Genomic DNA, 71,565 nt, shown 5'->3' with positions numbered 1-71,565 from the left:
ATGTAGGGGAAGCACGCACGCCATTAGCGGCACCACCCTCCTCGCATGATAGGCGCCGATAATCCCCGCCCCCTTTACGCCCCATTCCTTCAGGGCTTGGAGGGCAGAAAGAAGGTCGAAAAGGTGTTTCTTATCTTTAAACTGGACGCCCCAAGCCCATGACTCCGGGGCATCTTCAATAAGGCGCCCGGTGTACCTCGGCAGGGTGGCACTCACATCATCCCTGATGTAAAACAACTGCGAGTGCCATCCCTTGTTGGAAGTCGCTAGACGCATGAATGGGTAACCCTTCGACCGGGTATGGCACAGATGAACGCGGGCACATCCCATCGGCACGCTCACATCCTTCCCCCCAATCTTCCTCTTCGACAAACTAACGGTAAAGAAATACCGCCACAGATCAAAATGGGGATCGATCCCTAGGAAACCTTCGCACAGGGCAACAAACGCCGCCATATGTTGAACCCCATTGGGAGTTAGATGCTGCAGCTCCACCTCATAATAATCCAGCAGCCCCCAAAGGAATCTATGCGCGGGTACCACAAATCCCCACTCATGGAAGATGGCGAAAGACACGACATACCCTTCGGGCGGCGCCGGCTCACCCTCGTCACCAGGTAGCAGCCACTCCTGGACGGCGGACAGAGGATGGAGAAGGCCGCGGCGGACGAGGCCCTCCAAACACCGAGAGGTGATGCTAGATCTCCCCCACAACTCCATTAAGCGAATGGGGAGAAAGGTGGGCGCGAGCTCGACGGCGGCTACAAGGCAGGCGCAAGCTTGACGGCGGCTGCAACACGGATGCAGGTCGGTCGACGGTGGTGGTGCGGGCGCAGAAGGCTGGGGCGATTGGCGGTGGATGTTTTAGACGCAAAGGCAAGGGAGTGAAATACGAAACCTTTGGGGGTGAACCCCGTGATTTTATAGGGGCGACAGACACGAGAAGGGCAACCGTCCGCCTCAATCTCCGGGACTGCCACGTGCACCACCGCGTCACGTCACGGGACACGCGCCCGCAGTCCCTATCCTCTCCCACCAAAAATCACGGTGGACGGTTCGCCTTCCCCAGGTGAATCCGGACTCTCTACCCACCTGGGAAACGCAGGCCATGAAGACTTTTTTCTCTTTGGCCCACCTAGGGCCCAGAAGCTCGGCGGCTGGCCCAACTGAGGATGGGTCCGCGAACGATCCGAAATCAAGGGCGCAAGTATTACTGGGATCTCAGACCACGGTCAAGCCCCAGTTAGGTTAGCCCTGAATGAGTTCCCCACGAACGGGATACCACGACCCCCTCGAAAAAATATCCAGTTGACGAAAAACTAAGTCCTTCAATATTACCCGCGAAGGGTCCGATACAACCCCCCGGGCGACTCTACTTGAATCACCCGGGGGCTCGAGGGCTACACCCATCGGGTGCGCTCACACGCACCCTTTGGCAAAGTAACTCCGACGAAATCAAAGACACCCTCCAGGCGGTTCTATCCGAATCACCTAGAGGCTCGGGGGCTACTGTCGGGGACCTAATACTGGGGTACCCCAGAAGGTGGAACCAATAACCACCGAACGTTAAAAACTTCTGGACGAATAAGGGCGCCGTAACGTTCCTTGCTCGAATGACAGGAGTTTTGGTTCCACCTCGCCCAACGCCTTTGGGATAGCTATGCCTCCCCGAGGGCTAAGGGCTAGTCTCCGCCTCGTCCGGCGCCTTTTGGGCGGGCTCGGTCTCGCCCGAGGGCTAAGGGCTAGTCTCCACCTCGCCCGACGCCTTTGGGACAGGCTCGGTCTTGCCCGAGAACTAAGAGCTAGACTCTGCCTCGCCCGACGCCTTTGGGATAGGCTCGGTCTCGCCCGAGGGCTAAGGGCTAGTCTCCGTCTTGCCCGACGCCTTTTCGGCCAACCTCGCCTCGCCAAAGGGCTGAGGGATAGACTCCGCCTCGCCCGACCCCTGAGGGGCGGGCTCAGTCTCGCCCAAAGAGATAAGGACTAGTCTCTGCTTCACCCGATGGCTGAGAACGAGCCTCACCCTAATTGATGTCTAAAGACTGGTTTCGTCTTACCTGACAACTTCACCCCGTTCCCTCATGATGATGGGTACAGGGCAAGACGAGACGTTCGGGTCAACCATAGCTTCAAGGACCATACCCTGCGCCTTGGCAGGAAAGGTACTATCAGGGAACGACTGGACAGGTGCTTTAGACCCTTCCGGGCGCCGCAGAACCCAAAAGGTATTGTAGGCGCGTGCTCCTCACCCCTGTAGAGTTGTAGGCGCCGCCATCAGCTCTGGGACACGGAACCCGACGAAGATATACGACAACCACTACACTCTAGAAAAGGATTTGTGATCTCCACAAAGGACGGACATGCCGTCATCACATTATGGACCCAAGGGAGCGACGCCCGCTTCCTGACTCCTCGGGTCCACCCAATCAGAGGACCTTGCCCACAGCGCTACTCTGGACCCCGACCCCGCGTCCCTTCGACAGAGACTCATAGGAGGCAGAAGGCATGCGGAGCAAGGCTAGGCAAGGTTCATAAGTCAAAACCACTGTGCTACTACCCATACCCTACGCAGGACGATATTCTGCAAACCTCCTGACATTCTACAGGGACATCAACAGTATTGTAGGCGCTTATCATCCTTCGCATCCATCAGAATGAGAAGAGGTTGGGTAGACGTGAGCCACAAGACTCAGTAGAGTACTCCTCCTAAGCCCTCACCCTTGTAAGGCCAGCCCCTTCATCTATAAAAGGGGATGCGCTTCCTCCAACAGAGGGACCGATCTTTGATGGCATAATACACAACACTCACACAGTCAAGCTGCGATCAAGCTCTTGGCCTCCTTTCAACCCTTCCATCAGAGACTTGGGACTAGTCACTCTCTCGATCGTTTGTATCCCCTACTACGAACCGTTCACGGTGCTAATAACACGAGCAGCAACAAACTGGACGTAGGGACATTTGGCCTGAACCAGTATAAATCTTGTGTCCTTTAGCGCACCATCCGAGCCTAATGCACATTACTATAAATTTACTTGCCGGTGCTTGTACGAAACACCGACACCTGCTATACTCACTGGCAAATTCATAGATGGTCTGAAACCTGAAATTAGAGCAGCTCTTTTATTACACAAACAAAAAACCTCGATACTACGAGCTCTCTTGCCATCTTGCAGGAAGAAATACTGGCTGGACCTGTCGTCTGAGATTTCAAAAAACTAGACAGTTATGTCTCTCACAAAGCTGCCGTCAGGGCCACAACACCTTCTAGGACAGTTCCAGCCCAGTCCTTGATTGCTAAACCACCAACTTCCGAACCAATTGCCAAGCCTGATGAGAAACTATCTGCACTGATGACTTACAGGAAAGCAAGAGGACTCTGTTTCAAGAGTGGTGGCAAATGGGGACCACAACACAAGTGTCTAGCTACTGTTCCATTAAGTGTCATAGAAGAAGTTTGGCACTTCTTGGGAAACTCTACTGACTGTTCTAATGAATCCAATTCTAATTCAGATCCTGATGAATTGATGGCTCTTTCTGACTACGCTGTTAAAGGTACATGTGCAGCTCACACACTTAAGATTCATGCTTACATTCATTAGAAACCTGCTATTATTCTTGTGGACTCTGGTAGTTCTCACAACTTCATTAGTGAGCACATGGCTGCTGATTTGCATCCGTGGACTCCCTTAAAACACTCTATGTCAGTCAAGGTAGCTGATGGTGCCACCCTTGTCTGCTCCCATGAGGTGGTCAATTGCTCTTAGACAGCCCAAGGAGTCATGTTTACTACAACCTTCAAAATTCTTCCTCTGTAGTGCTATGATGCTATATTAGGCATGGAGTGGCTTGAAACTTTTAGTCCTATGCAAATTCAATGGAAGGAGAAGTGGCTTAGTTTCAACCACCAAAATTCTACTATTCGGCTACATGGGGTTCAAGATGTTGTGGCTAATGTTAATGAGATAACTTTGAATCAGCTCATAGCAATGGAGAAACAAGATTTAGTTTGGGGTATTGTGGAGCTATATTCTATTGAACAGCCTGCTGAACCAGTTGCACAGGCATTACACCCTGAAATTCAGGAGTTAGTTACTCAGTTTGCTGACTTATTTGATGAGCCTTCTAGTACTCCTCTCAACAGCACTCTCACACATTCCATTCCTTTGGTTCCTACCGTTCAACCCTTCAGACTTAAGCCATATAGATACACTCCATCTCAGAAGGACGAGATTGAAAAGCAAGTGGCTCATTTGCTGAAATCCAACATAATACAAGAAAGTACCGGTCCATTTGCCTCTCCTGCCCTTTTGGTCAAAAATAAATCTGGTGAATGGCGATTCTGTGTCGACTATAGAAGGCTCAATGCTTATATAGTCAAAAATAAATTTCCTATGCCCATCGTTGAAGAACTTTTTGAGGAGCTTTATGGAGCTGCATGGTTCACCACATTAGACTTAAGGTCTGGGTTCCACCAAATTTTAGTCACTCCTGAAGATCAGTACAAGATGGCATTTCAAACACATCATGGCCACTATGAATACTTGGTCATGCCATATAGTCTCACAGGTGCACCAGCCACCTTCCAATCTATTATGAATCATGTTTTAGCTCCACTACTGAGAAAATGTGTCGTGGTGTTCATTGATGACATATTGATTTATAGCAAGACATATATAGAACATGTACAACATGTACAACTGGTATTCTAGTTGCTCCAGGCCCATCAGTTCAAAGTCAGATTATCCAAGTGCTCATTTGCCCAGCAAAAACTCTCTTATTTGGGTCATGTTCTCAGTCCTAATGGAGTTTCTACTGACCCAGGCAAAATTAGAGATGTTTAGACTTGGCCTTCACCACAATCTGTCAAAGATGTCAGGAGCTTTCTGGGTTTAGCCGGCTATTATAGGCGATTTGTGAAGAACTTCGGTATGATAGCCAGGCCACTTACTGATCTTCTTAAAAAGGGCAAGGTTTTTCTCTGGACTACTATCAGTGAAGAGGCTTTTCAACTGCTAAAGAAGTCTCTGGTGTCTACTCCAGTCCTTGCACTTCCCAATTTTGCAAAGCCATTTGTCATTGAAATAGACGCATCTAAAACATGCATAGGGGTAGTTCTACAACAGGATGGACATCCAATCGCTTACGTCAGCAAAGCTTTGGGGTCCAAGACACAAGGGTTGTCCACCTATGAGAAGGAAAGTTTGGCAATTTTGCTGGCCATAGATCAGTGGAAGGCTTATTTGCAACCTACAGAGTTTGTCATCAATATCGATCACAAGAGCCTCACCCACCTTTCTGATCAGAGACTCCATACATATTGGCAACAAAAAGTTTTGACAAAGTTGATGAGTTACCAATATAAGATCAATTACAAGAAGGGCACCACCAATTCTGCCATCGACGCCTTGTCATGAGCTCCACATCCTGCTATTGATCTCAACGCTATTACTGTGGCTCAACCTCTGTGGCTTCAAAACTTACAGCTCAGTTACGACTCAAATGCAGTTGCACAAAAGATGTTAAGCTCACTAGCTTTACAGAACCCCTCGGGCAACTTTAGTCTGCATCAGGGTATCATCAAATAAAAAGGGGTTATCTGGTTGGGGCACTCTCCTGAGTTTCAGACTAAGGTTACTGAACAACTGCATGCCACCCCTATCGGTGGTCATTCTGGGTTCCTGGTCACTTAGCATAGAGTGAGCAAACTATTCTACTGGCCACATATGAAGAGCACCATCAAAGTCTTTGTATCTGAATGTGTTGTCTATCAACAGGCAAAAACTAAACGTGTTCCTTATCTATGGTTGCTCCAGTCTTTGCTTGTGCCATCTTAGGCATGGACTGTGGTCACCAAGGACTTTATTGAAGGTCTCCCAATTTCATTAGGCTATAACTGTATCTTAGTGGTGGTTGACAAGTTCTCGAAGTATTCCCACTTTGTGAAGCTAAAACATCTTTTTTCTGCAATCACTGTGGCTCAATAGTACATGGAACATATTTACAAGCTACATGGTATGCCTACAGCCATAGTCTCGGACAGGGATAAAATTTTCACCAGTCTTCTGTGGAAGGAGTTATTCAAGCTCACTAGTACTCAACTTTGCATGAGTTCAGCTTACCATCCGCAAAGTGATGGACAGACCGAGTGGGTCAATCAGTGTATCAAAACTTATCTCCGATGCTTTATACAAGCCTGCCCTCACAAATGGTCACAGTGGTTGCACTTGGCAGAATTCTGGTATAATACCTGCCACCATTCTTCTCTACAACATTCACCGTTTGAAGTGTTGTATGGTCATCAACCCAAACACTTTGGCATTGACCCAAATCAAGACTGTGTCATTCCTGATCTTGACCAGTGGCTTCAACAGAGGAAATCTGTTAACTCCATCCTTCAGCAACAACTGTTGTGTGCCCATCAATGGATGAAGCACCAAGCTGATAAAAACCATAGTGAACATGAGTTTTAGGTGGGTGACTGTGTCTGGCTCAAGCTTCAACCATATGCTCAAGGATCAGTTGCCTCTCAGGTTAGCCCCAAACTTTCTTTCAGATACTTTGGGCCATATGAAGTGGAATCTAAAATTGGTGTTGTTGCCTACAAGCTGAAACTCCCTCTAGGCTCTTCAGTGCATAATGTCTTCCATGTTTCACTCCTGAAGCCTGTCAAAGGTACCGATGCTATTGCCTTCTCACCATTACCTACAGATATTCCTCCTGTGCAGACTCCACATTTGGTCTTGGATCGCTGGGCCATTACAAGAAATAACCGTATCTACCATCAATTGTTGATCAAGTGGGTGGAGTCACCAGCTGAGATGGCCACCTGGGAAGATGAAGATGATTTGCTCCAGAGGTTCCCGGCGTTCACGGCTTGGGGACAAGCCGTTGCTAATGGAGGGGGTGATGTCACGGTCCGGCCTGCTAACAAGTTGCCAAGCTTGAGAAGCCCAAAGCTGAAGAGGGAGAGGAGGCCTAGTACAAGATATGCTGGCCCAGAATGGGTGCCCAGCAGGCCCGTTGCATCGGGTGAGTCCATTGTTCCCACAACAGCTATAAGCGAGGAGTAGAAAAGGGGAGGGAGGAAAGCTAGTTCGTTTTGGTCTTGGTTGGCGTCGGACTTAGGCGGCGAGCTGCGGCTCGAGAAAGCCGACGACCTCCATTACCGCCGATCTCTGTATCCAACCACTAAACTGTTGAATCCTAAATAGAACTATCGTAGCTACCTCTGTCGTTACAGGTATATCTAAGTGCATAGCAAAATCTAAATATTTAGAAAAGCCTAAAGATCTTGTAGTTTGGAATGGAAGGAGTATTTGCGAAAACATTTGTTACGTTTCGATGACTGCACAATTAGAGCATCTCCAAAAGTCTTTCTAAATATCTTTCTCTATATCATCATTTGAAGAGTCATTTGTATAAAAATTGTTTCCTATATTTTTTCACTCTGCAACAGCTTTTCTATATCTCTGCGCACTCTAGAGAGCCATTATTGTCTTCTATTTTTTGCTAGCGAAAAATCCAGAATAGAAGATAGCTATATTTGAATAACCATTTAATTTAGAGAAACTGTTGGAGAGTGGTTTTTACGAAAATCTCTATTCCTAGCATTTAGGAAGTATATAGAGAGTATCCTGGAGTTCCTCTTAGAGGCATGTTTGGCGGCGAGAGTAAAAGGGTTACAATAATGAGGAACAATCATGCTTTCCAACAAACTATGGCGACCACAATTATCCTCGTCGAGCACCGATGAGGTTAGGAGAGGTAGTGTCAAATGCTGAGAGTAAAAGGTTAGAACCAATGAAGAACAATTATGGTTTCTAATAAACTACTCAATCTATCTGTACCAAATTATAAGTCTTTTGGCTATTTGAGGTACATAGCTTTTGCTATTTATCTAGATATTGATCGAAAAAAATGTAAAAGCTATATATCTAAAAAAGTAAAAAAAGCTTATAAATTGAAACGGGGGAGGCACGATATGGAGTACCATACATGACCAAAAGTGTGTCCTTGGCAAGAAGTGAGCGCTGATAATGATCAGCCTAATCAGCAGTCCCACATATGTCATGGCTATTACATGTATGTCATTTTCAAATGGATGCAAGTAGTATGTACTCCCTCCGTCCCATACAGAGTGGCATTCGTATTTCTCGGAATTCACACATCTTCAACTTTGATAAAAAGTGTCTTTCTCACATTTTGAGAATTCAAACATCTTTAACTTTTTACTAAATATATATAAGAAAATATTTATATTTATATTACATAATTAGTATCGTTAGATAAAACACTTAATATATTTTTATAATAAACTTATTCAAAAATACAAATATTGCTAATATTTTTTATAATTTAAAAGAGTTTGACCATAGTAACTTTTTTTAGGACCAAGGGAGCTCTTAGCAGTGTCAAAAAAGTCATGTGATCCAAGGTGGCAAGGTATTACTTTTCCGGTATCTTCTCATTTGCCATGCTTTTATCATCATCCTATCCAGTTATGCCTTTTCATAGACCTTGTTTAGATTGCAAGTTTTTTCACTCTTTCTTCATCCCATCAAATCTTTGGACACATGAGTATTAAATGTAGATAAAAAATAACTGATTACACAGTTTGATTGTAAATTACAAGACGAATCTTTTGAGCCTAGTTAGGTCATGATTGGACAATAATTGTTAAATACAAATGAAAATGCTACAGTGCCGAATACTAATTTCTAACCTCAATCTAAACGAAGCCTTAGCTCAACAATCACCATCGTCGCAGCGTCTAATCTCGACGGGTCTTAGCACGACTGCACGTGACAAACACAACGGACAGATATGGCATTGCCGCGCGTGCTGCCGGTGCCTGAGACTCGACCGAGGCCTCGTTTAGTTCCGGTCAAAGTTGGCATCGTCGGATTTCCAGCTGTAGTGTAATGTAGCATTTTGTTTGTATTTGATAATAATTGTCCAAACATTGACTAATTAGGCTTAAAACGTTCGTCTCGCAAAGTACAATCAAACTGTGCAATTAGTTTTTAATTTCGTCTACATTTAGTACTTTATGCATGTACCGTAAATTTCATGTGACGAAAAATCTTCTTTTTTATAGTGCCAAATTCAGGAAATAGAGAGAACTAAACGTGGCCCAAGAAGAGCTCCCGCGCCCTCGTCGTCGCCGTCACATCACGCGTACGTCAAAAGACTGTTGCGCAAGAGTCCACAGCTTTCGAGGAAAACACAAACAAGGGTCCAAATATTCCATTTAAGAGCATAGCCAGAGGTGAGTCGGCTCACAATGAAAAAAGCTGACACAAGTACGTTTTCTTGAGTCGGACTCTTGCTTTCTCTGGTGGTGAGTCGACTCCTCGTGCAACCTGGCCACGTATATACGAATAAAAAACTGCAAGCCTGAAGCCTCTCACTCTTGAGTAGCTCCCTGTGTCTCTCTATTCTGATTTTTTTAATCGCGATGAACCGATGTAAGAATATCCTAATTTTTTACAATTTGATCTTTTTAAAAAAAAATTACATTTGACCTCTGCAAGATTTAAACTCATCTTTGAACCCTAGGAGCGGCGCCAGGACTCATGGTGCCGAGGTAGCACGTCTCGACGCCACAGATTTTGGCGTCGAGATGCCTGGCCGTGCACAGCATGGCATCCAAGGTGACGTTCACGTGGCCGGTACCTCAGTGCCACAGATCTTCCACAACCGCATCTTCCACATCCACCTCATGGTTGGGTAACAGAGGTTCAGAGGGTGCCGGATTCTCTAGTGCTGGTGACAACCTATGAGGGGGTGAATGAACATTAGAGGATGAATACCCATGAGGGATGGGATCATTGGACAACTTCCACACAACCAAATTCAAATATTGAAACTCATTCTTTATGACAGTTTTGACATATTTGTCTCATTGAGCCTCTGATGCAATTGGGACCAACCGCCTCAAAATTGTCTCTGACCTGCCATGGTGAAGTACCCCCTCAACTAAGATGACATCTTCATTTGAATTGCATTTAAGCTCATCACGAGTCATACCAAACAACTCATAAAACAATGGTCGATCATCGAATATCACTGGCACCCTTTGCATTCCAACAAAACTGACATTACCAAACTCATCTTCCTCCACACTTCCTCCATGATACAAGGTGACTACGTTGTCCATCTAGCTGGTATGCACATCAACCAAGTTATTACGGGTATATTATTATAAGATAACTAACCATAATATTTAACTAAATTACCTATCTACCTAAACAAATAAGTATCTAACTGCCTAACCATCTCTCTAACAATATAAGAGATTTGGTAACTACACATACTAACTAGCTAACTACATTAATAAGTAACTAACTCTCTAATTATGTCTCTAACAATCTAATCAAACTAAATAGGCTACATACATATATTCCTAAGTATATAATATAACTAAATAAATAAGCATCTAACTTTCTACCTATGTAATTAAATTTGCTAACTAAATTTGCTAAATATTCTAAAAATTTACTAACTAAATTACCTAAAGTAGATTAACTAAATTAAGTTAACTAATAAAATACCTCGGATCGACAAGGGGCGCAGGGGCCCGGAGGGGCAGGGGGCGTAGGGCCCGGAGGCCAGCCGGCCGGTGGGAGCTCCGGCGAGCGGTCGCGGGCCGCCCTCACCACCGGACAGCGAAGAGGAGGAGGAAAGGGGCGACGAGGGCGATCGGGATTCGCACGGCGACGGGGGCGCGGCGGCGGCCTCCTGCGGTGGAGCGGCGGGCGGTTGCGCGGGGGCGCAGGGGCCCGGAGGGGCTAGGGGCGCAGGGCCCGGACGACGGGCGGTGGCCTGCTGCCGGTGCAGGAGGCGCGGGCGGCGACGGCGCTGAAACGGCAACGACGGCGACAGTAAGAGGCAGAGACAGAGCGCGCGCGAGAGAGAGATGCGGCCGCGGGTTTTGAATGCATGCTCGGCTCTAGAACACATGGCGTCGAGGTCGACACCTAGATCTATGGCGCCGAGCTCGGCGCCATGTGTTCTGGCGCCGAGGTACCGGCCACGTGAACGCCACCTTAGATGCCATGCTGTGCACGGCCAGGCACCTCGGGGCTAAGATCTATGGCGCCGAGACGTGTTACCTCGGCGCCATGAGTCCTGGCGCCGACCCCAGGGTTCAAAGATGAGTTTAAGTCTCCCAGGGGGCCAAACGTAAATTTTCTTCAAAAAAAGACCAAATTATAAAAAAAAATTAGGCAAGAATATGAGTTGACTTCTTCTCTCTCATTCTTTGAGTCGAGCTAGGACTCATGAGTCGCTTTTGGCTTGCTACTGGAGAAGCCCTAAGAAACACAAGGGTCCAAATGTTGGAGTAAAAGAAACAAGAGTACATATTGGTTGTTTTATGTTTTCTCAACAACATGGGAGTACAATAATCCAGTTAAGGGGGTGAAACAAGAGTGCTCGGCCTATGGCACGAGATATAAATAAATAGACGTCCACTAGCGGTCCTCAAACTTGTTTCACTGCGTCATTCTGGTCTCAAAACTCGCAAATCATCCGTTTAGGTCCTTAAACTTGTTTGCTAGTGTCATCTCATTCTTTGAACTCACAAATCACCTGTTTATGTACTCAAACATGTTCAATTATGCCATACGGTTCCTAAACTCGCAAATCACCTGTTTAGATTCTCGATGTATGTTCGGGTCTTAAAGCCAGTGAGACATGAACAAAAATTGAGTACCTAAATATGCGATTAGCGAGTAGCAAATTTAGAGGCTAGGTTGACATAGTCGAACAAGTTTGAGGACCTAAATGGGTGATTGTGAGTTTAGGGACTGGGATGACACTGTAAACAAGTTTAAGGACCTAAACGAGCGATTTATGAGTTTAGGGACCGGGATGATACAACTGAACAAGTTTGAGGACCGCCAGAGAACTTTACTCTAAATAAATATCAGAACTTGTCATGCCACAGGTATGTTACAACTTTTTAGGTAGTTGTTTGGTTCACTGTTATAACTATGGCACGCTATACTTTCTTAACAACATATCCTACATGTCATATTCTTATCAAAATTTACCACAAGTGTGGTTTTAATTTTACTCATCACACTTTCTATGGCATGGCAAACACAATTTATCTAAGGTTGGCTGTTGAAAACTTAGGCATCAACCAAAAAGACCATGTGCCAAAAACGTCCGTAGAGGCCCATTGAGCCCGTGTGTGGTCTTTGTTGCCCTCGACCATGCCGCTGTTGATGCCACCGAGCTTGCTCCCACCTCTACCACCTGATTTCATGTTGTTGAGCCCGCTCCCGCAGTTATCACCAAATTCGACTATCGGCAAGCATTCTCCTGGCTCCACCGCTACATTTGCCACCACTACCAAATCTGTTTCACCGTAATGAGAGGGAGAGAGGGAGGGAGAGGGAGAACATAACAAGAGAACCTCTGTTGGGCCACAGCCACTACCTCTTGGAACCATTGTCAGGTCACCACCAGATCAAGAAGGGATTGTAGCTCGCCAGATTTGGGGGCTGAGATGTTGAAGAAAGGGGGCGAGGTCGCCATGGACCTGACCTACCACGACAATGCCACTGTCATCGATCGAAATCTCACACCCACGTTCTCGAAATCCCACTATCGTGACTCGAGATGATCCTGAGACTGTTGTTCGATATCCTTCGGCGAGTGGGAAAGAGAGAGAAGAGGTTGTTGTGGACGTCGATAAGCTCCAAACTATTGAGGTGCAAACTGCAGAGGGGAGGTGGTGGCAAGAGACATGTGGGGGGAGAGGGAGGAGGCATGGGGTAGTGCAGCTGATGGAAAAGAAAGGAGTGCAAGGGAGATAGAGAGAAGGGAGAGGCCAAGTGAAAGGTCTAGTTTGATTTTGATAATTGAGCGAGAACTAATGAACTAATAAGTGTTTAAGTATCGTGATAAGTATTTCAAGTCCAGATTCTTTTGGCAGAATGACGAGGACAAAAAGAAATACAGAATAGTGAAATGAGACTTGCTTGCCAACCAAAGGGGCAAGGCGGTTTGGGGCTTCAAAACCTAACGATTGAAATAAATGTCTATTGAGTAAGCGGCTTATCAAACTGTTTAATGAGAGGGGAGGAGCTTTGTTATATTATATATATACTAGCAAAATTGCTCGTGCGTTGCAACATGACGTATGTCTTGCATGGTCATAGATAATTTATTGCTTAGAGATTTAACGATTACATCATGCATTTTAATTAATTGTGTAATTTTACTTCATATAATAGTTGGACACGCACTACTCGTGTGTTTCATTTTATATACAGCGACCTTATGGCCATAGCAAGCCTACATAGCTAGTGATATTGGCTTGAAGCAAATAAACAAATTCTTGTAGACGTCTTTAAAATTAATGGCTGCTGCTTCTAATTAAATAAATTGCCACATTTTTAATTTAAATAAATAACTCTGGTTTACGAAAGTAGGGCTGTGAATTTTAATAGTTTAGCATAAATATATAGTTTTTTTTGCTTTGGCTGACCAAGCATCTTCGCTTATGGAGCTGAAATTATTTTAGACAGCGTTTGATAAAATAGCTTCTTCTGGTCGTTGAAAACGGTAAAACGACTATTATACCCTCTTTTTTATTTTCTTTTCTCTCTCTTTTTCCCCTCAATTATTTTACCGTTTCCCTTTTCTCTCTCTTCCTTATCTCCTTCACCCTACGCATCTCCTTGTCCCCTTCACCGCACGCAGGCAGTAGTTCCCGTCTCCCTTCCGCAGCCCGCAGCCGTCAGGACTTCCTCCACTGATGGCCGGCTGAGCTTCGCCGGCTCCTCCCTCCACCCTAGCCACACTAGGACGCCAACCCTGGCGGCCTTGCTCCTCAGCTTGAGCCCGCAGCTAGCGAGCCGCGAGCGTGCCAGCGCTTGGGCGCAGTCGGCCACAGGGAGTCGGGGACGCCGTCCAGGGGCGAGCGTGCCGACCGGGGGGACGCCGGCCTCGGTGGGCGAGCGTGCCGGCCGCGGGGACGCTGTTCTGTGCTGGAAGCGCCGCCTCTCTCTGCCCGACGCTGCTGGCTGCTTGAGCGCCTCCCCGCACCTTCACGCTAGCCTTGTCTACGCCGCCCTCGCTCGCGCTGTTATTGTTTTCCCGCTCTACGTCACTGTGGCGTCATCGCCTACTGTAACAGAACCGACCAATTATACGAAATTAAGTAAGAAAATCATCCGCCAGAGCAGACGATTTAGCAAACTTAAGCCCGTATAACCCGGTAGTCCGTGAAATCACGAAGGATTTCAAACCAACTTCCATTCCAGCCAAGATCGTAATAAGTTTAGCGGTCACCATCACATATTACATAAAAGTTTGCAATCTCAGATACATCAGAGTTTCAACATAGTTATTACAAAACAAGTTCGAATAAAAGTAGCGGAAGTCATTTGTTCAAACCACACACACACTCACACGGAGTTCAAATACAGTGCCAGTGAATGATCATCTCCAACAAAAGCATCAGACGAGACGTAAGGAATGACCATGCCCATGGTCCTAAGCATCACCCATCGCAGGATAAAGGCAGTTGATACAGTAGCCGTAATACATCTGCCCATCTGCAACAAGCGGGAATAAAACCCTGAGTACGAGAAGGTACTCAGCTAGACTTACCCGACATAACCAAAAATAAGTGACACCAAGGATTATGAAGGGCTTTATAGTAGGGTAGCTGACTCATTTGCAAAAAGAAGCATTTTTAGCATTCAAGACCCTTTTCAAAAGCATTATTGTTAAGTTAATTGTTATTAACCTGTCGACTAGATTTGCACCTATACTAGAGCAAACATGTGGTTAAGCAGATAATGATAACCAATGATCATTAAACAACTTCCATACTGTCATATTCATTATAACTGTCCAAGTGTTCCATCAACATTTACTATGATGAAATAACTCAAGTCAAGTGCTCACTATCCAGGAGCGATGGCGATTCGAATTGATTCCTAACCAGCTGGTGATTTATTCCTTACACAAACCTCACTCACCCGCTAAAGTGAGATATTGATCACCAAGCCAACTATCCATGTATCTCGAGTTTGCCAGGAACCACATGTACCCGGGGGCCGACCGACTGCACTTTGGTCTTATTATCTCGCCCCCGTGTCCTACCACACCTGCTCCGGCACAGTGCGCTACGGGCAATCTACTCGGCCCGAATAATCTCCCAGCTTCACGGTCGGAAGGTACTTTATCCGGCCAGCTAAATGTAAGGCATGCGTTCAACATGACTCGAGGCCCAACAACGGTCGGTCCTTAATCGACACAGACGGAAAGCACTACAGTCCAAAACTCTGCAAGTCTCCGTCCGGTCTCAACTTCATTTAACACTTAGTTATACCATGACTTCATAGTCATCCAAGCAGATCCAGGTAACCACCTATAGCTCGCAGGTGATAGGAAATCACCTGACTTCTACCGGTCTAAGCCAGCTAAGCATTGACTCGACTGCGGATACCAGGGTAACAAGGATATAGTATAACAAAGGTAAACAAGGTATAATGCAGCAACGGTTGCAAACAACTCCTGAACGTAATGCATCAATTAAAGTAAAGCATTTAATTAATAATTGCAAATCGGGAGAAAATGCTCCGGGGCTTGCCTCTCTCGAAGGAGCTCGGATGGTGATCAGGGCACTCCGGAAGTTCCTCAACGTCCTCCTCGTCGGCTTCAGGCACTTCCTGCGGTTGCACCTCGAGCTGCTCCTCGGGCTCCTCTGGTATGACGACTGGGTTCTCGGTTTGCGATCCTGTATGATGCAATGTGCGTAAGCGCTTATGCAATCGGTGCATCGAATGAGATGAATACAATGGATATGTTTGAATGCAAGGTAGTCAACATCATCCAAGAACATATACTACAAGCACATGTCATCTACTGCATTCTCTTCTACTACTAATATGCTAAATCAACACATCTTATTAAATGCTTCAAAGATACATCAAAGCTTTACTAATTTCTTAATCACACAAAAAGCAACACTCAATTAAACCCTAATTAATAATAGGTTTGAATAGCAACATCTATTTTTATTGCTTAGAAAAATCTTAGAAAATTACTACAGCATAGTACTACCCTAAGTAGTCTACTATCAGATTTTGATGGTATTTGAATGAGTGGATTAGTCTACACAAAAATAACAAGCTATGGCATGATTATGAACATAAAAATACTTTGTACTGTGAAAAGTGTCAAACAACAGAGTTAGTATTTTTCCTATGTTTTTCATAGCATACAATTACTGTACAAAAATTATCACATGCATGTTTTATACAAAGTTTGCTCTCTAGCTAAAATAACAAAAATCAGCCATTAAAGGTACTTGAACTACACCTCAAAATTTTCCCACAGCACATGCATGAAACATATTTTTCCTAGGAAGTACATTACATAAGAAGATCAACAAATTTGGAATCATATTTTTCTGAAGCCTATAGGTTTTTCTACATATTTTTCAAGTTATCAGCAATATCCATGATTAAATAAAGTTCTACAGAGAAGTATCCCAAAAATGACATGTAATAATTTTCCCAAGTAGATCTGATGATAAGGAACCTAGCAAAATTTCTTTCAACAGATTTGAAGCAAATTTGAGTATCCAAACATTTTCCAAACCATTTCTATTTTCAAATAATAAAGAAAAATTGAAAACGAATCCTCCTATTGCTACTGGGCCGGCCCGCTGGAATCAGCTAGCCCACTGCCACACTTGGCCTGCGCGGCCCAAGCGAAGGGAAGGGGAGGCGGCTCGGCAGGGGCTTCGGCCCGTGGCCTCTCGGCCTAGCTCGGCCGAGGCGAAGCCATGCCGGCGCCGTGACGTCGCGGCGGCGCGGCTCGGCTAACGGGGCCGGCGGCCATTGCCGGCCGTGCCAGGACAAGCGAGCGAGTGCATGCGGTTCGCGAGAAGCTGGCGAAGGCGGGCAGGTAGCTAGGCAGGGTGGAGAAGAGGAGGAAGGGTGCCTTCCACGGCGGCCGAGCACGGCGGCGCCATGGCCGACGGTGGCGAGGCGCTAGAAGGTGCTACCTGGGCTCAACAGTCGGCACAAGCGCGAGCACCACGTGCCGGAGAGCGAGGCGGAGCTGCGGACGCACGATTACTGGCCGAGGTGGAGGAGAGGCGGCGAATTTGACCGGCGGGTGCGGTGGCCGCGGCGAGGGGGAGCGAGTGAGCTCGGCGCGGGCGGGGAAAAGAGACAGCGCGGGAGAGCGAAGGCGAGCACAGCGGCTCCAGCAGAAGTAGGCGGGCGAGTGGGCGCGGGCGCAAGCCAGCTGCGACGCGCGGCGGCGTCGACGGCGCATGCCGCCACGCGGCGGACGTGTTCTGCCGTGGTCGGGACGCGGCGCAGCGCGTCAGCGGGCGGGCGAGCGCGGAGGCAGGCCAGGCGCGGCGCTGGGCTGGGCCGAGGCGAGGCGCGCGGCGCTGGCGCGGGAGGCTTGCTGGGCCGGCTTCAGCCGTGGGCCGGGAAGCGGAGCGGCGGCCTGTTAAGCAAAATGAAGAAATTTTCTTTTTATTTCTCAAATATACAGAATTAAATTCTCATTTTTGAGCCATTTAAAATCATTTTCACAAATTGGTGTAAAAATGAAATTTGTTCCATTTTTCAATATCTACAACTTTGATTTTATGACCCAAGCCAAATTCTTAATAAATTTTGAATTCTAAAATTAAAGTCAATTTTAACTCAAAACCCTAATTTTGGAGAATTATTTTAAAAGCAAAATTTGGCAATAATTTAAATACAAACCTTGCTCCAAAAATTGTGCTAAACAATTCTAGATGATTCACAATCATAACCAAACAAGTTCTACCAACCTAGCAAACATAATCAGGGCAAAATAACTCTTAAACAGGTGTACGCAACATTTACGTTTCATGAACATGTTTCGTATGTTTCGAAGCAGTATTTCAGTTGTTATTTATATGATTAGGCATGTATGATTATGATGCTTGATGATGCATGATATGCATGATTTGCAGTGCCTAAATGCTGGCATAACACCGGGGTGTTACACCTACCTCGCGCCATGGCTGTCGGTCGCCCAGATCATACCGACCGGCGTCGATTTTGGGCTCGACTTTTTATATATGTGGTTGGTGGCCTTTATTTGGTACATGGTTTTCATCAATTTGGTATGTAATTTTGTTTTGGACTTGATCTGGAATCTGGATTTGGTTTGGTTCGTTGCTGCGTATAAAACAGAAAAACAGAGAAAAAATTAGGATAGAAAAAACATGAGAAAACAAATCGGAAACAGAAAAACCAATTATAGGACCAAAAAACACATAAACCAGCAGAACATACGGAACACAGCCCAAAAACACAAACGACAAAGGAAACTAGTGGACACACGGAAACAACGGGGGAGAAAAGCGGGAAAAAATCGTATGCCTGCGTATTTCCTTTTTCATGTGGACTTTGGCATATAGTGCTGGATATGGACTCTGTAATATGTATCGGATGCCAACTATATTCTGGTGCTATGTTCGACTAATGGTTTCTGCAGCTGATAAGTCGACTGATGTTATTTTACTGTAAAAAAAACATTGTACCATAACTGATAAACCAGACTGATAAGTTCGAGCGAACAAGACTCTGGATTTCTTCTTAACAGCAGACAATCTCATGTACGAAGACAATTGCCTGGTATATTTGATCTCCCATACATGTGGCTGGAGCATCTTTATGAGCACCCGGATTGCATCTTTACAAGCACTCAATTTTGGCTTATCATATAAAATATTACCCTAACCAAATTTGAGTCTCAATAGAATTGAATCCCGTACCATTGCTAGACGTGAATTGTTTTAACTCGTAAATTATGCTCACTAGTATAATGCCCGTGCTAACGCAACGGCAGCATTTCAGGGATGCACACGACAACAACCAAACAACTGTATTTTTTTTCCAAGAAACAACCAAAGTGGTAGGAAGCTGAGTAAAGCACCAATTTTTTCATGTAAAAGAAAAATTACAAGGTTACAATTGAACAATTAGAACAGCTTTCCTGACATCACGAACCATTAGTTCTTGTGGCATGATGGATGACTTCAGAGTAGAATAACAGAGAATCACATCACAGACATACAAATGCACATGTCTCAAGAACACGTCAAAACTACACTAAACATTTGACGATTTTTTGATAATTCCTAGCAACTATTTCAGCCTTCAACATTGTCTCCCTCGTAACTCAGATGTCTTCCGTCGATTCTGTCGATGGAGACAACGACCAAGCTTATTTGTTGTTACCTGTCTACTGTATGGTTCTTGGAGCTGCAGGCAAATGGACATAGTTCAAAACCATACAAGAAGTATTATAGCTAAATGAAACAATTCACCAAATTACAGATTCCAAACTGAAGTTTCAGATTCAGGCACGAAGACAGGAACTATTAGCTGCAATATATAATCATCTGATTATTCCATTATTTTTGTGCTCTGTTATCAGCCAAGAGAAATGATCTATGCATACAAGCTACAATCCGTTTGCGGCCAGGATACAGTTGCACCTAATAGGGATGACTTTGCCCAACATCATGTCTCATTTCTGCAATATAAATACAGGATAGATCCGAAAGGAAACAAATCATCTCTACATTCCATACAGCTTCTGTCATGGTTGGATTTATGTTCCATTTTCTATGGCAATAAGAATCTAGATTGGTACTAATTGACTAATGGTGATGTGATAGTGTGGAGTTCCATCACAAATCGAAGAATATATGTGGCCCATCACTTGCTATTTGCATCAGATCAGAGTGATTGAAAAGAAAGCAGCAGTCTTATGCAGTGTACAACAACAACGACAAAGCCTTTAAGTCTCAAATAAATTAGGGTAGGCTAGAGTTAAAACCCAGCAGAAGCAATCAAGGCTCAGGCACGTGAATAGCTGTCTTCCAAGCACTCTATCTAAGGCTAAGTCTTTGGATATATTCCATCCTTTGAAGTCTCCTTTTATTGCCTCTACCTAAGTCAACTTCGGTTTTCCTCTGTCTCTCTTCACGTTACTATCCTGGCCTAGGATTTCACTACGCACCGGTGCCTCTGGAGGTCTCCGTTGGACATGTCCAAACCATCTCAACCGGTGTTGGACAAGCTTCTCTTCAATTGGTGCTACCCCTAATCTATCACGTATATCATCGTTCCGAATTCGATCCCTTCTTGTATGACCGCTAATCCAACGCAACATACGCATTTCCGCGACACTTATCTGTTGAACATGTCGTCTTTTCGTAGGCCAACATTCTGCACCATACAACATAGCAGGTCTAATCGCCGTCCTATAAAACTTGCCTTTTAGCTTCTGTGGTACCCTTTTGTCACATAGGACACCAGATGCTTGCCGCCACTTCATCCACCCTACTTTGATTCTATGGCTAACATCTTCATCAATATCCCCGTCTCTCTGTAGCATTGATCCTAAATATTGAAAGGTATACCAGTAGAAAAAAAATAGAGATATACAATGTTTTTCCTTGACCACTGGAAAAATTTGTTGCTACTAACCAGTCCTATAAGAATTCTTGTCAACTATTTGCGGTATGATACTTACCCATTCCTTGATTCTCACACACTATTTAAAGGGTACAGTCTGACCAATCAGATCAATGCTTCATGTGCCCCATTGGGTACCTGGTTGGTATAAGAGGACAAATCATCTTTGTGAGATACAAATGACTGACTGAATGAAAGCAACACATATGAATATCTATATTTCTGGACATGGACCAAAGGCCTGAAAAGTTTCAGGTTTAGCTGCATGAATTTGAATCGAAAAAAACCATCATTCACATGTTTGTGAACAGCAAAAATCCATACCCTTTCAAAAAAATCAAGGCATGTTACAAGTTGATATCCAACATTTCCTTTTTTCATTATTGAAGGGAATACTATAGTATTATTCAATGAAGGGAGAAACAATTGAAACAATCAAAAGCACAAAATAATTGATCGAAGTACTTACTGAATCAACAAATTGAGGTGAAATGACAGTTTGCAGGAGACAGGTCACTACGATGAACCTTGTTGGATAGAGGTGAAACGCCTGATACAGATTTTGACTCATATACAGCCATACAGGTATGCCCATTAGTACTTCAGGGGCAGAGTGTGAAATGTAGTATCTGTCAACAGTACTTGCCTAGAACTCGCAAAAGATGGAGAGAAGACCTTTGCGCAACGATTGAGTTCAAATTCCTGAAATAATGTAGAATTGTTTTATTGATGTAGAAAAAAACCATTCATAAGAACCCACATAATCATAATTCTGGGTGACATCACAATATCGAATCCGTAAAACCTATCATAAACATCCTGGTGACCTGCTTGCTCAGTTCAATTTAAGAAAACAAATGAACAAGTACCTATCACTGTCATCTCAACTATATATATTATGATTTGAATACTATTGGCACCTAAAACTACAATGCACGGCAAGGAATAAAAAAACAATATAATGGTTAGGAGGATTGAGGATTAAAACCTGGACCAAGCAGTAGAAGATGCGTAGGCCTTCTGGGTCTTTGTTTATCTGAACATCGACAAGGGATCCAATCTTGGAGGCGGTCAAGCAAACAGCGGTAAAATAAGAAATATTCAACATTCTAACATTCAAAATATATGGCTACAAAATAAACTGGAGCCCCCAATACTACATCACGGGCTAATCAGAGAAAAAAATTGGATACACAGAATCCTAATCTAGAGGGGGCTATTGAATGGGGAGGCAGAATCGCACGGCTGTTAACCGTTGAAGATGACGTGCGCAACATGGAGGATGCTTAGCCGATCTCCATCTCCCCAAGTGCCGTTGCAGCGACCTTCTCCATCACCGGCTTGGGCGGGGAGTGGTTGGGGCGGGGCTCGTCCACTGCGGCGGACCTGGGGTCGCGCCATGGAGGGCCGGCGGCTGGCTGCCAGCGACCGGCCTAGACCAGCGCACAGGATGGGCCGCGGCCGCTGGTGGGCTGGGGGCGGCGGCCTTCGTCGGACCTGAGGAAGATGGATCTAGGGCAGCACACCTAGGGGCGGACCGTGGGGCGGCGGGCGGCGGCGCAAGGGAGGGGCGCGCGTGCGGGAGTTGGAGGCGGAGATCTGGGCGTGTGTGAAGTAACCGCTGTCAATTTTGATTTTGTCTATCTGTACGAGTTGCAAGCTTCGTCGCCACCGCCTTCAGCTTGGTCGAAGCACCGGCGGCGGCCTCCGGCGGGTGCCTGCCGCCGGTTGCCGCGCTGTGTCGCGTCCGTCGCCGAAGTAGGCTGAGACGGCGACGCGGTGCTTGCCGTGGGGTAGCGGGTTCCGGTCGTGGTCGATGTGGTGGTAGGAGAGTTCGACGGCGGAACTGGGGGCGCCCTCCCCGGCGACGACGGGTGCGAGTTGCGTGGTGAAGCAGAGGGCGAGCTCGGGGGCCTGGGTTGGGGCGGCGGCGTGGATCGGGACCGGAGGGTTGAAGGGGGGAACGAAAAAGCAAGAGAAGACACCGGCGTTTGCGCGCATGGGTGGGGTGGAGCGGTGAGGTGTGGAGATCGGGGGTGGGAGATCCAAAGAATATCGGCCGTCGGATATGATTGAGTAAGGAGAGAGAATGAGTGAGAGTTAATTTGGTGCGTACGTTTTTAATGTTATTTTTTTCTGTGTGTATTTTGTAGGGTGGACGTAGTTTCGGTCGTGACTGTAGAGTTAGGATTTGTTTGGTGGCTGTAGGATAATTTGAAGTGGTGTATTATAGGGGTAGAGATAGAGATAGAGATAGAGATGAGTCCGTGTCATATTTAAGATTTGAGATAAGAAGGACATGATCCAATACATTTTGGAATCGAACTCCATATGAGCACGGGTTATATATAAGTCTGGAAGGAAGATACTCTCCATTGTCCGGTAGTTAGAGGGAGACGGATTAAAAAATGGACGAACAAAAAAAATGGGCTGAAATTTTGCCTTATTATTAGATACTAGCAAACGTACCCGTGCGTTGCAACGGGATTCATTACGTATTGGAATAAGACATTGTATCATTGTTAGATTTAAGTGAGTTGTTCAACTCATATTAGCACGGGACATGAATCCGAGTTACATATGGATCATGTAATCGAATTAACTTACTGATAAATTTTTTTTTTCTTACGGAGTCAAAGGTTAAAACGGCTATGGTGTCCTATTTATTCTTTGTTTTTATTACACTTATTATATTTATTAGAACCTAAAAAACCAGGTGGAGACGACCATAAAACACATCAGTCACGAGAAAAAAATCTGAACGTACTCGAAGCCGAGTAGAAAACGGTCACAACAAAAATTGAAACGTACTCTAGAAAATAGCAACGAAAAAAACAGAAGATATTCGGAGCTGAGTGAAAAATATCCCAATCAGAAGGTAAACCAAAACGTACTCGTCGCCAAGTTAAAAACGGCCGAACAAGAGCCCAATAGAGATGTCGCCGTCGGTAAGTCGATCGGTAGCTGAATACCCGTGGCGCTTGCAGGTCTTAGGCGAAGCCGTGGCCGCGCTGCCCAGCTCGCTGGTGCTCCCGCCTTACCCGCTGCTGCTATATACTCCTCGTCATCCTGGCCGCGTTCATCAGGTACATGTGATGTGGATCACGCTTATCGTGCATTGCGCGCTCCTGTTTGGGCTCTCGTGCGCCGCTCGTACTCTCCTCGTTCGCCCTGCTGCAGCTATATATCGCCGTGTGGTCACGTTGGCTTCCGTTCGGCCTGCCGCCGTGGCAGGCTCTCGGCCGCGACCATCGCCCCGGACGCGCCGGCGTTCGTTCGGCCTGCTGCCGAGGCGTGCTCTGGGCACGGCCATCGCGCGCTGCGGTTGCACCGGTGCTCCCCTACAAGGCTACAACGCAGCCGTGTCCGCGCTCGGCGAGGCCGCGCAGTGCGCTGTGTGCCTCGAGGGGATGAAACATGAAAAGATGGGGAGGCGTCGCGGCGGCTCCGATCCCGGCGTGCTCACACGGGTTCCACGTCGGCTACATGCCTGCATCGAGTCAGCGACACGTGGCTCGCCTCGCACGCGACGTGCATGGTGTGTAGGTCCAAATAGTGCCACAGAAAGGCCGGCAAAAGAACCGCCCGAGGCTCTTGTGCATCCGTTGCATGAGCCGCCCACTGCCGCCGGTTTAGTTCCGTGCTTCCGGCCAGGGGCGTGCCATGTACCGGCTGCATCCTGCAGAGTAGTTTCGACTTAGAGATAGCTACACCATTTGGACATTCTATTGGGTATATTATGCTATGGAATATCTCTAATTGAGCCATCTATTGGTTGTGTGTGTGTGTATATATATCGGATTCAGTATCGAACATGGCTAGACGCAGGTGAGTTCTTCTAACTCTGTACGAGCACAGGGCATATGAGTTCGGGTCACATACACGACTTAATACGTTTTGGAATCGAACTCCGTATCGCGCTACACAAGAGCTATTCTAACTCGTATGAGCACGCGTTATATATATAAGTTTGGACAGAAAAAAACTCTCCATTGTCCGGTAGTTAGAGTAAGACGGACAAAAAAAAATGAGCTGAAATTTTGCCTCTTTATTATTATATAAATATATAGATAATATATAATAGATATAGATCAGCTTCTTCCCCCCAATTCAATGCGTTTCACAACTCCCAGGTGCCGCGATGATGCCCGCCGCTGTTGACGCGCGCGCTCACGCACACACGCTACGCACCGCCCGGAGCCCCGGGCGCATGCATCTATCGATCGTCGTCTGGTGGTGTGGATCCACCGCGCGCCGAGCTCGCCGAGGCGTCATCGTCGACACGTACCCGCCATGCATGGCACCTCCGATCCCTGGCCGCCTCGCTCAGCTCCACGCAACCCCACAAGCTAGCACCGGCACACCGCGTCGCGCGCGCGGGCGCAGAGCGCGCCTCTTTCACCAACCGCGGCAGGCGCCCGCGGCCGCTACAAATAGTAGTGCCCCCTCAGCGCGACCAGGACGACAGGACACGCCGGCGTCGATCGCACCACGCACTGCACATCACTCGATCAACACCAAGCTCTCTCGAGAGAGTCTGAGACGGAGACGATGACGAAGCCGTCTGCAGCTGCGGCGCGCGCCGCCGTGGCCCTCCTGTTCCTGCTGGCCGCCGCGGTGGCTATGACGACGACGACGACGGAGGCCGCGAACCCGTGCAAGCCGGCGCTGCTGACGCCGCGCGCGGGGCCGGCGCTGTTCGGCGGGGCGGTGCCGCCGGCGTGCTGCGCGCAGCTGCGGGCGCAGCAGGGGTGCCTGTGCGGGTACGCGCGCAGCCCAAACTACGGGAGCTACATCCGCAGCCCCAACGCGCCGAAGCTCTTCGCCGCCTGCAACGTCGCCATGCCGCGCTGCGGTTAGCTAGCTAGCTAGCCGCCACTAGGCTAGGCAGCCTACTAGCTAGCTACTAGCTATTCGAATGCATATATGCATCATGTGATGCGGTGCAAACCATGCATAACAGGAAGTCTGTGACACACACACATGAACAAAAATCACAAAATCAATCAAGGACGTACCATATCCGTCCATTTTATATCGTCCAAGCATTCAACCATTCAACTCAGGAACCAAGTGGTGATGGCAATCTCTACTATAATGGACATTTGGACGGACACCTCACCTGTTGTATATTTCGACGGACATCTCTACTATAATAGACCAATCAAAATTATACTACGTCTCACCTGAAAGCCTCTAACCATTGTACACCAAAAAAAATGTATACAAAAACTCATCTCCATTAAAATTAAGGACTAATAAAATATATAAACCAAATTCGATGGCCACAATTCAACGTGGGATGCCAGGCTTCTCGCCCCGCCTTCTCAGTTCTCACACCCGCACCCTCCATCCCACGCACGGATCGAAGCTACACCCCCACGCACGTCGCGACCACGGAAGCCTACGCTGACGGAAAAAAAATCAAAGACACCATTCCTGACCCCCAACCACGCCCTGGAGCCCAGCGCGTCTCTCCGACGGCGAGGGATCACGTGCGCAGGCACCAGCACCGGATCCGGTTCCGCGCCGTCGGCTAGGCCCTGCCCGCCCTCCACCCACGACTGTGTTGGCCGTCGGCGCGCCCCCATGGCCACTGGTCCCTCTCGCGCCTCCGCCCTCTGCCGGAGTCCGCCCCTAGCCTGCTCGCACGCCCGCGTCGCCATGACCACCTCAGGCTCGGACGCCCGGCGGCGCCAGGCTGTGGGACGCCCGACAGGGCGCGCGGCAGCAGGTCAGCATGATCCACGGTGGGTGATCCGCGCCTGTCGCCTCGGCGAACTCCACCAGCCTTCCTAGATCCAGGAGGACGGCGCATCGGCGTGGTCCCTGGCAGATCTGGGCAGGCGTCTACTGGATGGAGAGATGCGGCTTCCCCATGGGCAAGCAGCGTGAGGTCGCCCACCGACTCGGCTTGCGCGCATCAGGACGTCGCGTGCCCCTTGTGAGGCCTTGCTGCTTACCGCCCCCACTCTGACTGCTACTGTCTCTGATTGCTCGCTGTAGAGGATACTCGAGGGTGCTGCTATGCCACGCTGCTGTTGGTGAATTTGCATATTATCATCTCATCATCTTTGAAGTATATTTCCTCATGAAAAAATTGTGACTTTTATTTTCTGCTTTTAATGTTTTGCTCTGACAGTGCAACAGCCTGGATCAAAGATTGATAACTAGAGCAATTTATATTCTAAAAGCAAAATAGCAATTTAAATTGACTATCAATTTCAGTTGCATGGATATGACTATACATGGACTTTTTTTTGTAGAAACAAGGAGGGGTAATCCCGGAAGGATTATATGTATATTATATATAAATTTTAAAAGTTACAAAGAGAAACAGTGAGCTCAATCTTGACATGCAGGTGTTGTGTTATCTCATTAGTTTCATTTGGAACAAGTTAATTTCCATTACTTTATAAATTGGAGAGCTCGGTTATGCATAACATGCCAAATTTTGGTGTTCCAATTAGTTTTGAGGCCTGTTAGGAAGTGACTGCAAAGCTAGATGTGGAGGCGGCTAATGGCCACAGAGTCGATGAGGAGCTTCGGAGTGAGGTACTGACCAATGTTCTCATGTGTTTGTTTCTAGCTGTGTAAAATTGTATTTGAGTTTAGTCCTTACTAGAGGCAAGCAGCGCCGAAAATTGAATCAAACAATCTCTATACTATTACTGATTGTGTCCAATAGGTTTTAGATGCTCAATTCAGATTTATGATGATTTTACAGCATGCTATACATCACCTGCACTAAAATGCATACTACAAGCATTCCCTGCAAGGTGATTATCATGTAGTAGGTTCAAAGAAATGTGTAATGTGTGATTTAGGATTAGCTGCTAGGTGACTATATCTGACCAAAGTTATGACTCCTGTCTCACTCTTGATCGCTGACATTTTTCTCTTATTATGAGTTGCACGAAGAAGACAACTTTTGTTGATAAAAAAGATAATGTTTATGATTTTTTTTTCTGAAACAGCAATTAGATTATGCTACAATTAAATTGCCAGTGTGACCTGTGTAAATTAGTAGAAGTGTAGGCACTGTAAGTTTTTTTTATTGTGTACATGCATATAGAAACCGATCAAAACTATTCTTCTTGAAACTGTATTTGTAGTGGTCTGTTCAAGAAGTATACCAGTCATATGAGCTTATGTGTGTTTGTTTTTTTGCAGTTGGTCTAGAAAAGGAAGGACACAGTTGGTTTTTTTCCTAGAAATGGTAGACATTTATTTGGTAATAGGCTTATTTTGAGCCATTGTAATTTCCTCTTAGCTATTAGTTGGACAATGTTCTTTTCAATGATTTTGAAAAAATTGTTAGCCGGTGGCTATGAATACTTTTAGGGTAACAATTCAATTTGGTATATTTTTGCTTATTCGTACCGAAAGGCTTTAAATTGATGTGCAGCAAGATCACCATCCTTCGATTTTGTTTCCCATAATTATTAGAATGCTTAAAAATGCGTACAAGCCACAATGACAAATTTTTTTTGGTCTAGACAGCATTACATGCATCTTAATGTCAGCTTTTAGAAAATGGAACCTGATTTCTTTTTATGGGATATATGGAAAGTAGTATTGTAGAATTTAGGCATCGCAAATTACCAATGTTCCTACTGAGCTTAAGCTTTGTTGGGTAATCTCAGTTAGATATGTAACTATTGCTTGCATAATCGTAAAACAGTATAAACTAGATCTCTAGAGTAACTTGATAAATTTGTTCCTTGCTGACATTCTGGTATGGCTGCATGTGATTGTGTGCGGCCTCCGTTAACAACCCTTTCATAGAGAATGTGTAGTTCCATTATAGTAGAGATACGTTTTATATATTCAATATGCTTCTAACAATCATCCTGGTTCAACTAATTTCGATGTGCTTGTGTTCTCTGTTTGCATTCTTGATGTGAATAAGAACATTTGTGGAACAGGTTGTCAAGTTTGTCTCTCACAACCTTTTGCCTATTTACATTTTTGCAGGGGTCAATGTGTCTGGTGGTAGGGGTTTCTATTTGAAGGATGCCTGGCAGAGTGGAGTGGCAGCGCGCCACGGAGAAAGCCCTATCCCAGCCATAAACCATTGTTTATAGAATAATATATAGACCGATGGTTTATGAACTTTAAGACCCGTCTTAGTAGTGCTGTGTGGGTCTATTTTTCTGTGTGAAATGACTAATCTCTGCGAGACTGTGAATTCATGTTTCTTTCATTAGTTGATTTTTTTATTTTATAATTTATTTTAGTTTTATGATTTATTTTTTTAAACATCACCATAGTGTTAGCACGGCAATATACTATTGTGGAAAAGTTGAACTATGAAAAAAGTTCATTGTTTGGTTGTTTCACGTGCATCATCAAGATAAAGCCGTAGCGTTAGCACATGCATTATACTAGTACCATTAATGCTATATTCTTGGTGTCCCACATATACTACTATTTTTTTCCAATAAAAAAGCAGTGTTCACATCATCTTTTCAACAAAGTTAGGGGGTGTTTGGTTGCCCCTCCTAAATTTTAATCGTTGTCCCATCGAATGTTTGGACAAATGCATAGAGTATTAAATATAGACTAATTATGAAACTAATTGCATAGTTTACGACTAATTTGCAAGACGAATCTTTTAAGCCTAATTAGTCTATGATTTGATAATGTTTGCTACAGTAAACATGTGCTAATGACGAATTAATTAGGCTTAAAAATTCATCTCGTAGAGTACTGACGGATTATGTAATTTGTTTTTTTATTAGTATCCGAATACCCCGTACAACATCCTTCCAACATACCTCCTAAATTTTAGTCACCGGATCCGAACACCCCCTTCCCAAATGTCTAGAAACAGACATGTGTATCATAACTGGACCCGCCATTCTTTTCTCATATTTATGCGATCCACTGTCCTCCCAATTCGACCGCTCCAGCCGACCCACCACCACCTTCTTTTCCCCTTGTCGCTTCAAGCAATGCTCGCTCCAACCATCCGCCTGCTTTGGCCCCATATTTCTCGTGTGATGCCCCCATTCCACCCGAGACGCCACCTCTAGTAGCCTGTGCTCAGAGGTCGCAGCGGCTAGGACGGGGGCACCGACATCGGAGAGAGCCGCATCTCTTGCCTGTCCTCAGAGCCACAAAGCCTTCGTGCATCGGGCTAGCCTTGTACCCATCTGCAATAGGAGGAGGATGGTAGCACCTTCCTTCTATGGCGGTATAAGAGAGAGACGAGGAGGATAAGAGTGGGTCCTACGAATAAAAGCAACTTCTTCATGGATTTGGCTACAAGGTGTATGGAACCAGGCCATGTACATGCATTTAATGTGTGGATCTAGGATGGAAACGCCCGTTACGGATGCTCTTAGAGCATAGTCTTTAACTTACTTTCTGAATTCTCATTTGGAGAGCTATTTCATTAAAAACCATTTTATGTGCTTCCACCTTTCAATACTTTATATCTTGTGTGCACTTTGAAGAGCTATCCCCATGATTGTGATGTTTGGAGATCTAATTGAAGAAGTTGTTGGAGGGCAACTCACATCAAAATCGTAAAGAGTTTGTGAAATTGGTATATGTTATGGCTTCTACCTTCAATAGAAAAATACTCAACCTTAATAAAATATAAAAAGTTCCATTTACTTATTTACAATGTACTATATATTTACTAGCCACTAATAGTGTCCAATGAAGAGAACATATATGAAAATTCTGTTATGTGAAACAAATGTTGTACTAGCCATTGATAGTGCCCAATAAAGAGAATAGATGCATGAATCAACAAGAATAAAAAATTAAAAGGGAGAAAAAGAAAAATAAAAAAAACAGAAAATTTCAACGAAACTGAAAAAACGGCCCACAAGAAGCCCGTGCGTTTTTTTTCCCGCCGTCACCTGCTTCCCCTTCCGTCCGCTGCATCTGCATCCCTCTTCCTTCCTCGTTCTGTCTCTCTCTCGCTGGCTACCCTCTCGCTCTCAGACGACTGTTGGGCCGCCGCCGCCCTAGCCCTGGTGCTGAGGCTTTTGTTGGTCTCTTCGCCGGCGACGAGCACCCACCAGGTACTCCCACCCCTTCTCTTCCCTTCCCTTATGCTGTGTGCGAAGCTGAGCACCGAAACCCTAACCTAAAGCTATTTAGTTATTTGACAAGCCTCCTAACTTCGAAGTTTTTGCAAAAATATTGGGTGTACATGTGTACACCCATGTCCCTTTACTGGATCCGCCCCTGCTGATATGGATTGGCTTTTGGGGCTGCCTGCCCATATCGGTGAAACTAGTTGGCCTTTCGTGCTTCTGGATGAACCTTGTGTTTCCAATTGGGAATTATAGCGGCACGTATCCATGTATGATCAGTGCACACTATGTCTACCTGTACTGTAAGTTTGTGGATTTCTGTAAGTTGAGCACATGTGCTTCTGTTGACACTGATGGAAGAAAATGGTGAAACCACTCATGTTTTCTCAAGTCATATGATTGAGGTTAAGAACGAAGAACTGTACATGATGTGAGATTGGCCAAGCAGCTGACATTAGTAGGGTAGCTCGGGTTGGGTTTCTCAAGTGTTTCTGTACCGTACTAGTTCTATCTCCGTTTTTTGGCGGGATATTTGATTTTACTTTTGTTGGCAAATTCTGTTTGAATGTGGGGTCGTATTATCGAGTTGATTTCTGTAAAGATCAGGTAACTATTGTTTTAAAGAGATGGGAGATAGTTCAGAGCATTCCTTGTGGACAATGCTGATGGTTGATATTTGAAATACAATTGGCAACATTGAATTTGGTTGGTTTACCGTTGCTCGTGATAGTTACTAATGCTACTTAATTGTAGTGTCTTTAATTGAACCCCTATTATTGGAAGGCCATATCTTTCCACTAATCCGTGGAGTGTTATTTTCATTTTGTTTTGACTTTTGAGTTTTGAGAGGTTGCATACTTCCACAAATAGACAAAGTTGTTCCCATTCCAGATATTTTTAACCAGTCTTCGATTTCACATGCAAAAAAATGCTACTTCACCTAATGTTTGTTGCATATTACTTCACCTCAATGCTCTGCAGGGTTGGTTGGATCAGCGATATTTTACTGATTGTTGGGACCATTTTAGCTGTTGACCTGTTGTAACTTTGCGCTTTGTGAGCTAAACATTGCAAAAAGGATAAACGATCAGAAAAACAATGTGCTGCAATGGATCAGTCATGCTCCTATATCCTTGTGACGGCCTCATTTCTAGGGTTGAAATTGGCTAACAGCTGTATAAATAATCTGTTTAGGCAACAATAGCTGGAGAAAACACAAGCATGTGAGCCGTCTATACAATGAAAAACAAGGCGAGATTCCGCGCTCGCCTAGGCGTGACTAGGCGCTGGGCGGAGGGGTACCGCCTCGCCTAGGGGTGTAGGCGGATGTTGGGCGGCGGAGGAGGAAGGGAGCAGCGAGCGGAGGTCACCGGTGGGGGAGGAGGAGCGGCGCGCGGCGGGCGGAGGTCGCCGGTGGGGGAGGAGGGGCAGGTGGCAGGCCCGTGCGTGTGCGGGCGGCGCGCCGACCAGAGAAGGCTGAGAGAGAGAGGTGCGGGAGAGGATCCAGTGGCGGCGGCGGCTGTGCGGCATCAGGACTGCGGGAGAGACCGAGCAGGAGAGAAAGAAGGTTGGAAACTTTGGGCTTTGGGCTGTTTTCAGAGGAGAAAGAAGGGATAAGGTGCCAGGGGACTTGGGCTTTGGGCTGTTTTCTGTTTTAAGGGCCTTTCTCTTTAGTGAAGTCCACTTATCTCCTGTTTTCTTTTTCTTTTTTTCAACATATATGTGTGTATTAGCCACCGCCTAGGCGCGCTTAGGCACGCCTAGGCGCTAGGCGACGGGTCTCCGCCTAGAAACCGCCTAGCGCCTAGAAAAACATTGCGTCTATATCTGGTAATTTAATACATCTCTTATTTAAAATCAACAGACCCTTCAGTCAAGAGAGCTAATGCAAACATGGAAGGTTTGCGATTGCACTTGACAGTAGTGTCCTGGAATTGATGGGGGCTTTTAGAGTTGGAGATCACCATGATGATGTAGGGTATATTCATGTTTGTGTGTATTTGGGTTATGTGAACTTGCATATGAACCTTCTTTATTTTGGTTTGGGTTCACCAGGGCAGAGCCCTGACTATGGATTGAGAAGGGGCAAAGGGGGCCATCCTGCTGCGGGAAATGGTCCGGTGCTGCATGATACTGGCAAGCATTGATGAGCATGATACACTGCAAATTGAATGTCCAAGTTAGGTGGTTCTGTGGCAGTGGGGGCAGGCGATCTGATGGGCGGTGCCACTGGAGCTGAAGGAGATGTACAGTGGCGTAATGGTGGCAAGTTAGAGGAGGTGGCAGTGCTGGGTTGTGGCCACAGGATAATGGCAGCTGAGGTGGGATAAGGATTTTACAATTGACAAATGTGAGATGAGGATTCTTTGATGGAGACCTAGTCATTTATAGTTTGAGTACTCTGTAATACAATGAAAAACTTCACTCAGATGCTCCCTGGACGCATTCGTGTCATATGCCTCTTTTATTGTTTATTCATTTGCATCTGGTTCCATCTTGAATGTGGTCTACTGCTAACTGAATTATAACACAATTGGATAACTGAACTGTCAAGGCAGGATGTTTTTCCACATAATTTGAACAATGCCAGTATTCTGCTTGTGGTGCATTTAATCATGTATGCTGCCTTTCAGAGCACTTTTTTCCAGTCAATAGCGTAGCCTGGATTTGTAGCTGGGTGGTCCATTGCCTTGTTTAAAATAAAATTTAGCCGCTATAAATATAACATGTCGAAACACAAATATATGAACTACGAAACACAATACAATTAAGCTAGAGGACATACGAACATCACAGAATAGACGAGTCTAGATTGATTAATGTACCATTGAAAGATTACATACCTATAATAGGTAAAGAACAGTCACAAGAGTCAGTGAACATATAACAACTAGATACAATTAGCATTAGAATGGATCAGACAGAAGTTGGGCACAGATTGACAAATACTCACCATTTTCTTTAGGTTTCAACCGTCCACTAGGAAGTTTGCAAAAATGTATTTCTGGTTTGCAGGAGCAGTTTGTGTGGGTGGTTGTGCTCTTGCACCTATATAGGATAGCATTTTCTTTTTTCAAATTAAAAGTTCATTCATAGGCAATAGGCAAGCAGGTTGATTGGCTGTGAGGCATACCTGAGGGCTGAGTTCTCAGGTGTGCTTCACCGCCCGACGCCGCTGCCGGCGTGTGAAGCCGTTGCCCGTTGGGTGTGGACGAATACAAAGGAGCACAGATGGTCGCACAGAGGAGCTAATAGGTCGCACGGAGCAGCGAATAGGAAGGGGCGCAGGCGACTGGCTGCTGGGACCAGCCATGCCTGTGAAGGTGGAAGTGGAAGCGGAAGCGGAAGCATCACGGTGGATTAGGAAACAGAATTAGAATTCCTAAATCCTATGAGCTTTTAGGACAGAGTGCAGGGTGATCCATGGCCCACAGGAACCACCCTGTAGCCCAGTCCCTGTTTCCAGTATCAATCAAATATGCTTTCACTATAAAAAAAAAAGGGCAGACCCGGTGCCGGAGGCTCCCACATGAGTGGGGTCTGGGGAAGGGGAAAACCGAGGCAAGCCTCCCCCGTAAAATCTGCGGAGAGGCTGCTTCGAACCCACGACCTAGTGACTCAGTGAGACAGCTTTCACCACTGCACCGGCCTGCCCTTCTAAATATGCTTTCACTATAGATGGAATCAAATATTGTAACCATTTGTGAGACGTAAACTGAACACTGGACAAGTATCTAAAGTTTCTTATAAAAAACATAGCAAATGAAGCAATTATGGCTCATAAGTTTATGACATAGCTAATGCATTAACCGACTAATTTTAAAACAAATGAGAGGTTCATATGTTGTAACATAACTGGTGTAGTGACCGATCGGTTTATAGACTGGCTTGTGTTTAACTGTTTGTCTAACTCTGAGATGAGAAGTTCAATTGGTTGCCATAAAAAATTAACTTGATTGAATTCTATTTTTAAGCAAGTTTTCTCACAGGTTTCATACTGTCTAGGTTTTATAATTGTTTGCAAAAGGGCTATAGTACTTGATGAGATGAAGTCAACAGTGTTTTCGGCAGTTGTTGTTTCTATTGGGTATGCATTGCTTGGATGGGATTTTGCAGCATTATTAGGTATTTTTTTCTTTGCTCTATTGATTGTAATTATACATTAATTACCTCCATTAGAGATCTCAACTATCTGACAATCATACTAACCTTGATTTTAATTATCTGACAGAAGCTAATCATCATATGGAAAAAGAATTTGAATTGTTGAATGGACCTTCTATTGAAGGTATAACTTTAGCAGCCTCAACATTTGGGGCTATTGTGATAACAATATTCTCTGGAGCACTATTAGATTGGCTTGGAAGGCGTGCCATACTGGTTTACTCATCTCTGGTATTATTTTCGGGTGGTGTCCTGATGCTGTGGTCTCCTAACATCTACATTGTACTTCTAGCTAGGTTAATTGTTGGATTAGGAAGTGTGTTGGTTTTCACCTGTGTCCCTATTTATATATCCGAAACATCTCCTCCAAATATGAGGGGATTACTTGGAACTATGCCACAGTTTATGTTCTTCCTAGGAACTATCTTTTCATATTGCCTGATATTCTGGTTAACACTAATGTCTTCACCTAACTGGAGAATCATGATTGGTGCAATCTCTGCTCCTTCCATTGTCTACTTTGCTTTGTTGGTTTACTACTTGCCAGAGTCACCTAGGTGGCTTGCAAGTGATGGAAAGATTAGTGAGGCCAGAGTTTCTCTGCAGTGGCTTAGAGGGAAGAAACATGATGTTTCAGGTGAGATTGTTGACACTTGACAATGCTTCCAGATTTATTCATCTGAAGATAGTGATTAGTAGGGAACTGAGTAAATAAATGTAGTTATTGTGGGGACTTGAGAAATGTAAAGTTGTAACCAGTGTCTGACAGCATGATCATACAAACTAAAATTGCAGTTTTGGAAATATTACTGTTATCAGTTGAATTGCGGGATCATGAACCTGATTTTTCTGGCATTTAATGGGTGATGGTGCTGTTCCGTCCACCTCTTTCTTTGTCAGGTGTTCATGAAGTCAGAACTATGAGAAATGAAGATACATGATCTTTTGATTTCAGCTTGTCATTGGAGGTGCTAATTGAACCTCTTACATTACAAAAAAGCCTCCTAACATAGAAGATACTAATAGAACTATGTACTCCTTCCACCCCAAATTATAAGACGCTTTGGCTTTTCTAGATATATTACTTTTACTATGTATCTAGACATAATGTATATCTAGGTGCATAACAAAAGTTATGTATCTAAAAAAGCCAAAACGTCTTATAATTTAGAATGGAGGGAGTAAGTAATATAGTAGCCTAGTAATACATGACTTCATATTAAAGAACTGAATGGGAACTAATTCAGTCCTCTTATTCATGTCCTAGAACTTTTATGCTGTAAAATTGTAAACATAAGCAGCATTTGACATTACATACTTAACATAGAGATTGAACAATCGGATGAGGGTTTTGTTTTACAGTTAAAGGCTGTGAGGCAATGCTAATAAAGTACCGACAATAATATGTCAATATGATTGGGGGTTGATGGTGCTTTAATTACACATGATGCATTAGCAGACTGTCTTGTTTTGATAAATCGAACCAATCACTTGGTCATTTCTATTTTTGTCGAAAATAAAGAAGCATAAATGCATCATGACATCACATAGACCTGCAGGAGAGATAGCTGTTATTGTGGAAGGTGTGGACATCATATCGGACTCCGCTGTTGGCACTGCTCATGCTCAAAGTTTCTCTGGAACCAGTGCTAACCACACTTGGCCCCGCAGGACTTTTTACTGGCTGCTTTCGGACCCACTAGTTGATTTTCGCAGAAGCATTCATGAGAATATGTCAGAAGGAGGAAGTAGACGGAATAGTTTCTTCCCAGTCTTCAACAGTTTTTCTTTTCCAGAACATGAACATATGAATGAGCACAGGGATGGTAACAGTGATCAACAGACTAGGGAGGCTTATTCTGCTGGAGAAGTTAACAATGGAGATGGTTTGCGGGCTTCTCTGCTTTCTCAGGCAGCAAGTGTTGAAGTAAATGATACAAATACCTTTACTTCTGAAGGGAGCTCTTCATATTTAAGAAGGCATGGAACATCAGTACTTGCGCAAGAGTTTATGGCGTCTATACATGATTATGACATTGAAGAAGAAGAAGAAATACATGGCTTCGTATCGCCTCACCAGTCTGCACCTCGTGATATGGAAAGCACAGGGCGACATCCATTCAGACATCAAATAGTCCGGCTATCTGAAACAGCTGATATGAAGTTTAAATGGGGGTGCTTCTTCAACCAGGAATCAGGCATGCCTTGTGTTATGGCATGTTAATTCAAGCCCTTCAGCAGGTATGATTCTGTGTTATTGTTGATTTTATATTCAGTTCAGCATGGAGTTCAGTTTACAATCGTTCTGTATATATATATATATATATATATATATATATATATATATATATATATATATATATATATATATATATATGCTAGTTAGTCTGTTGACACGTTTTTTTTTGCTTGTTTCTTGTTTGCTCTTCTAAAAAATACAGTCTACAGGAATCAGTGGTCTTCTCCGCTGTGCTCCTGAAATACTTGAACAGGTTGGAGTCAGCTTGTTTTCAGACATTGGACTTTCTCCACCCCAACATCAATTCTCATAAGTACCCTTCATGCTTTGCTGATACTCCCTTGTATAACTGCCGCAATGCTGCTGATGGATGTCTGCGGAAGAAGGTAAACTCTGAGACACCATCAACATTACAATTTCAAAATAATGTCGATTTACAATTAGTAGAAATGCATCCACATGACCAAGAGAAAAAGGTCTGTTCATAGATACATCATCTGGTCTCATTATATAGCCTTTTGATGCCTCACCAGCAGCATTAGATGTTGTACCATTTCTGAACCTCCAATACTCCTCTGACATTGTATAATTGTGATTCCACACTCTGCTTCTTAGGTTCATTTGCATTGGGTATCCTAAAAAAAAATCCCTTGCCAACATTATCTACCAACATTTCGCTTTGCCGGCTTATTCAGCAACAAGTTTGTCATGTAGTGATCATGATTTTGAAGTAAATATTCATTTTAGTTAATTCTTCTTTACATGTTTGTTCCTGTTCCTGATAGAAACTACTTATTAATACAACTCAACATTTTTTTGTAGGGTTCTTGTGTTGGCCACTACTCCTATCCTGATATTATCATTGAGCGTTATGTCTATGTCCACCCTGGTGAATATGGGATCGTTCGAGCGTACCATCCTCTTCCACTTTGCATTAACCATTTGCTTCTGCTCCTATGTCGTTGGTTTGGGACCAATACCTAACATTCTCTGCTCTGAGATATTCCCAACCAAGGCCCGTGCAACCTGTGTAAGTTTCTGTTCGCTTTCCTTCTGGTTTGGGGGCCTGCTTTCAGCGTACTGCTTCCCGGTGATGATGAGCACCATCGGGCTTGGCGGAGCATGCGGGATCTATGCATTTGTGTGCTGCGCTCCACTTTTTCTGTTCTACTATCGAATACCAGAGACGAAGATGCTTAACCTGGAGCTCATTGCAGAGCTATTCAAGCTTTCAAGGCAGGAGTATGTACACTAGATTGTCCTGGACTCAAGGTAGCCGAGGCTGATGATGTGTGTACATATGACAAATGTAGCTTTGAATGTTGAATTTCTTTTGCTAGTTAGGAGGATTGGTGATAGTTTATGAAGTGGTTTACTATTTTCTTGTACATAGATTGGTAGCAGTGTTTGTAGTGTTTTGTTTTGTTGTCTTGATGTGCGTACCCAGTGCAGAGAGCTCCCGCTCTGTGCGGGGTCTGGGGAAAGGTGTCAGTGGCAAGCCTTACCCTCGCATGTGCAATGCGAGGAGACCGCGACTCGAACCCGGGATCTTTCGGTCATAGGCGGTAAGACTTTACCGCTTGCACCAGGCTGCCCTTCTTTTGTTGTCTTGATGTACAACAATAAATTCTTGAGAACAAGATTCATTTCTAAGAGCGCAATAATATTGCTGCAGACATACTTATTAAGTTACCAATGGTTCTTCTAAGAATATATAATTCCTAATAAATAAAGGTAAACATCCCTTCCTCAGGTGAACTGTTAAATCTGCATTTTGATTTGTAGCATGTTGTATTCATGCAATGCAGCAATGAACATGAAGCTGTTTCAGTCTTACTAATTTAGTCCTTGCTTATTTTGCGCCCTAACTATATTTAGTCCTGTCTACAAAACCAGGAATCATTTTTACCTGTCAGGGAGAAAAGCGAGGTTTTGCCGTTTAGGCCATCCCCTGCTGTAATCCAACCTTTGTCCCATTGCGTTCCACATCTGCTCTCATTTCTGAAAGAAGCTGAAACACCTCTGCTGTTTGCATCGCATCGTCTTCTCCGTTGGTGGCTTGCCGTCTCAGCTGTGGGGCTTCTCCGTTGGTGGCTTGCCGTCTCAGCTGTGGGGCACCCTATTTTTGGGTCCCAGTCCCAGATCCGCCTGCGCAACCACTGGAGCAGCAGAAGAGGCGTTGACAAAAACCAGGGCGAAGCAGCGCCACGAAAGGCAGGCAGGGGGACAGGGGAGGGATCATCCGTCGTCCGAGAAGAGAGCTGGAAGAAAGCTAGAGGACAGGCTCTGACCACCACCACACCCGGTCATGGTCACCCTCCTCGCCTTCCGGCTCCCACCTCTCTTCCTCCTCCTCCTTGCCGCCACTGCCGCTGCCGCTGCCGACAATGGCAACGTGTCGGAGGCAGGGGCGGCGCTCGTAAATCTCAAGAAGTCGTTCACAGACCCGACCGGCAGGCTGGAGGCGTGGTCGGCGACGTCGCCGTTTCCGCCGTGCGACGCCGCGAGTCCCTGGCCCGGGGTGCAGTGCTACAAGGGCAGCCTCGTGGGCATCCGGCTCACGCACATGAACCTGTCCGGCACGTTCGACTTCGGCGCCATCGCCAAGCTCCCGCGGCTCCACTCCGTGAATCTCAAGCACAACGCGCTCTCCGGCCCTCTGCCGGCGAGCCTCGGCACGCTGCGCGGCCTCCGCGCGCTGTACCTCTCCTCCAACAACTTCTCCGGGCCGATCCCAGCCGACGTGTTCGCCAACATGCGGTGGCTCAAGAAGCTCTACCTCGACAACAACCGCATCACGGGCCCGCTGCCCGCCGACGCGATCGCCAACGCGCCGCGCCTCATCGAGCTCCACCTCGACCGCAACCAGATCGACGGGCCGATTCCGTTCAGGCTGCCGGAGTCGCTCAAGCGGTTCAACGTGTCCCACAACCGCCTCAGCGGCTCCATCCCGCAGAGCATCGCGGAGCGCTACGAGGCGTCGTCGTTCGCCGGGAACCCCGGGCTGTGCGGCTCGCCGGGCAGCGACGCCGCGGTGTGCGTGGCCGCCGGGCCCGCGCTCCCGCCCGCGATGCCGCCGCCCACGGCGGCCGACTACATGGCCATGGAGAAGGAGACCAGCGTGTTTGTCGTCATCGGCATCATCCTGCTCGTCATCCTGCTCGTCACCGGCGCCATGGTGCTCATGCTGCGGCAGGACGAGAGGAACAGCGCCGCGCCGGCGTGGGACTACTACGCCAGCAGGGCGGGCGCCGCCGGTGCCGGCGCAGGCTCAGGCGCAGGCTCCACCAAGTCCACGGCGGCGCCGCGCGCCGGGGAGATGGTGGCCGTGGACGTGGCCGGAGGCGGGTCGTCCAGCCACGGCGGCAGCAGCGGCCGGCGGATGGGCGAGTTCGTCCTCCTGAACGAGGACATCCCCGCGTTCGGCCTGCCGGACCTGATGAAGGCCTCCGCCGAGGTGCTGGGCAACGGCACCCTGGGGTCGGCGTACAAGGCCGCCATGCGCAACGGCGTCACCGTGGCCGTGAAGCGCCTCCGCGACATGAACCGCGTCGGGCGCGAGGAGTTCGAGCAGCACGTGCACATGCTCGGCGACCTCCACCACCCCAACGTGCTCCCGCCCGTCGGCTACCATTACCGCAAGGAGGAGAAGCTCATCGTCTCCGAGTACATGCCCCGCGGCAGCCTCCTCTACATCCTGCATGGTTGGTTAATTAACGCAGCTAATTAATCAATCAATCGTGATTAGGAGCTACCTAATTAATCACGTGACTAATCATCAACTGTAATAACGACTGGCAGGCGACCAGAGTCCGAACAGGCTGATCCTGGACTGGCAGGGCCGGCTGAGGGTCGCCGTCGGCGTGGTGCGCGGGCTGGCGTTCCTCCACGAGAGGCTCGGGATCCCGGCGGGGCGGCTGGTGAGCATGGATGGCGCGGACTTCGACGCGCCGCCGCCGCCGCCGCCGCACGGGAACCTCAAGTCAGGCAACATCCTCCTGGACGCGGAGATGGAGCCCCGGCTGGTGGACTACGGCTTCTTCCCGCTGGTGAACGCGGCGCAGGCGGCGCAGGCCATGTTCGCGTTCCGGTCGCCCGAGGGCACCACGCGCGGGGTCGTGTCGGCGCGCTCCGACGTCTACTGCCTCGGCGTCGTGCTGCTGGAGCTCGTCACGGGGCGGTTCCCGTCGCAGTATCTCCTCAGCGCGCGCGGCGGCACCGACGTCGTGCACTGGGCGGCCACGGCCGTGGCGGAGGGCGGCGAGCAGGAGCTCGTTGACCCCGGCATCGCCGCGGCCGGCGGGGACGCCGCCGTCAGGCTGCTCCGGGTCGGTGTGCACTGCGCCAGCCCCGAGCCCGAGTGCCGGCCCAGTGTCGCGGAGGCCGCGTGGATGGTGGAGGAGATCGGCGGCGCGTCGTGATCACGAACGCACGCACGCACGTCGTCGCTGCATCATCGGAGTGGCACGTCACGCACAGGTGGAGTGGAGTGGAAGGACATGCATGCATGTGGAGGAGCTCGGTCGTCAGATCCTGGCCGTTGATCACAGATGACGCATGGGTATGGTTGCGCCGCGTGTACATTACTGTTGTGGTCCGAATTTGTAAAGGAAATGGGCAAAAATGAAAGAGGGAGACGAGGATAGCTGGGTGTACGCATGCCAATTTGAAAAAACCTAGGGGCTTCTAGAGGAGGAGAGCATTTACGACCATACTTTATCAAGGGATTAAAGATCATCTGTTCTATTGTGTGCATGTCAAAAGCATTGTCTTAGGATGTCATGGGTTTGTTGTAATTAAGGATACATGTATTTTAGATTTTGAAATTGGTGTGTTATTTTGAGTAATTTTCACAAGCCACTCTATCTTTAGTAAAATCACAACTAAAGCACACACCTAAGCAATAGTTTAGCTGCGCTCTTCTTTGCCTAATGTACATCATTTTTTTGGCTGATTTAAAGAAAAAAAATCAAGCAGAACCTTTTATTCATAAGATTTCTTAGGCTAGTCCCAGTAAGAATTTCATTTCCATTTAATAAGGTAACACATTAGCAAAAAATGAGGACGCGAGTGTGACATGAATTATGAGGAGAAAGACGAGACGAGTTTTATCCAGATAAAATTCAGTGTGCACGGTTAGCAATGCATTGCAAACAGAGTGAGACTTCATCGAGAGCATTTTATTTCATCCACACGCGTTGGAAAACCGATTGAAACTCCACCGGGAGCATTTTATTTCTTACCAACATGCAACAGTTTAAATGCATAGGCCTATGAAACTATGCACTGTGAGTCTTCAAATTACTCTTGAAAACAGTCCAATGGAATGCAGCACATGTATGTCAAATAATGTTCAAAGCCTTTTGTCATTTCAATTCTCCAACGGCACTGTATGGTATTATATGTCTATAAGAAAAATTAGACAACAAAAGACGCTTTGGCCGAGTGGTTAAGGCGTGTGCCTGCTAAGTACATGGGGTTTCCCCGCGAGAGTTCGAATCTCTCAGGCGTCGTTCTTTTTATTTTTTATATTATATATTTTTTTGCCCAACGCATCTTGTTTATATAATTCATTATTATTACCCTCAAATTATTTTGTTAGTGCCCAATGTTTAATCCTCTTTCTCTCCGATGAAATATTTGTCAACGCGTAGCGATTCTGCTAGCGATGAGACGTGTCAGCAACACAAGTTGTAAGGTACGCCATGTATCTGCCTCCAAAACTCGTATTCTCTGAAGCTTCATCATATCATATATAATGAACAAACGTTACAATGAACTTCGCACTCAGTTGTTTATTTTACTGTGCTCCATTACGCAAAGGCAAATCCTTTTTTTTTTTATAGAGTTTAAAGGCAAAAAATGCCCCGGTCATTGCATTATCACAAGGACCAAAACAGTTTAAAGCATTCAGTGAACATCACCAAAACACAGAAAACTCTCAAACCACAGCCCACTTCTCAAAAACCGACTAACAGCAACTAAAAGAGATTACAAAGGCAAATCCCTTCAGAGTTACAGATCCCCAAACACACACTACTGCAGCGAGCCAACGAGGTCATACTGAAGATTGGTATGAACAAACGGTACAGGCGTACAGCAAATTAAATACAGTGCCGAAGCTGACGAAGCGATTTTGTTTCTTCATTAACATGATTACATGAACTAATCAAACCACTGCACTCAAAATAAACACGGCCTATCTACAAGCACTTATATATCGCAAATGAACGTGATGTTGCTGTTTTTTTTTTCCCGAAACAAGGACTTCACAAGTTACTGCAATGAGGAGCATATATATAAAGATAAAGATTCTAAAGATTAGTAGTGCAAGTCGCGTCAACACCCTTGCGTTTTGCTCTTCCGATCGAGATATTCCTGGTGATAATAATGGTCATATGGCCATGCTGCCATCCAGTCAGGAGTAGGCAGGAAATAGAAGTAATTGGGAAAGGTTCAGACAAACAGCACAACAATCAAGCAGGAAGGAAAGGCAGGAAAGATGAGTGCTTGAGAGTTTAGAATCTGGTTACAAAATTCCTGATTATCCTCGCTTCTCTCTGATAGCGTCTATTTACAAGGCTTTCGCCCGCAGGAGCTCGCAGGCACACTCACAACCACTCAGCGCCAGCTAGACGCACGTTGGGCCGGTGAGCGCGTGATCCAACCCGAGGCACTTGGGCCGCTTCTTCTGAAGTAGCTGCCGTAGATGGGCCGTTAACACCCCCGGTCCTTGGAAGCCTGCTTGTCCCCAAGCAGGAGCTCTAGGAAAGGCTTGATGCAGCTGCAGCAAATTCTCCCAGGTTGCCATGTCAGGCGGCCAGCCAGACCAGAGGATTAGGCCTTGCTCCACCGAACCATTAGCAGTAGGCATGACACGAGGCTGCAAAACTTCCATAGGAACCCGAGGCAACTCAATGTTAGCTGGTAAGGATGGAGATACCTGGACCTAAGGAAGAACCACAGCTTTCAATTGGAAAACATGAAACATCGGGTGAATAGCAGCTGAACTTGGCAAAAGCAACTTATATGCCACCGAACCAATGCGCTCCATGATTCGGAATGGACCATAGAACTTGAAGGACAACTTTTGATTAGATCGAGGGGCCAGAGAAGACTGAACATAAGGTTGGATCTTGACAAACACCATATCACCAACACTGAATTGACGTTCAGAGCGTTTCTTATCAGCTTGACGTTTCATACGTTGTTTGGCTCGAGCTAGGTGTTGACGGATCAAATCAGTCATAACTTGACGATCTTGAAGCCAAGAAGACAGTTCAGGTACAGCCACATCATCCAGGACAGAGATTCCAAAATGGCGAGGTGGGTAGCCATAAAGAGCTTCAAAAGGAGAACAACCAAGTGCAGAGTGAGGGGAAGCATTGTACCAGAATTCCGCCAAAGCAATCCAAGAGGACCATTTAGCCGGGCAAGCATTGACAAAACAACGTAAGAATGTCTCCATTGTCTGATTGAGGCGTTCAGTCTGACCATCAGACTGCGGGTGGTAACTTGAACTCATCTGCAAAGAGACATCGGCCAAACGGAATAGCTCACGCCAAAATTGACTGGTAAAGATACGATCCCTATCAGAGATAATGGCAGTTGGTAGACCATGCAAGCGATAAACATTGTTGAGAAATATCTTAGCGACCACGTACAGCAGCTATAAACGGATGGAGCAAGGGCAGGAAGTGGCCATACTTTGTGAAGGAATCTACCACAACGAGAATGCAGTTAACATTACCAGAGCGGGGCAGCCCCTCAATGAAATCCAGAGATATAGTTTGCCAAGCAGCGACCAGTACTGGCAGAGGTTGAAGGAGACCGGGCAAACGACTTCGATCGGGCTTAGCCTGTTGACAAGTAATACAAGCTTGAACGAAGTCTCGGGTAGCAGATTTCATGCCACGCCACTGGAATATCTGCTTCAACCGAGTATATGTTGCCGGAAATCCAGAGTGACCCCAAGGCGCTGGCATGGATGGCATGGAGAATTTTCTACTGCAGTACCCTGTTGTCCCCAATCCAAATACGTGTACCCTGACGGAGAACACCATCTCGTAGAGAAAATCCTAGCACGGCTGCAGAATCAATGGTGAGCTTGGCTATCATCTCTGATGACATAGGATTAGCAACATACCCTGACACCACCTCTTGTATCCAAGTAGGGGCCACCACAGAAATAGCAGCACATGATGAATCATGAAAACTCTTACGAGACAAAGCATCGGCTACTTGGTTTGCAGCACTTGGCTTGTATACAATGCGAAATTGGAGACCAACGAGCTTAGAAAAGAGCTTCTGCTGCCACGAGGTATGCAAACGCTGGTCAGTAAGTTGGGCAAGGCTCTGCTGATCAGTAAAAATGGTGAATTCAACATGTTGTAGATAAGAACGCCACTGCTGAACGGCCATCAAAACTGCCATGTATTCCTTCTCATAATTACTCAGCCCACAAGAACGGGTTCCCAATGCTTTGCTGAGAAACGCCAATGGATGACCCTCCTGAGTAAGAATAGTACCAATACCACTGGCACTAGCATCCGTCTCAATGCTAAATGGCTTGGAGAAGTCAGGCAAAACAAGGACTAGTGAAGAACTTAGGGCGCGCTTTAGTGCTTGGAATGACTGATCGTGGGAAGAAGTCCAGATAAACAAGGTGTTCTTTTTAAGCAGCTCGATCAACGGTTTTGCAATGACACCAAAATTGTGGACAAATTTTCTGTAATATCCGGCTAAACCCAAAAAAACTGCGCAAATCTTTAACTAGCTAGGGAGTACGCCAATTGACAACAGCAGCTACTTTTTGAGGATCAGTGGTAACCCCTGCTGGAGTAATGACATGTGAGATGTCCAGGTTTTAGCCACCCAACGTCGCCACTTGCTCGAAACTTTTTCAAATTTTTACCACAGCCTCCGCATGCGATGACAAGACACGTCGTCAAGTTTCGTCATTTTCGGACTCCGTTTCGATTTTATAAAATTTAAAAACACTTTTCACGCGCGTGGCTCGGTGTGTTCCGACACCAACACGGTCGAAATTTCACGCGAGGCCCCGCACACGGCCTCAACATGCTCCAAACATCATGAATATCATTTTCTGAATCGCCGGATTCCATTATTTCATGTACCTGCAGTTCAAATCTGGAGCTGCCGGAAAAAATCAAAGAAACAGAAAAAATCAATGGAATATAGCAAAATAAATCAAAATGACCCCAAACTTGGAATATATCATGTACTTACTGTAGCAAGTCAACACAAAAAAACTGGGATCGAAAATCGAAAAAAAAAATTAATTCTTTGCCGACTGCCATAAGTGGCAGTTGGCAAAGAGCCTTTGCCGACTGCCAGGGAGGATGGCAGTCGGCAAAGAATTTCTGAGAAAAAAATCAAAAATAACCTTTGCCGACTGCCAGGGAGCAGAGCAGTCGGCAAAGTCTTTTTAAAAAAAATTAAAAAAAAAATTTTTGAAAAAAAAATAATAGACCTTTGCAGACTGCGTCACATGCTGGCAGTCGGCAAAGGGAAAAAAAAAAGAAAAACGTCGCCTTATCCGCTCGGCCCGCCCTCCCCCCTCCCCAAAATCCCGGCCGCCTGCCCCAAAATCCCCTTCTCCTCCTCCCCCGGCCGCGCGCGCCCTCCTCGGCGGCCGCGCGCCCCCTCCTCGGCGGCCGCGCGCCCCCTCCCAGGCGGCGCGGCGCCCTCCCCGCGCGGCGCGGCCCTCCCCGGCGGCGCCCCCCCGCGCTGGTCCTCCCCCGGCCGCGTGCGCCCTCCCCGGCGGCCGCGCGCCCCCTCCCCGGCGGCCGCGGCGCGCCCTCCCCGGCGGCCGCGCGCCCCCTCCCAGGCGGCGCGGCGCCCTCCCCCGCGCGGCGCGGCCCTCCCCGGCGGCGCCCCCCCCCGCGCTGGTCCTCCCCGGCCGCGTGCGCCCTCCCCGGCGGCCGCGCGCCCCCTCCCAGGCGGCGCGGCGCCCTCCCCCCGCGCGGCGCGGGCCCTCCCCGGCGGCGCCCCCCCCCGCGCTGGTCCTCCCCCGGCCGCGTGCGCCCTCCCCGGCGGCCGCGCGCCCCCTCCCCGGCGGCCGCGCGCCCCCCTCCCCGGTGGCCGCGCGCCCCCTCCCAGGCGGCGCGGCGCCACTCCCGCGCGGCGCGGCCCTCCCCGGCGGCGCCCCCCCCGCGCTGGTCCTCCCCGGCCGCGTGCGCCCTCCCCGGCGGCGCGCGCCCCTCCCGGCGGCCGCGAGCCCCCTCCCTGGCGGCGCGCGCGCCCTCCCCGGTGGCCGCGCGCCCCCTCCCAGGCGGCGCGCGCCATCCCCCGGCGCGGGCCCTCCCGGCGGCGCCCCCCCCACGCTGGTCCCTCCCCGGCGGCGCGGCCATCCCCGGCGGCGCCCCCCCCGCGACAACGCGCTGGGCCACCCCGCGGCTGGGCCCTCCCGGCGCTGGCGCCCACGCCCAGGCCTCACCGGCGCTGCCCGCCCGATCCGGCCCCGGCCAGGGCGCCGCCGCGTGCAGCTCCGGCGTCGGCCCCGCAGCGGCCGCGGCCTCGCCCCGACCCGCCCCGGCACCGTCGCTGCCCCACCCGATCCGGCGTGCCCTGCTCCGTCCGCCGTCCGCGTGCCCTGCTCCGTCCGCCGTCCGCGCGCCGTCCGCCGTCCGCGCGCCGTTCGCCGTCCGCTGGCCCTGCGTCGCCGTCCTCGCCGCGCCGTCCTCGCCTCGCCGTCCTTGCCTCGCCGCGCCGTCCTTGCCTCGCCTCGCCGTCCTCGCGCGCGCCTCTGCTCCACGCGCCGGTGACGCCGTCCGTGACGACGAGGTAGTAGTACTACTAGTAGTAGTAGTTTACTTTGTTAATACCTGCTTATATTCTTCTGCATGGATTGGAAATACATTTGTGGTTGTCGGCCATCGTGCCTGACATGTATATGTGTTTGTCGGCCATCGTGCCGTCTTTTCTTGCAGGTTTGGTAACCTTCCCGTACAGGGGAGGTGCTGCCGAAATTTTTCGTTCTCACTAATTGTTTTTCTTTTTCAGGAGGGCTCCCATTGGAGGCTAGCCGGAGGAGCATGACTCGGCACTGCCCCGCTAGCCTTTCTTCACCGGCACCTGCGGTATGACCCCTCTTTCCGCCACATGTAGTCGTAGGTCGTGTTACCCAGTTAGGCGTCTCCCGTCCGAAACGGATACGGTTGGAAGTATGCGTTCTTCGCATATGTATAACCGTATCCATTTCGGATTGTCCACGTTATTTGGACAGCCCGAGGATGCGCAGACGAGGTTAGCTCCCATGTTCCGCTCCCGTCCGAGTCAGAGTTTCGGCAGGACCTCCCCATTGTTCTCTGGATACACACTCTCCCCGCCGGGACATGTATCGGGAGAACAGCGGGGAGGTGCTGCCGAAATTCCGTCTAGGACGGGAGCGGAGCATGGAAGCTAACCTCGTCTGCGCATGCTCGGGTGGGATTAGGACCTATCCTTCACCTATTAGATGGTAGGAGCGCGTTGTAGATGCACTTGCTGGTTTTATCACATGTTAACATTGCCGCATGACAGAGCATGGGTGACCGTGAGTGGATGTACTCGGGCTTCGCAAGTAAGAGCCACGAATGGATCAGGGGGATGACTGAGTTCCTGGAGCATGCATTTGGCCTAGCTGCTAAAGGGTCGATTCGGATGCCGTGTCCCTGCAGCGAGTGCAGGAACAAGAAGAAGAAAGTAAAGGCTCAGGTGTTGAGAGATCTGTTCAAGCACGGGTTCGTTCCAAACTATACTCGTTGGCGCCACCATGGTGAATACCATCCTATTAGGGACGAGGTGGTGCGACCCGTCCTCGAGGAGTATGATGGCGATGCTGGGATGGCAGACATGATGGCAGACTTCCACGAAGCACGGTTTGGCGAAGGAATGGATGTGGAGGAAGATCCGGAGGAAACCGCGAAGGCCTTCTACGACATGATGGAGTCGGCACAGAAGCCCCTTCACGAGAAGACAAAGCTTACGCAACTGGATGCCATCTCACGCCTGATAGGGTTGAAGTCGCAGCTGGGCATTAGTCGAGACGGCTTCGATCTCGTGTTGAGCATTGTTGGGGGACTGCTTCCGGCAGATCATGTCCTGCCGACGAACACCTATGCTACACAGAAGCTCCTTCGTGCACTTAAGATGCCGTATGAGGGGATCCATGCTTGTCCGAAGGGGTGCGTCCTGTTCAGGGGAGACCTTGAGGAAGCAAAAACCTGTCCAAAGTGCGATGCCTCTAGGTTCGTGTTGGTAGAAGGCTCTGATGGCAGCATGAAACAGTCTAAGGTCCCCGAGAAGGTCGTACGGCACCTTCCTTTCCTACCGAGGCTGCAACGGCTGTATATGACGGAGGAGTCCGCGAAACAGATGACGTGGCACAAGAATGGCAAAAGATACCATCCTGACAAGATGGTACACCCGGCGGACGGTGATGCATGGAAGCACTTCGATAACATGAATCCTGTCAAGGCTATGGAGGCTCGGAATGTACGCGTAGCGCTGGCAACAGATGGGTTCAACCCATTTGGAATGATGGCGGCCCCGTACACTTGCTGGCCCGTGTTTGTGATCCCCCTCAATCTCCCCCCCGGCGTCATGTTTGAACCTAAGAACGTGCTCTTGACGCTGATAATACCTGGACACCCGAGCGACAATATGGGTGTGTTCATGCAGCCGGTGTGGGATGAATTGGAACTTGCTTGGGAAGAGGGGGTACTCATGTACGACCGGGCTACGAAGAGGAACTTCAGAATGCATGTGTGGTACCAGTATTCAATGCATGACTTCCTAGCGTATGGCTTATTCAGCGGGTGGTGTGTTCACGGGAAGTTCCCTTGCCCGACATGCAAGGCAGATGTGATGTTCACCTGGCTGGCCAAGGGCGGCAAGTTTTCTTCTTTCGACAAGCATCGCCAATTCCTGCCTGAGAACCATGAATTCAGGCTAGATGTAAAGCACTTCACGAAAGGCGTTCAAGTCACCAGCCCCATTCCGCAGGTTAAGAGCCCTGCCGCCGTCCTTGCCGACATACAGGCACGTCCTGGCAGAGTTGAGCTTCTTCTTCCGCCAGCTTTATGCCAAGGAGTTGTCTCGGGATGTTTGTGTTGAACTGGAGAAGGCTGCATCTCTGTTGCTCTGCAAGTTGGAGATGATATTTCCACCCGGCTTCTTTCTGTCCATGCAGCATCTGATCTTGCACCTACCGCGCGAGGCACGGTTGGGGGGTCCCGTGCAGGCCCGTTGGTGCTATCCAATCGAGAGGTGTCTAAAGCTTCTTCGGAAAAATTGTAGAAATAAAGCCAAGATTGAGGCTTCCGTGGGAGAGGCCTCCGTTCTAGAGGAGGTGTCGACCTTCACACAGGCGTACTATACTGAGAAGCTTCGCAGCATGCACAATCCAACCCCTCGTTACAACGCTGACGAGAACTCATCGATACTCAGCCTTTTCCAAGGGGATCTCGGGAGTGGAAGCGCAAGTACCAACAAGCAGTTGAACCATCAGGAGTGGCAGACTATCATGTTCACATTGTTGATCAACCTTGATGAAGTGATTCCTTATCAGAAGTAAGTTCTCAATGAGCTTGTTACCTACGCCGTCACTATCCTCCATCTATCATGGTCTGACCCTCTAGTTTCTTCCTTCTTTCAGGGAATTTATTAGGCAATACTGGAGAGGCAATAGGGCTCCTACCGAGCAAGAAGAAGACAATCTTCTTAGACACGGTGTGCCCGATTTCATCTCCTGGTTCTGTACAAAGGTACCAACCAACTAACCTCTTTCCGACTTTGTGATTCCACTTTGCTCCCCGGAGCGAGTTATGTAACGATCTCCTACCCTTGCAGGTCCGAACGGATGCAGAAATGAGCGATGAATTGAAACAGGTGGGCCGTGGCTTCTCCCGTAGGGTGAAGTCATTCACCGTTTATGATGTGAATGGCTATCGCTTTCGCACGAGAAGCTACGAGGAGAGTCGACCCAACCTAAAAACCATGTGCTGCGGAGTTCGTACGCCCGGCACGGATGGGAAGGACTACTACGGCATAGTCGAAGAGATATACGAGCTCAACTTTAAGGGTGCCGGGACTTTAGCGCCGGTGGTATTCAAATGCCATTGGTTCGATCCTGATATCATGAGGAAAGACCTTACGATAGGTCAAGTCGAGATTCGACAGGACTCTAGCTATAAAGGAGACGATGTCTACATTGTGGCCAACCGAGACGCCACGCAAGTTTATTACCTCCCATGGGCGTGCCAAAAAGACGAGAAGCTTGCGGGGTGGAGCCTTGTGCATTTGGTGTCGCCGCGCGGCAAAGCGCCTCTCCCAAACGACGACGATTACAACTTTGACCCAAGCACCGATGAGTTCTATCAACCTGAGGGGCTAGAAGGTACCTTGGAGATCGACATTGGTTCGCTCATGGGCATGGAAGTAGACAACGAAATCGATGAGGACGAGGGTGAGGAGGTGCAGGATGCCAGGGACTTAAGAATGCTTGAGCGATGGCAGATGCAGCGCGATGGAGTTGTCCAGGAGGAGGTACATGATGATGACTATGGAGACGATGAGGATGATGATGACAGTGATGACTTAAGGGAGCTCGACAATATTGATAGCGATGACGACGATAGTGATAGAGATGACGACTCCACGCCCGAGATATTGCCGTTCGCGGAGATAATTACGAGGCCATGTAATACTATATTGTTATTATTATGTTCCTTTACAAGTACTTGTCATTTATTTATGCTAACAATTTTGTTCTTTGTCATTGCAGGCACTCGGCAAAATGCCAGGCGGACGGCGGCAGCGGCCGCATCGAGCAGTACGCTCGGCGTACCAGGTCCCCCCGCAGGAGACCGCCGACGACGACGAGGAGGAGGAGGAGGTGTTGGTGCGCGGGTCGTCCAGTAGGGGGTCCCAGCCCCCCAGCGGACGTCGCCAGGCGACCAGGAGGCTGCCGTTCTCGTCCTCGCAAGGGGGGACGACGTCGCGTGACGACGAGCGCGGCGGCGACGACGACGACGACGATGACGACGACGACGGCGACGACGCGCCTACACCAGGCGAGACGGCTTCGACTTCATCAGGCGTGGCCAAGGTGTACTCGCGCGGGCCCACGCAGCTTCCTAGGGTGCGGCCGCAATTCCACCAGCGCCCTGTGATCACACCCGTGGGCCAGACGTAAGTAACCATTATTGATTTCACTACTTGTTCATATGACATGTCAAAAATCGAACTGAAGACTAACAATTGTTCTTAATGACTCGTGCAGTTCCTGGAAGATTGTGAGTGGAGCAGGTCAAGCACGCCATATCAATGGCATCCAGGGCCTCCTGATTAAGGAGTACTACCCTGGCCTTGTCAACGTCAACGGCGAGATGAAGGTGCCCACCAAGTGGTCCCACTTCTACCTCGTCGAGGAGGGTGGCGAGACCATCGCGGCAAAGATAAAGAGGGAGTTTTGGGTGAGTCTTTCATCGCACCGCATTGCTAAATAGTACGCATTCGTCGGACTTCTTGCAAAAAGGAAATGCTACATGATGTGTCTGTGTGCAGGACTTCTTCACGTGCGAGGAGGGTAAAGCGGCCCAGGCGGCGCGAGTGCAGGAGGCGGTCTGCAAAGATCGTCTCAAGGACCTGTACCATGAGGCGCGCATACAGGCCATCCGCGACTTCCACGCTAACGTGCTTGGAGAGAACATCAAGAAGCCCCAAATCCGCCAGAGAATGAACTCGAGGGAGGCCGACCTCACCCAAGCGCAATACGAGCAGGTAATTAAGTATGACAACATTCGTTCAGATTCCTTCAGTGAAACATTACACTAATCTTCTCGCATGTCAAATACTTGATGTCATGCAGGTGTGTCCGTCGTGGTGCGACAACCACAGGGAATGCTAGACGGAGATTGTGCGCATGTGGCGCACGGATGAGGCGTACACGAGGCGCGCCGACCGTCAGGGCCGCCGTGCGCAGATGCGAGGGGTGTCACACCACCAAGGGAATCAGCCCCTCCCCCAGTTCGCGACAAGATGGGTATGCGTCCGTTCATGTCTTAATCCTTGCGCTCAATTGTCAATACTTGTAACCATGTTTGTGTTTTCAATGCAGACGCAGACGCACGGTGGGCAGGAAATCAACGAGTACACCGCGTACCTCCTCTCTCACAAGGGCAAGGCGACGGATCCGAACAACGTCTACAACCCGGAGGACGGGCCCGATGCGTACACCAACCCCACCGCCTACGAGAAGGCCACCGAGTACACCATCGCGGCTCGCCAGCGCTACGGGGAGACGTTCGACCCCACCGCCGAGCCCCTGGACACAGACCTCCTGCAGAGGTTGGGACCAGGGAAGCAGCACGGCCGCTACTACATGGCCCACAGTGCCCTCGACCCGTCCCAGGTTCCTACGCTGACCCAGGTTCGATCCACGCCCACGAGCTCCAGCGACATCCCCGTAGCGCCCCGGCGGCAGTCAGCATCACAGGTAAGTGCCATTTCGTTCGTCGTTCACTCGTTTCGCATCTGTACATACAATCAACACTGCGGATGTAATATTGCAGGCCCAGATGGAGGCCAAGATGGAGGAGAGGATCGCCACGTTGCACGCGCAGATGATGGCGCAACAGATGGCTTACCAGCAAAGCCTGCAGCAGCACTACAACACTCAGATGCAGAACATGGCCAGCTTCTTCCAGTCCATGCAGACGCCCGGGGCGTCTACACCGCCTCCTCTTCCAATGTTCGCTCCACTGCCTCCTCCTCCAGAGTTTTTTCCTGTGCCTGCTCCTGTCGCTCCTGGAGGGACCCCGGTGAGTATATTGACTCTTGCTTTAACTTGTGCGTCCATGCTGCAGATACTAATGACATCACTTGGCGTTTAACTTGTGCAGGTACAGTCGGCGGGTTCGAACTCGTCTCCTGGAGGTCCCGGCCATCAGATGATGTCGTATCCACCACCTGCACCCTATCCACCGTATCCACCTCCGCGTGGCCCTCCTCCGACGTACTCGTGGCCGCCGGTGCGCGGAGGGTGGCAGTACGCGCAGGCGCCTCAGTTTGGTCCAAGGGGGTTTCCGTGGGCAAACCCTGGGGGCTCTAGGGGCGGAGCGGACGACGAGACCGGGGACGGCGCGACGAGCTAGGTACTTGTCGATTCTGTTATCATGTATCCACCGTATCGTCGAAGTTGTTGTCATGTATTTCTTTTCTTCGTTATGGACCTAGACTTGTTATGTTGAACTTCGTGTGATGGACGTCGACTTGTGGTGTTCGACGTGTTGGACTTCATGTGATGGTTGTAATGCACTTGTGTGGTTGTTATTGTGACATATATGTGAGATATATGTGATGTTGTGCGTTATTGTGATATATGTGGTGATGTTGGCGACAAATGTGATGAAATTGTGATATAAATGGTGCTACCGGTGCTTCTGGTGAAATTGGATTATAATTTGTGATTTTGCAGGGTTTTGATGCGAGAAAACAGAAAACAAAAGCAAAAAAAAAAAATTCCAGCTTTGCCGCTGGGCAAAAAAAACCCCAGGAAGAATCTTTGCCGACTGCAACTCCGAAAGCAGTCGGCAAAGAACATTTCAAAAAAACCCCAGGAAGAATCTTTGCCGACTGCAACTCCGAAAGCAGTCGGCAAAGAACATTTCAAAAAAAAAATATTTTCTTTCTTTGCCGACTGCCGAGCTGGCGGCCCGTCGGCAAACAATTTTTGAAAAAATAATTCTTTGCCGACTGCCGAGGAACCAGCAGTCGGCAAAGCCTGCCGTCAGGGCTGACGGCGCCACGTGGCTATGCCGACTGCTGGCGTGGCAGTTGGCAAAGGATTTGCCGACTGTGTGCCACGTGGCAGTCGGCAAATCCGCCTTTGCCGACCCAGGCTTTGCCGACTGCTCTTTGCCGACTGCCACGTGGCTTTGCGGTCGGCAAAGCCTTTGCCGACTGGGTTTATGCCTTTGCCGACCGGGGCAAGCAGTCGGCAAAGAGGCGTTTTCCTGTAGTGCTTCTCTCTTCTGTTTGTAATAAATTAATGAATTACTATATATGTTTCACCATTTAAATTTATAGTTTTTTCTCTTTGCATATGCCTTCAACATGTGTTTAGTTGAAACCTAGATTATATTATGTCTGCACTTATCAGAGCACATTTGTGATGACATATGAATCTAGATTTTAGATTGCAACTTTCAGTCATTTTTGTTGCCTTAAATTTTATTATCCATGTGTTAAGTTAGCCCATGTGTCATGACATATGAATCTAGATTTTGGATTGCAAGTTTCAATCTTTTTAGTTGCCTTAAATTTTATTATCCACCTGTTAAGTTGGAGCTTCAATGCTTATTGTTACCTTTTATTAACTCTCATTTTGTATTTTTTTAAATTATACTAGCTACTAAGCGTGAAGACTTGGTTATAGTCTATATGCATATTACTACAATGACATAAATGGTTATTTCAACCCGCACCATGAAACTGAAGATGTTATATGTGTAGTAATATTTTTAGTAAACAATTGGTCAAGTTCTTACAATTAAGCTATCAATGTATACATTATATTGTTTCTTTCAAATGTATAAATTCATCAAAAGTAACAACTTACATTTTTAATACCATATTACACAAACAGAATATATATTTACTTTGCGTTATTCATTCATTATTATAATAGCGGAATAAGTTAGTAATTTAGAAGGATATATAGGTGTGCCTTTTCTTATTCAAGTTTTCTTATGATAGCAGATGTTGGTAATCTGGGAGACTGTGTTGTGGGCTTCCAATTAATAGTAATAAGATCGTTGCTAACCACACATTTCTCTTATAATCGTTCCACATTTTTCTTCCTAAATGGTTATGCGTGCACTTAGATTTCATAGGTATGTGAATCTATTTCACATCACTAGGAACTTGTTGATTTAGATGGTTACAAAAACTGATGAACTTTTGCAAAGTTTGCTTAGCAAAAAGTACAACATATTTTGAATATGCTAGTTTAATCACAAACCAAACAAGGCAGGTGTATCCTTTGAGGACGGAAAAGCTTTCTATTGAATTAAGGAAAAAAGGTAGGGAAAGGTTGCCTCGATGCATGAAATGTTTGGTCCAAGTTTAGGGCCCCATATTGGAATGAATGAAATTCACATAGACTTGTTGGAATTTTACATTGGAAACAGATGAACTCACATTGAAACCGAGAGATTCTGCCTTAATTCCAAGGAATTATTAGTATTGATATGATATTCTAGGTCATATTGTATACTCTCTCGGTCCTGATTTTCAATTATCCTATGTCAAACTGTCATAAGTTTGATCAAGTTTATAGAAAAGAACAATAATATTTATGGCATCAAATGAGTTTCATTAGATACATTGTCGGTGCAGAAAATGACCAACTAGTAAATATTTATAGTTTTGCTGTACGTTGTGATCGGAGGTGGCCTAGCACTCAATGACACGGGATTTATACTGGTTCAGGCAATGTGCCCTACGTCCAGTATGGATCGGTTGGTGACTTTATTCCCGAGCCCAGGTGCTCAAAGTCTGTAGTGGGGTTACAAATGAGAGAGAGAGAGAGATGGGGTGTCCGGTCGGTCCGGTCGGAAGGGCCGAGATCGACAAGAGCTATGCTATGAACGAAGTGTCCAACCCTAAACCTAAACTTGAAGAAGTCGACTTGGGTGAACTCTCCTTTTTTTGTTTGGAGGGAGCACATCCCCTTTTATAGAAGAAGGGGATGGCTTTACAAGAGAGAGCGCGTTGGTGCAGTTGGCGGCTGATGCGGCCACTGTGGTCGTAGATCCTCCTCGTGCTCACGTGTGAGCTCAGGGGTCTCCGCGTGAGGACCCGGCGAGGCGTGGGTCCGGAAGGACTCCGTTACCCCCAGCGGCCGTTCCGGGGCGTTCGCCGTAGCGTACTCCCGGGACCGACGGTGGCTAGGCGCCACGTCGCCGATGCTGGAGCCATCACTCCCGACGTCGTCATCCATGATGTCGAGGAAACAGGTGGGAGCATAGCTCGCCATCCCCACGAACTCAGACATGAGAGGGTGCGGTGCCAGCACCTTTTGGAGTCCCCGGGCGTATGCGTCCGCGGAAGACGCAAGGCCATAGGGGAACCGGCCGTATGGCGGCTGCGATGGGGACAACGGTATCCCACCGGGTATTTGGCGGAAGATAGAGCGCAGTAAGTAAATAACAGCATGTATATTACTCACAGCGGGGTTTGAGCAGAGAGTTTGCTCGGAATGAAGCGTAGATGCCGCGCCGTCGAAATCGCGCGTCCTAGAGTCGATGGAGGACGTTCCTCCGACGGGTGCCGGGTCGCGAGCCTCCTCGCAGAGGTGGAGTATGCCGAGCCGGTCGGCGACGAAGTCCAGGCTCCCGCAGTGGAAGGCCTGGAATGGCTCGAAGACGGGTGGAACCTGCATCCCGGCGGGCGAGACTGCGGGGAACTTCAGCGAGCCGAAACGAATCGTATCGTCGGAGCCCGCCACGGCGGGAGTGTCAGAAAAATGGGCTATCCGATTACCAAAAAAGTGTTGAACGTACAGCGTCTTCCCCACAGACGGCGCCAACTGTCGGTGCAGAAAATGACCAACTAGTAAATATTTGTAGTTTTGCTGTACATTGTGATCGGAGGTGGCCTAGCACTCAATGACACGGGATTTATACTGGTTCAGGCAACGTGCCCTACTTCCAGTGTGGATCGGTCGGTGACTTTATTCCCGAGCCCAGGTGCTCGAAGTCTGTAGTGGGGTTACAAACGAGAGAGAGAGATGGGGTGTCCGGTCGGTCCAGTCGGAAGGGCCGAGATCGACAAGAGCTATGCTATGAATGAAGTGTCCAACCCTAAACCTAAACTTGAAGAAGTCGACTTGGGTGAACTCTCCTTTTTTTGTTTGGAGGGAGCACATCCCCTTTTATAGAAGAAGGGGATGGCTTTACAAGAGAGAGAGAGAGTACGGACGTTTCTAAGCCTTGTTGCCCACACCGATAGGGATGGGACTATGGTGGGCGCCCACAATACTGTTGATGTCACTGCAGAATGTCAGGTGCACGTGGGAGGTTGAGCTGCTTTCTTCGAGACTGGTGGACGTCGGTACCTGCAAAAAATGCTGTCTTGCCGACTGGAGGCAGGGCTCTACCGAATTCACCTGGTATGGTGAATTCCGGCGCCCACAACACTGTTGATGCCCAGAGGCATGGGGGGTCTTACCGTACGGGTGTTCTGACCGGCGCCTACAATACTGTAGAGGTAAATGTCGGCGCCTACAACACTGTACATGGTAGAGCGGTTGTAAAGTACTGTTCCGCAAGGTATGGTCCCTGGTGCCATGTTTTGACTTGCGAGCCCTGTTTTGCCTTCCTTCGTACGCCTTCTGGTTCCTTCCGAGCGGGCGTCCCCAGTTGGATGGCCCCAGTCGGTTCTGGTGCGCCAGTCGGAGAATAGCGATGGGCAGGGTTTTCTATGAACCCCGGTCGGAGACACGGGGTCAGAGTCGGAGGCGGTCCTCGGGTCAGGCTTTCCGAGCGGAGGCCGTGCGAAGGCGGCCGGGGCCTAACGCTAGCGCTCCGATCGGAGAGGCCGTTCGGAGTTGGCCTGAGCCTGAGCAAGTGCTCCGGTCGGAAAGATGGGCTGAAGGCGGCTAGGGCCCGAAGCGAGTGCTCCGGTCTGTTGAACTTAGACTCTCGGGCCAGTCCAAAAGAAGAAAGGCCGTCCTCCTGGGCCGAGCCCTGGCGTGGAAGCCGGTCCTCGAGGGACCCCGGGTTTATGAACCCGACATACATCATGAAATATACTTTTATAGTTTATCTCTTTGATTTGATATATATTAGTATTCTTCTCTACAAATTTGGTCAACTGGGTTTGACTTAGGCCAACTGAAAATTCATTATATTTCAGGACTGAGGGAGTTTATTTCTATATTTGAAGCTAGAGGACACATACAATATCTGCATGAACTTTTCTCCAGGAATTATTCTAACCTTGTTTCTGAAATGGCAGGTACTTAGAAAATGGAAACATAGGTGGAATAAATCCGGGAAGCATACACCATTGTGGTACCATCAAGTGCATTAATGCCTCGAATTGGCACTGAGGTGCTTGCACAGAGAACGAAATAGAAGACCTCCCATATGCTCCATTATCCATGAGCTCAACGAATTGGATAATAATACCAATGTATCTATATTTGATCAGGTAAGGGTGTTTGCTACATCGTCCTCCATAAGCAATTTAGTTGTAACACCCCCGGCATCACAAAAGCATAGGATGTCACTAACGTCCCTTCCTTCCTGCCAAAGTATAAAACTCAAAAATAGAAACCCCTACACAAACTATAACGTGGAAGCACCAATGAGAATAAAGCTATGATTAAGATAGGTTTCAACGCAAAAGTTACTATTAAACCACAAATGGTCACCAAGCTAGTTAATTCTAAGTTTATAACAGCAAGACAAAAGTATCATTATTATCACTAAGTGGATAAAATAGTGAAGATGTGCTGCTAATCCCATCCCTTGAAGCAAAGCATCCAATCAAGCACCTAGAAAGATAAGACGGGTGAGAACAAACTGCCTGAACATGTCATTCAAACTACAAGTTAATTAGACATCAATTTAATATGGAAGATATAACATCGTAAGAAAATAATAGTTAATAATCAAGTTATTTATCCAATGAGATTTCCGTAAAGAAGTAAATGATATTATGTAAGATATCCAATAAATTTTTCATAAAGAAGTAGAGGACATGATATACAATAAATAAACAACCTCCACATATGAATGAAACAATACTCCTCATAAAAAAAACAATACTCATCATATCCACCTTCAAGCCAACATAAAACTTCAATATAAATAAACCTGAAAGAGTGCAAATGCAATGCATATGCATGTCCATTGCCTCTATACCCAACAAGGTATGAAGCTGCATCGTATCCCTCCTCGGGCAACGTACGCTGCTATACCGGTATGGTCGTGTCCAACAAGCGGCGACAAAATCCACAAGAGCGCTCCAGAATAGTCATATAACTTTCTCTTTGACCAGGCTCAAGAGCACTCCAGAATAGTTATATGACTTTCTCACTGACCTGGCTCGATGCATATGCTAATAACAAGAATGCACGTGATGCAATGATATGATGCAACTGCAAGTATACTTACCTCATCTGCCGTATTCATCCACACTCATAAACATACCACCTACCTCATGATGATAGACATATGACAAAAGATTCAATAATAAAAATCATACAAAACTACTTCAAAGGATAAGTGAATTTATAATTAGGTATATCATCTCTAATGGATTAACGTTATGATAAAGTGTAGGTAGAATAAACAACAAGTCAAGCTATAGCAACCATCGCTACGTTTACTTGCATTCACTGAAGATCAAACACTTGAGCTAAGAATGATCCAAAAGCACACCACCTGTTTAAACACCATCACCTCAGAAAACATACTCATGCGAGCATACACAAATAACACATGAATCGATTCTACGGCCTATGCCATTGTTTTTCATCAAAACAACGGCCAATCAACAACAGCAACTTTGCTTCACATTTTTACTGCAGACAAATCTCTTATCCAAAAAATATTAAACTTTATCAGAATATACAACACAACATGATCTACATGTTATAACTTTTGGATTTTGAAGAAACTAAGATACCCAAGACAAGCCAACAAACTAACTGAACTTTTCTGACAATAGAAAAACAACAGCTGACTAAAACATGCATAACTAGAGATATAATGATCCAAAATTTATTAAGTTTACCAATATGGAAAGCTTATGCAATTTACTACGCCTTTCTTTGAGATCATTCATAGAAATTATGGACTTAAGATATTGTAAAACTGAACGTATCTGAAACTGTCCAGAAGTCTGACAGCACAAATGCATCACAAAAGAACGATTATATCTCCCAAACCAGAACAGCTATGAAGGTGATCTCTATGGCAAAAGAAAGGTATTGAAGTCTATTACTGAAATATGATTTTTTAAATAATTTTTGGCAAGTAAAAATAGCCTTAAACAGCATATAAACAACAACACAATATGTAAAACAATATAATTTAATTATGAGATTAGAACCCTAAACGAATTAGGTAAACCCTAACATAGATTTCCCATTAAAATAGTAGGGTAAAGCGAGTGTTACCCCAATTGTGAGTATGATGACGATCCACAACGATTGAACTCTCATTTCCCCTTCTTTCTTGCAACGATCCCGGCCGTTACACACCTTTCATCGACTTGATCTACTCCATGTACGGAATCACAATCAAGAACAGCGAGGGATAGCATGGGATTGAGAGCAAAACAAAAGGAGAAGAAGAACCCTAACCGGTTTTAGAAGAGGAATGGATACGGCAGCGAACGATGGTCAAGACCTTGCTCTCTTCTCTTTCTCTTCTCATCTGAATACGAGGTGACGGTGGCTCCAAGTGGATTAGGTTTTGTGATAGGGAGGGGTTGAGAAGGACACGGCCAGAGGGAAAACCCGACTCAGGTACTGCAGCGATGCTACAGTAAGTCTTTTGGTTTTTTAATTATTTTTAATTTTTATAAAACTTGCAAAACCTATATCTCCAAAATCCAAACTCCAAACAACGCAAATGAGTAGTCAAACGGAATGTGTTCGATGAGCTCTACGCATCTAGGGTCTCTGATCGTCCATTCGAGCAATGGATAAAAATTTGATTTGTGCCACTCATTAAAACTCCCGTTGAACCCTTTGCCACTTTACGCTTTCTAACACACAAAACGTATTTTGGGTGTTATATTAGTACATGGTCATGTTAATCTGTATCTAAATTTTCTCCCAGAAACATCCGTTGTTGAAGGACATGCTTGAGATTGAGCCACTGGAGCTGCATTTCCTGTTTGAGCACAATAAGGTGATAACACGCTCAATTGAGATGATTAATGATACAGACGATTACTTTGCCTTCAGAGTTACAACCGCGAGCTCACTTCTGTACTGCACACAACCAAGCAAAAATATTGTTCCACCACGATCCAAGTTTAGTGTCACCATAACACTGCAGGCACTGGAGATGGCACCCGAGCAATGCAATTACGGCGCATCCCAGTTCTACGTCGAGAGCACCAGAGCAGATGAGAGCCTCGAAGCCGAGGATATAACTGAAGACATGTTCGGCGAAAAGCCTGGTAAAGTGGTTGATAAGGTGGAATTGCTGCCTGTTCGATAGGCTGGCTGGGCTAGCTGGTACTGGGCTTATCAGCCCAACCGTTCGGCAGCCCAGCACTAGCCGCACCAGCCGAACGGCTGGTCTTATACCCGTTGCTCGGTCGCGTCTCTCACTTTCTCCCCTTTCTCCCGTCGGTGGCTAGGGTTCCACGCACAAGCGCCGCTCCTCGCCATCGCTCCGCACATGTACCGGCGGTAGTCTGCGCCGCGTCAACGGGCGGCGTCGGTGGCCACCGGATCCGGGCGCGGCCGCCTCTGTACGCCGTCCTCCTCGTCGGGGCTGCGGTGACAGTGTCGTCGTCCTCTTCCCCCACCCCGCCTCCATCGACGGCGCCTACGGCCAGCCAGGTAACCCGAACCCCACGCCTTCGTCCTCTCACCTGGTCGCCTCTGAGCCGCGGCTGGTCGTCTTGTAGTTTGACCTCCGCACGGCTAGGGTTTCCCTCACTCTCGCTGGCCTCGGTGACAGTGGTCTCGGCCTCCCTCCCCGGACCCCGCCTCCATCAACGACGACTCCTTCCAGAACAGTAAGCCCCCCGAAACCCGACGCCGCTGCAGTTTGACCCGCCGGATCTAAGATCCAACATGTACTCATGTCTGCTCCTCTATGTGTCCGATAGAAATCCCCACATCTTGTTTCTATACTACAGAAGTGCTCTACGTACATATTTTAGGACTATGTTTCTGAATACTTTCTGAACAGATCTAGTAGATGATGCTTAATGGCTTAGTTAACCTTCGAATCACCTTTTGCTAACCGTTGTTTGGGTTTGCAGTCAATTTTTGCTACTAGTAATTTAATGGAAGCTTCGTCACATGCTTATGTTGTGAATGTATTGCTTACCTCATTTGGCTTCATCGAGAAGCTGAGTTAGTTTAGTTATTTTGCAAGACGACATTTTCCTTAACTTAGTTTCTCAGTTTTGTTCGATTGATTTGACTGGCATTGAATTTGTAAAATGTTGGAGTAGTAGTCGATTTCTGTTGTTATTAACTTTATTCCGGTGCGATATAGGGTTATGTCCTACGAGTTATCGAGTCTAATGATTCATTGTTGTGTTAAATGTCAAACAACAATTCTAGGCAACTATGTCTATCCCGCCAATCTATAACTCTTTTTCAGCTCCAGTCAAGCACTCAGCAGAGCTACGCGCAATCAACAAAACCCTGTTGATGCATGGAATCTACTGCAATACCCATGGTTTCTAGATTACAAAATGTGCTTACCTATAGCAAAAATTTGATTTAAGATTGCAATGAACACGATATTTACAATGTCCACAGATCTTCGCTGTTGTCTATTTCATTGTTGTATCAATGCAAATGGTCATTGAGCTTGGCCTGATTTATCATTGCTTTGATATTCATACGTACTAAACAGAACTGGAGTCTGAAATAGCTATATGTAGAATATGCGTGGGGGTATGCCAAATAAGCAAGGAAATGTCACACTTAGATGTCAAGTATGGTTGTTTTCACTTATCTCTGCATCTTCCAAGTCCTAGATGCGGAAGATAAACCCTGTGCCCAAAGAAATTAAATGATTTTGTTTTGTCACATAGTTTTTTAGCGCTTTGGCATTTATGCCTCATAATGATGCCACATAGTTTCCCAGCAAGCAAAAATTGATTGCAAACCCAAACAATGGTTCTGAATCTGTGTGTACATATAGTTGATTGTTTTAGCTCATTCTTGCCTAAGTGGTGAAAAGTATAGCTTAAGGCTTCATTAGTGTTAACTTCATACACAGTGAATTCTCTGTTGATACTCTAGTTCAAATTATGTTAGACAGTACACATGTAATGTTCTTCACCCCTTTAAATGTTCAATTTTTCAGATTATGTTTTTCATCTTACAAGTGTGCTCTATGATTGCACTGCAGACATAGAAGGGACGTTTCGTCCGGTTGTGATCAACGCTGCCCAAACTGGCAGCGTCGTCGGCTTTGTCTTGCTCTCCAACTGCTGGGAGCCACTACAACCTCGGCTCAAAACACCGCAAACGGCCACAAAAGGCAAGTTAGGGATATGATTTGTCAATTTGCTGTTTGGATTTGGGGTTTAGTTCTCTTTTGGTCATTGTTACAGTGACAGTGAATGGTGGTCCTTACACACCATGGTCATTCTTGTGGTTAATTTGCTTGCTTCATCTCTTGCTTTTCACCATGAAATTTTGTATGTATGCTCAGTTTTCAGTTTCCAGCAGATTCTTGCTTGCTTCTATCAGATTCTAATACATTGCTCAATTTTTAGTTTCCAACATACAACAGATTCTTGCTTGTGGGGCAGTCCTTAAGACATCAAAGCTTTATGATTTTTAATTAAAAAATTGGACTTTGTGCTTCTATGTTGCCTTGGTCTTCCCTGATGGACAATTCTTTGAATTTTTTGTAGCAATTAGGTTCCTACTAACTCAGTACTAACTTCGCAATCACTGGAACATGTGTAGGAAAGTAGCCAACCCGCTAGAAACAAGTTCAAATGGCCCCAATGCTGTGAGCAACTGATCACGATTTTGGGACACACCCCACGTGATAGGGGCCAGTTGGTATCGACAGGGGGCCATCGACCTGACAAGTCACCCAGTAATGGAAGCCCTCGCACTCCTCCTTCCTTGTCGGACGAGCCGGTCGTTCCACCTAGTAGTCATCAGCCCTCGAAGCGAGTCCATAGAGAATATTCAGTTAACAGTCCTCGTAGCAAGAAGAGTAGCCAAACTCCATCCGTAGAAGAGTGCCTTGAAGACCTAGGCCAATTTCTCAGAGAGGCTAGGTCCCAGAAGGCCCGTCGTAACGCCGATGCTCAGGAGTTGGCCCAAGTCCAGGACATTCTGATTCAAGATGGTATCAGCGAGGCTGATGTAGTATTCGTGCAAGCCCTAAACCTTTGTAGAGACAGGCTCCGTCGCCAGGGTTTTCTTAAAATGAAATCTAAAGAGGGCCGGCTGAACTGGATCAATGTGACGTGGGCCTTTGTGTGCTCCAACAAGTCTCAGTGATCACCACATTTCTTGTTTTTCTACTATTTGCGGATATCCACCGTGTGCATGTTGAGTTCATTCTGTTTGTTGTTTCGTTATGTTCATTTTTTTGTATTACCAAAGACATTATGCATGTATCACCTATCTGTTGAGTGCATGTCGTTGTCTTGAGTTTTGAATAAAAATTTGTGTACTGCTGTGAGTGTTGTAAGACATTATGCATGTATCACTTTTCTCTTGTACATCCCAACCTGTTTTCAAGGTGCTACCTAGTTCAAGTATCTTCATATGTTCACTTATTTGCACATGTTTTGTTCCTAATATCTGCATTACAATCTGACTGATTTCTGCCCATTTGCAGGTAGCATCATGAGCAGCATGAGCAGCACTGACGAGTCATCGTACAGCGACACTTTCAGTGATGGACCGAGCACTATGACCGTGGCAAAGGCAGCATTCATCCTGCTGAAAGGTATTATGTCACAGCAAAGGCCTGAGGTAAATCCTCCTTGTCCCATTCCTAAGCTATCTGGAGCCCAATGGATGCAGCTTACCCTTGCCGACCACACCAAATGTTTAGACAGTTTGCGCATGACGCGTGATGACTTCATGCATTTGCATGAAACCCTGCTACTATTTGGCCTGTCACAAATAGATAAGTGTACCTCGGCAGAAGCTCTAGGCATGTACATCTGGACCTGTGCCCACCAATCGGCTAGTAGAGAGTGCAAGGATAGGTTGAAAGGTTTTTAGATACAGTTAGCAGAAAGATTACAGTAGTTGCAGAGGTCATGTATAGGTGGGCAAATACTGTCCTAGTGCTAGCAGATATGAACTACGCACGCATGAGCCACAAATTTGCTGCATATGCACCATGGTTTGATGGATGCATAGGTGCTATAGATGGCACGCACATAAAGGTTGAGGTTAACTGTGAAGCAAAGACTGATTTCTTCAATAGGAAAGGCGAAACAACAATAAATGTTTGTGCCATCGTGGATATGGATGGCCGTTTCACATACGTGGGGGCCGGGAAGGCGGGAGCATGCCATGACATGGTGGTGTTGAAAGACTGTCAGGACGACGATTCGTACCCACATCCCCCACCAGGTTCATGATGCCTTGATGTTCACATACCTTAATTGTTTGCTTGTAGTAGATGTATTGAAGCACACTTTTGTTCAATTTGCTATGACAGCTGATGGCTATATATTGTCTGCTTACACAATTTGCAATTTGATCTCTCGCTGTTTTCATCGCTTGTAGGCCAGTACTACCTGGCGGATGCGGGTTACAGGGAGATGCCAGGTTACATGACCCCCTACAGAAACACAAGGTATCACATCAATGATTTTAGGGGCATAGATTTCCAACAGTTGCAGAGGGAGGAGAAATTCAACTACATTCATGCGAAGTTGCGAAATGTAATTGAAAGGAGGTTTGGGGTGTTGAAAGAACGGTGGCAGATTCTAGACGGGGTGCCGTACTACTGTAGGATGAAGCAGGCTATGATAATCATTTCATGCTTTGCTTTAGATAATTTTTTGTGGATGCGTAAGTACGGCGCAGATCCACCCTATTATGAGCTGCCGGAGTGGGTTGTGCTAAATCGGGGAACCCCTATCTCTGGAGTTAGGGAGTTAATATCTATGGTTTTGTGGGGTGGTGTCTGATTTAGGTCAAGGCTGTTGTTTTAGAAACAGTAGCTTTAGTTACAATTCCATGGCAGTCTTGTCTTGTGCATGTGTAAGGTTTTGCGGGACTATGTTCGTTTAAAAAAATGTTTTTTGGGACTATCATATTGTGTTCATTGGTGTATGGGGAATTGTAGTGTCACAACTACAAGTGTCAAGTTCTATAGTGTAGTTGAGCAGACAAGCCCACAAAAAGTGTGCACTTAGATTGGTTTCTATGTATTTGATGGTGCCCGTCCTGTCAGGTTAGCTCAGTTTATAAATTATTTTAAGTCCTGTCGTAGTATCTATGCATTTTATTTTCCATGACATGTTTTATTGAACTATCATGCAACAACCCAATTGAATCAACTGTTGATTGCGAGCAGATCTCAAAGATGCCAAATCTTGCATTCACCATAGCAAACAAGACTTTCACCTTAACCCCAGAGCAAGTAACTCCCTACTTACATTTTATTAAGTGTTTGAATTAGTAGCGAAGCTGGGGGAAACCATGATCTCATTTTCAAAGTTCAGTTCATTTATCGGATGTTCTTGGGTGCAAACATACTTGTTCTAGTTCTCTTGAATGACTGATTGCCTTTGTGCTGCAGTACATAGTGAAGCTGGAGCAAGCAGGACAAACCATCTGCATCAGCGGGTTTATGGCATATGATGTACCACCTCCTCGTGGTCCTCTCTGGTAAGCTGAACATATATGTACATAAGTGGCAGTAATCCACACTCTACAGCCCGCCGCGCCTCATGACGCATCATCTCCTCCATTGAGCAGAAGGAGGAGGGCCAAGGCAATGAGGACCGTGTAACACTCGTCAAGGACTACCGTGGCAAGATTGAGACTGAGCTCACCAAGATCTGTGATGGCATCCTCAAGCTGCTCGAGTCCCACCTTATGCCCTCTTCAACTGCTCCCGAGTCCAAGGTCTTCTATCTCAAGATGAAGGCTGACTACTACAGGTAATATGATTATATGAATCCCAGTAAGACTTCCACATTTTCTTTGGGATTGTGTTTTCGTTTGACTGATGCAGTTGTCATGATTGGATACCTTGCTGAGTTCAAGACTGGAGCTGAGAGAAAGGACGCTGCTGAGAACACCATGGTGGCATACAAGGCTGCCCAGGTCAACAATTTTTTGTTTCATTTCTTAATCAGTGTGCAATTTTGTTTGTGACACATTATGCTAATTTTTTTTTCATGTCATGTTATATTACAAGTTTGCTGAAAAGGGGTTTGTGGTGCATTCAGGACATTGCCTTGGCTGAGCTTGCTCCAACTCACCCTATTAGGCTTGGATTGGCACTTAACTTCTCAGTGTTCTACTATGAGATTCTCAACTCACCTGATCGCGCCTGCAGTCTTGCAAATCAGGTTTGTTTTTCAGCATCATTTGATGTTTTGTTAGTATATTATCTATGTGGATGTGCAGTGCTTGTGTAGGGAATTGCTGGTCTGCTTTTGATGATATGCTGTACTTATGAAATGATTTGGACCATTGTTAATTGAGCAGTAAGGGGAAAATGGCATATAGGGCGTTAGTGTATCACAATATTATCACTAGAGGACCATATTTGCTATGTTGCCTTTTTCTCCTTTGATGCATCTCTAGACTGGTTGGTACATAGGGCGTTAGTGTCTCATTTGAGTAATTGTTTTCCGTTGTCACACCTGCCGTCATAAATCTGTACTTTTTGTACATGGATTGGTTGGTGCACAAGTTGTGATATGGACAGGAAACCTAACATTTTGGTTTTTCACTATTCTGTCATTGACGTATGCAACAATGGAAATTTCTTGGAATCAGTTTTTTGGGAGAACACCTTTTAGTTGCAGTCAACTGTTGTGCTAATCTGGACCAAAGTTGCAATGTGCAGATCAGCTTCAATTCGACGATCAATGCCTATGCCACTTCAGGACTGTATAGCGAGGCGAAATGCATATTCCAGGAGATGCAGGACTGTAGGCACGCTGCCGACTCGTTCTCCTATCTCGCGCTGATCAGAGCATACACGGAGGATAAACTGTACACTGAGGCAGAAGAAGCCATCCAGATGATGCTGAACATTGGACCTGACGGGCATGTAGCCTCATTACGTGACTAACTGTTCCAGCGCTTGAGTTGCAAACTGTAAATTATTGGTTCAAATTCTTGGTTGAAACTGTAAAACAGCATGATCTAGAAATGCATGGTAGTTTGAATTTGAAAGTTTGAAATCAGCATGAGCTACAATTGGTTGGCGCCAATTTGTAAACGTCTACAAACCAGCTGCTGGCTGGAGGCTGCTGGCTACGGCTGAAGGCTGGAATTGGCTGGCTGGGCTGGCTGGTCCAGCCCCAGCACCAGCCAGCCAATTCAGCTCTGCCGAACAGGCTGTTGATTGTTGTCCTTGAGTGAGCATGTTTACTACCTGCCCCGTTTTTTTTTCGGAAGCACTCCGATCCCTGCTCTGGTTTTGAATTGAGATCACTGCAATGTGTGTCAATATGTTAAGTGTCTAATAACATGAAGGAACAGGACCTAAGCAATTGATTTGGAGGTGCTGTTTGAATTGCCAGTGTACGTAAGGCTGTATATTCGAGTTTGTACTCTGTAACGGTTCTGACGTTTTGGAGATTAGTTTGAATTTTCTTCGACAATGAAAGTGCATTTTGTCTTTCAAAGAATATAATCAGATGGTTAGGTCCACGATACAAGCTGTGCTGCTCTGCACTCTGGACGACCCACGATAGTTAGAAGCCCACCAGGGCCCATACCTTGACTTGTCAGTCCTTGCACTATACCTGGGCCTCTGAAAATTGCTGAGGGTTACTTTCCTAATATGAACAGTTCCAGAAGAAGATTCTAAGGGCCTGTTTGGAATGCGGGATTTTTTTCCCATATCTGCGTTTTTCTTGTGAAATTGAACTGATTCCTGTGAAATTTCTGTGTGATTCCTGTGAAATTCCTGCGTTCCAAACATGCCCTAATTAAAGGAAGCAGCTGAAAAAAGGCATACTGATCATTGCGTTCCAGGAAGCATGCAAATAAGTTAATACACGTAGTGCAGTAAAGCACGCTAGAGGTTTCTAGGGAAAAACATGGCCCTCACATTGTCATAGCCTTTCTCAGCTGCAACTAATTATACGCTTTTAGGGTCTGTTAAGTTGAAGGCATGTACCGCTTGCCTGACAAAATGTGTTGCTTATAAATTCGAAGGAATCTACCTGGCCAAGCAAAGGTCTATAAATTTGAAGAAACAGGAAGATAGTCTGTTTGGTTGAAAGCCTATGTGCATGAGAAGGTTGACAAATAGATAAAATATGTTTGATAGTCTAATGAAAGAGGTAACGAGTTTCAATTGGTGACATGCTTAAACATATAAACAATGTTAATAGTATTCTTAAAGATATAAAATATACCAATATTATTGCTTAAAATATAAAAAATACTTAATAATGTCCATAATAAGAGCTCCATTAATAATATGCCTAATAAAGATATAAATTATGTACAGTTAACGTGCACTCTTATAGTTCGATTAACAAAATAAATTATTCGGATTATTTTTGCAAGTTATAAAATTATTAAAAGTAAATATTTTTGCTTGGAAATATAAACATTTTAATAGTAAACTAGTACATTTAATTAAAGACTAGGGAGAGAACTGAAAAAGGAAATCTGTTTTTCACAGTACTTGTTTATTGTGTTGACATAACCATGTGTTTATTTATATATAAAAAGATAGTTTACAGGCAGCCAAATGATTAGATTATAATAAATACGTACAATCACTAACCCAGGCAGCAAGTGCTCTTTTAATTCGGTAATGCTATAGACCGCCGGGCTTCTGGACGCACCGCTCGCACTTCACCCGCTCCACCCGCTGGCCCGCAGTCGCTCTCTCCCACAGTCGCACTCCGCCCGTTCCCCCGCCCTCGCTCTCTCCCGCACTCGCTCTCCGCGCCACTTTCCTGCCCGCTTTTCGCGCCGTCGCCGCGTGAGCTCCCTCCCTCCCTCCGTCCCTCGCTCCTCCGTGACCTCCCTCCCTCCACACGCGAGCTCGCTGCTCGCCCGCCCGCCCGTGCTCCCTTCCTCCCTCTGTCCCTCACCCTCCGCGACCTCCATGCACCCCCCACTCTCCCTGCGACCCGGCTCGCGCACCCCACCGGAGACGAGGACGATGGCGGCGGCTCTGACGAGGTAGGTCGCGGGGGGGGGGGGGGGTCTAGATCTGAGGCCTTTCTCCTCCTCCTCTGGATCTGGATCTGAGCCCTCCTCCCTCCTCCTCCTCTGGATCTGAGCCCTCCTTCTCTTCCTCCACCTCCTCCTCCTCCTCTGGATCTAAGGGATGTGGCAGTGGCTAGGGTTTCGGCGAGCTCTCGGGGTCAAATCTCGCCGTGTTGTAATGGTTTTTTCGGATGTTGTAACAGATGATTTCGAATGTTGCAATGGGATTTTTTGTTGTTGTTGCAACAGATGTTTTTGCGATGTTGCAGTAGCACCGCTTGAGATGTTGCAGTATGTTTTAGTTGCTTCAATCTCATGTTGCAGTAGTTGTTCCATGTTGTTGCAAGTGTTTTTATTTTGAGCATTGTTTCATATGCTTCACACCAGTGTTACAATAATATGTTCCAAATGTTTCAGCCCCTTCAACCTATTGTTGCAGCAGTTTGTTCGGTGTTGTTGCAATAATA

The 71,565-nt window shown here is 46.9% G+C and overlaps 4 protein-coding genes, 1 non-coding gene and 1 pseudogene across 5 annotated transcripts; all 6 read left to right on the top strand.

Annotated features, from left to right (window-relative positions):
* The first annotated feature begins 25,062 nt into the window (after nt 1–25,062).
* Nucleotides 25,063–25,371, top strand: LOC136481062 (probable non-specific lipid-transfer protein 2). Its single transcript, XM_066478444.1, has one exon. It carries the CDS (start codon nt 25,063–25,065, stop codon nt 25,369–25,371), a length of 309 nt encoding a protein of 102 aa, XP_066334541.1.
* A 5,043-nt stretch (nt 25,372–30,414) lies between these two features.
* On the top strand, nt 30,415–38,665 carry LOC136484335 (monosaccharide-sensing protein 2-like; annotated as a pseudogene).
* A 392-nt stretch (nt 38,666–39,057) lies between these two features.
* On the top strand, nt 39,058–41,732 carry LOC136483061 (pollen receptor-like kinase 3). Its single transcript, XM_066480177.1, has 2 exons — nt 39,058–40,673; nt 40,771–41,732. The coding sequence occupies exons 1-2, from the start codon at nt 39,278–39,280 to the stop codon at nt 41,388–41,390; spliced, it is 2,016 nt and encodes a 671-aa protein (XP_066336274.1). The 5' UTR covers nt 39,058–39,277; the 3' UTR covers nt 41,391–41,732.
* A 668-nt stretch (nt 41,733–42,400) lies between these two features.
* Nucleotides 42,401–42,482, top strand: TRNAS-GCU (transfer RNA serine (anticodon GCU)). Its single transcript has one exon. It is a non-coding gene; the product is annotated as a tRNA-Ser (tRNA).
* Nucleotides 42,483–52,264: 9,782 nt separating this feature from the next.
* LOC136483060 (uncharacterized) lies at nt 52,265–52,913 on the top strand. Its single transcript, XM_066480176.1, has 3 exons — nt 52,265–52,448; nt 52,540–52,755; nt 52,844–52,913. The coding sequence occupies exons 1-3, from the start codon at nt 52,362–52,364 to the stop codon at nt 52,880–52,882; spliced, it is 342 nt and encodes a 113-aa protein (XP_066336273.1). The 5' UTR covers nt 52,265–52,361; the 3' UTR covers nt 52,883–52,913.
* Nucleotides 52,914–67,927: 15,014 nt separating this feature from the next.
* On the top strand, nt 67,928–68,993 carry LOC136481061 (14-3-3-like protein GF14-6). Its single transcript, XM_066478443.1, has 3 exons — nt 67,928–68,014; nt 68,140–68,262; nt 68,766–68,993. Exons 1-3 carry the CDS (start codon nt 67,928–67,930, stop codon nt 68,991–68,993), a joined length of 438 nt encoding a protein of 145 aa, XP_066334540.1.
* The last annotated feature ends 2,572 nt before the right edge of the window (nt 68,994–71,565 follow it).

This window comes from Miscanthus floridulus, chromosome 9 (assembly GCF_019320115.1).
Source record: "Miscanthus floridulus cultivar M001 chromosome 9, ASM1932011v1, whole genome shotgun sequence".
Lineage (NCBI taxonomy): Eukaryota > Viridiplantae > Streptophyta > Magnoliopsida > Poales > Poaceae > Miscanthus > Miscanthus floridulus.
Note: the sequence above shows the minus strand (reverse complement) of the source record. Positions and strands in the feature narration are given on the sequence as shown.

Bases quoted from the DNA above. Each gene is read 5' to 3' on its own strand.
- LOC136481061 (XM_066478443.1), top strand. From the start codon at position 67,928: ATGATTGGATACCTTGCTGAGTTCAAGACTGGAGCTGAGAGAAAGGAC. The intron at 68,015-68,139 runs GTCAACAATTTT...TGGTGCATTCAG, and splicing joins TGGCATACAAGGCTGCCCAG to GACATTGCCTTGGCTGAGCT. The intron at 68,263-68,765 runs GTTTGTTTTTCA...TGCAATGTGCAG, and splicing joins CCTGCAGTCTTGCAAATCAG to ATCAGCTTCAATTCGACGAT.
- LOC136483061 (XM_066480177.1), top strand. From the start codon at position 39,278: ATGGTCACCCTCCTCGCCTTCCGGCTCCCACCTCTCTTCCTCCTCCTC. The intron at 40,674-40,770 runs GTTGGTTAATTA...AACGACTGGCAG, and splicing joins CCTCCTCTACATCCTGCATG to GCGACCAGAGTCCGAACAGG.
- LOC136481062 (XM_066478444.1), top strand. From the start codon at position 25,063: ATGACGAAGCCGTCTGCAGCTGCGGCGCGCGCCGCCGTGGCCCTCCTG.
- LOC136483060 (XM_066480176.1), top strand. From the start codon at position 52,362: ATGAAGGTGCCCACCAAGTGGTCCCACTTCTACCTCGTCGAGGAGGGT. The intron at 52,449-52,539 runs GTGAGTCTTTCA...GTCTGTGTGCAG, and splicing joins AGATAAAGAGGGAGTTTTGG to GACTTCTTCACGTGCGAGGA. The intron at 52,756-52,843 runs GTAATTAAGTAT...GATGTCATGCAG, and splicing joins CCCAAGCGCAATACGAGCAG to GTGTGTCCGTCGTGGTGCGA.